Source organism: Staurois parvus, unplaced genomic scaffold, assembly GCF_062004578.1.
Source record: "Staurois parvus isolate SC_StPar_1 unplaced genomic scaffold, SC_StPar_1.0 ptg000622l, whole genome shotgun sequence".
NCBI classification, from domain to species: Eukaryota; Metazoa; Chordata; class Amphibia; order Anura; family Ranidae; genus Staurois; species Staurois parvus.
In genome coordinates this window covers 95,770-167,858 of record NW_028318418.1, presented here as the reverse complement: position 1 = coordinate 167,858, position 72,089 = coordinate 95,770, and the positions used below count along the sequence as shown (strand labels likewise).

Here is a 72,089-nt window from a genome sequence, read left to right as displayed (position 1 = left end):
CCCATGAACTTTCATGGCCTCCCAGTCTTAGTCCGTAGGGTTCAATATTGAGTTGTCCCCGCCCTTTCCAGGCACATGACCTTTAATGGCCCCCCAGTCTTGGTCCGTAGGGTTCAATATTGAGTTGGCCCCGCCCTTTGCAGCTATAACAGCTTCAACTCTTCTGGGAAGGCCGTCCACAAGGTTTAGGAGGGTGTCTATGGGAAGGTTGGACCATTCTTCCAGAAGCACATTTGTCAGGTCAGGCACTGATGTCGGGGGAGGAGGCCTGGCTCGCAGTCTCCGCTCTAATTCATCCCAAAGGTGTTCTATGGGGTTGAGGTCAGGACAGGACAGTCAAGTTCCTCCACCCCAAACTGGCTCCTCCATGTCTTTATGGACCTTGCTTTGTGCACTGGTGGGCAGTCATGTTGGAACAGGAAGGGGCCATCCCCAAACTCTTCCCACAAAGTTGGGAGAATGAAATTGTCCAAAATGTCGCCTTAAGAGTTCCCTTCAATGGCACCTGAAAACACGGGGTGTTTTTGCCAACAATCACGGCTCGTTTTTCCACGGTTCCAGAACCTTTTTTGGGCATTACGTGTCCCGCGATTTTGTTTGTGCAATGGCAGCATGATTGTCTGATGAAAAAACACATTGCGATAGTAGCAAAAAGGTCCCGCATTTTCAGGTGCCACTGAAATTAATGCGTTTTCACATTTGCATGCCGCGTTTTCAAATCACAGGCAGAATCGCGCCGATTCCACCAATGATTTGAAACGCCCTAGTGTGAATGGAGCCTTATGGCTATTTCAACATACACGGCTCAAAATAATGAAAGGAAGACTTTGAAAACCCATCAGATCTCAATGGGAAGGAATCTCCTGCTGGATCTCTATACTGACATGGACGGGGGATGGGTGAGGAACGTAAGGACACCCCATTGATGGAAATGAAAATGATCAACCTACAGAGGACTGAATTCAAAGGCACCTCGAAAATCAAAGTGAAGAAATGATGCAACAGGGGAGTCCATGTTGGTGAAATGTCATTGCAGCAATTCAGAATGGTCCTCAGTAGTCTGTGTGGCCCCCACGTGTTTGTATGCATGCCTGACAACATCGGGGGAGGCTCCTAATGAGACCACGGGTGGTGTCCCAGATCTGGACCAGGGCATCACTGAGCTCCTGGACAGTCTGAGGTGCAACCTGGTGGCATCGGATGGACCAAAACATGACATCCCAGAGGTGTTCTACTGGATTTAGGTCAGGTGAGCGTGGGGGCCATTCAATGGTTTCAATTCCTTCATCCTCCAGGAACTGCCTGCATACTCTCGCCACATGAGGCCGGGCATTGTCGTTCACCAGGAGGAACCCAGGACCCACTGCACCAGGAGGAACCCAGGACCTCCTGCACCAGGAGGAACCCAGGACCCACTGCACGAGCGTAGGTTCTGACAGTGGGTCCCAGGATTTCATCCCCATACCTAATGGCAGTCAGGGTGTCATTGTCTAGCCTGTAGAGGTCTGTGTGCCCCTCCATGGATATGCCTCCCCAGACCATCACTGACCCACCACCAATACGGTCATGCTGAACCATGTTACAGGCAGCAGAACGTTCTCCACGGCTTCTCCAGACCCTTTCATGTCTGTCACATGTGCTCAGGGGGAACCTGCTCTCATCTGTGAAAAGCACAGGGTGCCAGTGGTGGACCTACCAATTCTGGGGTTCAATGGCAAATGCCAATCCAGCTCTATGGTGCCGGGCAGTGAGCACAGGGCCCACTAGAGAACGTCGGGCCCTCAGGCCACCCTCATGTAGTCTGTTTCTGATTGTTTGGTCAGAGACATTCCCACCAGTGGCCTGCTGGAGGTCATTTTGTAGAGCTCTGGCAGCGCTCATCCTGTTCATTCTTACACAAAGGAGCAGATACCGGTCCTTCTGATGGGATAAGGACCTTCTACGGCCCTGTCCAGCCCTCCTAGAGTAACTGCCTGTCTCCTTGTATCTCCTCCGTGCTCTTGAGACTGTGCTGGGAGACAAAGCAAACCTTCTGGCAATGGCAGGTATTGATTTACCATCCTGGAGGAGTTGGACTGCCTGTGCAACCTCTGTAGGGTCCAGGTATGGCCTCATGCTACCAGTAGTGACACTGACCCGAGCCAAATGCAAAACGAGTGAAAAACAGTCAGAAAAGATGAATAGGGAAAAAAATGTCAGTGGCCTCCAGCTGTAAAACAATTTCTGTTTTGGGGGTCGTCTCATTGTTGCCCATCTAGTGCACCTGTTATTAATTTCATTAACTCAAAAGCAGCTGAATGTGATGAACAACCCCCTCTGCTACTTACCTGACCAGATCCATATCCCGGGAGTTTCATTGACTTGATGCTAGACTCTGATTACAAAGTCTGCCTTTCATTTTAAGTGTGCATCACACAGGCATAGTCCACTATTGTCATCAGGAAACCCACCCATAAGTGTGCTTTGGAGGCCAGCAGGGTGCATTTGGTGGCCAACAGGGTGCATTTGGGGGCCAGTAGGGTGCATTTGGGGGCCAGCAGGGTGCATTCACCCACCTGCATTTTATATTAGGACACAGCGGCTGTACCTGTGCAGTCCTATGTCCCAACAGAAATGAATGGGACACTGGCCTGGGATGCATGCAACAGTCATGCATTCCCGTGCCGGTAAAATATGGCCCAGCACAGGAGATGCATGTTTGCGCCCCATGCGATTGAGCCCTTATATTACATTTTTGCTCTTAAGTTTTTGGGTTTAGATATTCTAGGTGAACCGTTCCATTCCTCAAGCATGGAAACACAGCATGATCCTCATAATCTGCTCCACCATCTGTTCCAGACTCTTCTTCCCCCAAAAAATGCAGCCTAAGTAGATTGGACAATTTCATTACTGATATGCAAATTAGACTTTTTGTCAAATGTCAGTGGTCAAGCCCTCCCCCCCCCCCCAGCTGGTTGTCACAAGAAGAGCACAAGAAAGGTGGACGTCCCTTAGACATGAAGCCTTTGGTTAAAAGCCTGGCTTCAACTTCTTCATGCTGTTCGAGGGACAATATGGCGGAGCCCAGTAGGGGAATAAATGGGTCTCAGAGACAGACTAGGGAAGAGTTCATTGATTATGTCCCGGAGTTCTTTAGAAACTGGATAGTCTATGATTGGCAACTGTGTCTATAAACACTGGAAGGTTCCTTTAAATTGTTGAGTTGTACGTAGGACCAGGTTCAGCACCATGGACAAGGCCCCTCAGTTGGGGCATAGAAGACCCTGTTACTGGGCTTAGCACACTCCATTCACTACATCTACTATATCAGGGAAGAATATATAATGTACAAAGGGGGGAGGGGGGTATGGGTAAACCTTTAAATAGGTTCAGGAGGGGCAAAATTTCAATATGAAGCCAAGTTGCAGAACATGGGGACCTCAAACTAGCAGGAGGAATGTTCAAAACTAACCTTAGAAAGTATTATTTCACCAAAAGAGTAGTTGATGCTTGGAATAGACTTTCCACCAGAGGTAGTATGTCAGGCGACAGTAGGGTGAGCTCAGTGTTTGGTTCAGACCGAACACTGAACGTTTAGGGCATTCTCTATGGATGAATGTGACAGCTTCTAGCTGTCAATGGTTGCTAAGGAAGCGGTGGGTGCTTGCCACATCCATAGTGACCACTGACTTCATAAGCCCATTCACTTACTTGGCTGGGAATCCCCAAATGGGGGAAGGGAATGGAGCGGTTTACATCATTGTATAAATATGGCCACATGGGCCATATTTGGCCTGTGATGTAACCACTATTGAGTCATGTGCGGCGGATCGTCAGTTGTTTTTTTTTTTGGCGGCAGGCATCCTGATGGACAAGGGACATTTTGGGGGGATTTTTATTTTTTTTAATAAAGGGCTTATAAATAATAATGCAGGTGATGTCAGAAGCATTTGTGTAATTTGACCAAAATGCGCCCTGTAAATTTTTCTAATGGATTCATTCGCATATCATCAGCTCCATCTATTGGCCAAAATGGGGTATATTCCCTCCTCGAGGTATTTTAGAAAGCTATACCGCATTATGGCCAGTAGATGGAGCTGGTAATATAGCAATTAATCTATTAGAAAAAATACTGGGGCGTTTTGGCCAGCTTACATTACTGCATGTCGAGAATGTGTGCAAAATAGCTCATTTTCCTGACATACCATTTAGCAGACGGGCATCGATGCCACTGATTGTTCATGGCACCCCCAGGCATCTGCAAATGCACATGTTTTTGCGCACGCCAAGCCACCATGCGGCTCGGTGTGATATATTTTTGGAAAATAGGGTCGTCTTTTCCGTGTTTCTCGCTCGTGGAAGTGAAAAATGGGCTGCCCCACATGTGACATGCGGGAATGCGGGAAAAATGCAGGGACATGCACCACTGCTTGGTTGCACCTGTAGGTGTGAACCAAGCCTCAGTTTCTCACATGTAGGGCAGCTGTCAGGGATCCCTTTGAAACGTCTGTGCATGGTATTTCCCAGAGAATGGCGACCAAGCGCGCATGCGCTGAAGAATTTCAATTTCCATTGGCGTCAGAAGGGCCGTTTAAAGGATGTTCATGCCCATGAACTGTGCTGACTGGTCTTCAGCTGTTCCTGTGTCCTGCTGGTTTCCTGTGTCTGACCTCTGACTTGGCTTGCTACTGACCTGATTTTGGATCCTGATTGCTCTTCTGCCTACCCGTTCCTAACCTTGGCGCTACTCTTGACTATGCATCTGCCTATGCCTCTGCGCTGCATTGCCTGCATGCTGCTGACCTCGGCTAGACCCGTGACGTCACTTCTGTCTCTGATTTGGCTCCATGTTACCTCCGATTGCCTGCTAAGGCTGTCACCCATATCGGTTTAATCATCACAGCTTGTTCCTGTCTTTGGTCTGCTGGACAAGCCTAATGCGCTGAACTTGTGGTGTATGCGGAATGCTCCTTTAACCTCAGCTAGCTCATCCTGTACGGTTGCATCTCTTGGCCTGATGTCCTGCCAGACTGCTCCAGCCTGCATTTCTTCCTGCAAGACCTGCCGGCACTTGTGTTTCCTCCAGTCCCTCGGCACCATCTCTTCCACCTTCAGTGGGATCTGGACTGGAGATGCAAGAGAGGCCGACCTCATCATCTTAGTCTCCTACCAGGTATGTGACAGTAGCCCAATTAATGGACTGACCTACATGCAACCTGCAGTATGGCACCCATGCTTGGTGGAACCTGTAGGTGTCTACTAAGCCTCAGGGACTTCTTTTCTGGAATGTAGGGCATCCCGATGAATGGACATGACGTAAAAGATGGCGCCCATGCTTGCTGGCACCTGTAGGTGTCTACTAGGCCTCAGGGACTTCTTTTCTCTAATGTAGGGCTGCACGATGAATGGATATGATGTGCAGGATGGCACCCATGCTTGGTTGCACCTATAGGTGTCTACTAAGCCTCAGGGACTTCTTTTCTGCAGTTCTCAAATGTAGGGCAGCCTGATGAATGGATATGATGTGGATGGTGCTCATGCTTGGTTGCACTTATGGGTGTCTACTAAGCCTCAAGGACTTATTTTCTCAAATGTAGGAGAGTCCGATGAATGGACATGACAGCGCAGGATGGCACCCATGCTTGGTGGCACCTGTAGGTGTCTACTAAGCCTCAGGGACTTCTTTTCTGCTTTTCTCAAATGTAGGGCAGCCTGATGAATGGACATTATGTGCAGGATGGCGCCATGCTTGGTGGCACCTGTAGGTGTCTACTAAGCCTCAAGGACTTCTTTTCTCAAATGTATGGCAGCCCAATGAATGGACATGATCTGCAGAATGGCACCCATGCTTGGTAGCACCTGTAGGTGTCTACTAAGCCTTAGGGAATTCTTTTCTGCTTTTATAGAATGTAGGGCCTGATGAATGACATGACATGCAGGATGGCGCCCATGCTTGGTGGCACCTATAGGTGTCTACTAAGCTTCAGGGAATTCTTTTCTGCTTTTCTTGAATGTAGTGCAGCCCGATGAAAGGACATGACGTGTAGGATGGGGCCCATACTTGGTGGCACCTGTAGGTGTCTACTATGCCTCAAGGACTTCTTTTCTAGAATGTAGGGCAGTCTGATGAACGGACATGACATAAAGGATGGTGCCTATGCTTGGTGGCACCTGTAGGTGTCTACTATGCCTCAAGGACTTCTTTTCTAGAATGTAGGGCAGTCTGATGAATGGACATGACATAAAGGATGGTGCCTATGCTTGGTGGCACCTGTAGGTGTCTACTATGCCTCAAAGACTTCTTTTCTAGAATGTAGGGCAGTCTGATGAATGGACATGACATAAAGGATGGTGCCTATGCTTGGTGGCACCTGTAGGTGTCTACTATGCCTCAAGGACTTCTTTTCTAGAATGTAGGGCAGCCCGATGAAGGGGCATGATGTAAAAGATGGCGCCCATGCTTGGTGGCACCTGTAGATGTCTACTAAGCCTCAGGGACTTCTTTTCTTGAATGTAGGGCAGCCCGATAAATGGATGACGTGCAGGATGGCGCTCGTGCTCGGTGGCACCTGTAGGCGTTCACCAAGCCTCATTCTGCTGTTATAAAATATCGCCCTGCATTCACACAACAATGAACCTCATTCCATCCACCGCTCAGACAGTCCACATGCCGTATGGATTTCCTGCCAGGTGCGCACTATAAAAATCTTTTACTAAATACCGTGTAAACTGCGGTTATCAGATAACGTCACAAAGAAACCCTCACTCCCGCCTCCGACTTCACAATTAATTGTTTCCCTTTCACCTTTTGTACTTACAGATTGATAACTCAGCCGGACCCAGATGTGTGTTTTCTCATGGAACCGGCCGACTTTACCTGCAACCCGGCAGCTCGATGATTATAGAACAGCAGAGATAGCTGAAAACCTGAAGCCGTATTAAACCCAATATTCATTATATTGCTGCTGACCAATTCTCAGATGTGACGGCTGCGATAGTTTTCTTTTTCAGGCTTTCTTTATTTTCATCCGGTGATTCGGCCAGTAAGTCTGTTGTTTTTCAACAGAACAAACTCTCCTTCAGATGTAGTAGTTGAGACAAACCATGTTATGTATAGAATAGGTAGCAGGAGAGGGGAGGGTTAGGTATAGGATAGGTAACTGGAGGGGGGGGGGGTTAGGTATAGGATAGCTAGTGGGAGGGGGGGTGGCTAGATATAGGATAGGTAGTGTGAGATGGTTAGTTATAGGATAGGTGGCAGGAGGGGGGGGGGGTTAGGTATAGGGTAGGTAGTGGGGGGGGGGGGTTAGGTATAGGATAGGTAGTGGGGGGGGTTATGTATAGGATAGGTAGTGGGAGGGGAGGGTTAGGTATATGATAGGTAGTGGGGGGGGTTAGGTATAGGATAGGTAGCTGGAGGGAGGGTTAGGTATATGATAGGTAGTGGGGGGGGGTTAGGTATAGGATAGGTAGCTGGAGGGAGGTTTAGGTATAGGATAGGTAGTGGGGGGGGTTAGGTATAGGATAGGTAGTAAGGGGGGTTAGGTATAGGATAGGTAGTAAGGGGGGTTAGGTATAGGATAGGTAGCTGGAAGGAGGGTTAGGTATAGGATAGGTAGTGGGAGGGGAGGGGGGTAAGGTATAGGATAGGTAGTGGGGGGGGGGGTTAGGTATAGCATAGGTAGTGGGGGGGGGGGGTTAGGTATAGGATAGGTAGTGGGGGGGGTTAGGTATAGGATAGATAGCTGGAGGGGGGTTAGGTATAGGATAGGTAGTGGGGGGGTTAGGTATAGGATAGGTAGCTGGAGGGGGGGTTAGGTATAGGATAGGTAGCAGGAGGGGGGAGGGCTAGGTATAGGATAGGTAGTGGGGAGGGGGTTAGGTATAGGATAGGTGGCAGGGGGGGGGCAAGGTTAGGTAGGGGAGGAGCTCTGATGTGATGGGAGGGGCTCTGATATGAAGGGGGGGGGCTCTGATGTAATGGGAGGAGCTTTCATATGAAGGGGACTCTGATGTGATGGGAGGGTCTCTGATATGAAGGGGGGAGCTCTGATGTGATGGGAGGAGCTCTGATATGAAGAGGGCTCTGATGTGATGGGAGGGTCTCTGATATGGAGGGGGGAGCTCTAATGTGATGGGAGGAGCTCTGATGTGATGGGAGGGTCTCTGATATGAAGGGGGGGCTCTGATGTGATTGGAGGAGCTCTGATGTGATGGGAGTGTCTCTGATAAGAAGGGGGCTCCGATGTGATGGGAGGAGCTCTAATGTGATGGGAGTGTCTCTGATAAGAAGGGGGCTCTGATGTGATGGGAGTAACTTTTTTGCATTAGCGTTTAGCGGAGTTTTCCCACGTTTCCGTGTTTTAGAGCTTTTTTTTGCTAAACAAAAAAAAATTGGGGGGGGTCAAAAAAAGTCCAAAAACGCTGGTTTGCATAATTTTACTGCGTTTTACAGCGTTAGTGTTTTTACAGCTAAAAAACTCCTCTAGAATCCCGCTAGTTCTGGGTTTTTTTCCAGTCAAAAAACGTTGATTCCAGTCTGTGTGTGTACGGACACCGAGGAGAACATGCCGGGGGGGGGGGGGTTTACTGGCTGTAGAAAAAAATGTCAAAAGCCAAAAACAGCCGCTGTAAAAACGTCCCGCGTGCGTGAGGACTTTAAAAAAACTTTCAAAACGCAAACACGGAACAATGCAGCAAAACACTGCTAAACGCTAACGCAAAAATGTTTTAAAAAGCTGAAAAACTCAGGTTTTAATGTGACTTTACACAGCTAACATGACCAGCGTTGTCACAACGTCCCCCCCGTGTGCATGGGGTCTAAAAGGTGCCGCAGCTGAAAAAAAGGTCAAGATACCCTGCGCCAGCCTATCCCATTCTCCAAAAAAACAAAAGGAAATGATTTCCGCAGTTGGAAAATTTCCCTCACTTCCTGTCTAAAAAAAAAAAATCTGAAAAATATAAAAAAAATAATATTTTTAAAAATATATTTTTTAAAAATATATTCTTCAAATTCTTTTTAACATATAAAAAAGTAATTTAAACATATATTTGTAAATGCGTTCCAAAAATGTAGATTTGTATTTTTACAGACATACAGTATATTTGAAAATGTAATTTTTAAAAATATTTTTCGGATATTTTGTAATAAAGACGCATTTCAACATGCAGTGTATATATATATATATATTTATTTATTGAAATATATTTTGAAATATATTGAATATGGAATTGTAGCATTTCAAATATATTTTTCTTCCATATGGGAGTGTTTAACCAAAAACTAAAAAAGAAAAAAAAAAAACATTTTTCTTCCATATGGGAGTGTTTAACCAAAAACTAAAAAAGAAAAACAAACATTTTTATTTGGGAAGAATATTTTTAAAATATATTTCAAATATATATTTCTTCCATATGGGAGTGTTTAACCAAAAACTAAAAAAGAAAAAACAAACATTTTTCTTCCATATGGGAGTGTTTAACCAAAAACTAAAAAAGAAAAACAAACATTTGTCTTCCATATGGGAGTGTTTAACTAAAAACTAAAAAAGAAAAAAAAAATGTCTTCCATATGGGAGTGTTTAACCAAAAACTAAAAAAGAAAAACAAACATTTTTATTTGGGAAGAATATTTTTAAAATATATTTCAAATATATATTTCTTCCATATGGGAGTGTTTAACCAAAAACTAAAAAAAAAAAAAAAATATTTGGTGGGTGATACCCCTGAAGAAGCCATAATTCAACTACATGGCAATATGTTTGGGAAGAATATTTTGAAAATATATTTCAAATATATTTTTCTTCCATATGGGAGTGTTTAACCAAAAACTAAAAAAGAAAAAAAAAACATTTTTCTTCCATATGGGAGTGTTTAACCAAAAACTAAAAAAGAAAAACAAACATTTTTATTTGGGAAGAATATTTTTAAAATATATTTCAAATATATATTTCTTCCATATGGGAGTGTTTAACCAAAAACTAAAAAAGAAAAAAAAAACATTTTTCTTCCATATGGGAGTGTTTAACCAAAAACTAAAAAAGAAAAACAAACATTTTTATTTGGGAAGAATATTTTTAAAATATATTTCAAATATATATTTCTTCCATATGGGAGTGTTTAACCAAAAACTAAAAAAGAAAAAAAAACAACATTTGTCTTCCATATGGGAGTGTTTAACTAAAAACTAAAAAAGAAAAAAAAATTCTTCCATATGGGAGTGTTTAACCAAAAACTAAAGAAAAAAAATTACTTCCATATGGGAGTGTTTAACCAAAAACTAAAAAAAAAAAAAAACAACAACATTTGTCTTCCATATGGGAGTGTTTAACTAAAAACTAAAAAAGAAAAAAAAATTTCTTCCATATGGGAGTGTTTAACCAAAAACTAAAAAAGAAAAACAAACATTTTTATTTGGGAAGAATATTTTTAAAATATATTTCAAATATATATTTCTTCCATATGGGAGTGTTTAACCAAAAACTAAAAAAAAAAAAAAAATATTTGGTGGGTGATACCCCTGAAGAAGCCATAATTCAACTACATGGCAATATGTTTGGGAAGAATATTTTGAAAATATATTTCAAATATATTTTTCTTCCATATGGGAGTGTTTAACCAAAAACGAAAAAAGAAAAAAACAAAAACATTTTTATTCTATATGGGAGTAATTAACCAAAAACTAAAAAAGAAAAAAAAAACATTTTTCTTCCATATGGGAGTGTTTAACCAAAAACTAAAAAAGAAAAACAAACATTTTTCTTCCATATGGGAGTGTTTAACCAAAAACTAAAAAAGAAAAAAAAACAACATTTGTCTTCCATATGGGAGTGTTTAACTAAAAACTAAAAAAGAAAAAAAAAATTACTTCCATATGGGAGTGTTTAACCAAAAACTAAAAAAAAAAAAAAAAAACAACATTTGTCTTCCATATGGGAGTGTTTAACTAAAAACTAAAAAAGAAAAAAAAATTTCTTCCATATGGGAGTGTTTAACCAAAAACTAAAAAAAAAAAAAAAATATTTGGTGGGTGATACCCCTGAAGAAGCCATAATTCAACTACATGGCAATATGTTTGGGAAGAATATTTTGAAAATATATTTCAAATATATTTTTCTTCCATATGGGAGTGTTTAACCAAAAACTAAAAAAGAAAAAAAATTACTTCCATATGGGAGTGTTTAACCAAAAACTAAAAAAGAAAACAAATTACTTCCATATGGGAGTGTTTAACCAAAAACTAAAAAAAAAAAAAAATATTTGGTGGGTGATACTCCTGAAGAAGCCATAATTCAACTACATGGCAATATGTTTGGGAAGAATATTTTGAAAATATATTTCAAATATATTTTTCTTCCATATGGGAGTGTTTAACCAAAAACTAAAAAAGAAAAAAACAAAAACATTTTTATTCTATATGGGAGTAATTAACCAAAAACTAAAAAAAAACATTTTTCTTCCATATGGGAGTGTTTAACCAAAAACTAAAAAAAACCCCAAAAACCATTTGGTGGGTGAGACCCCTGAAGACGCCGTAATCTCATTCCCTCGTAGTAAATCGGTCATCCAATATCTTTAGTCCGTTCCTGGATTAATGTGAGCGCTTTGTTCCGGGGAAATAATTGATAAAAGAGGAAAATGATGTGTTTATAAATAATAAAAGCTGCAAAACAAATTTTCCTGTCACGATGAATAAGGACTCCGGCAATTTTGGGCTATAAAACACCCGGCGACTCGCAGGTTAGAAATATCCATTCGCTTGGCAAGCTAATGACATAATCTTTGTCATCCTCCGTCGGCCGCTGAACGCGTGAATTATTAATTGCGCCTCTGTCAACAACGTTACAAATATAACTTTATTATACAAATTCTATCGGAGAGAGGGGCGGCCGCCGTTCAATCACGCATTTCTAAGGCGCGGTATTTGTGGAATTCACGAGTGGCTGATGGCATTTCTTAGATTTCAATATATTAGCATCATTTTTAAAAAAAAAAAACATTTCAGGACAATAAAAGGTGCTCATCATCTGAACGTCATGGATGAAGACTTCTTTCTGTAGATGCCAGTTCCCTGACCGTCATCCTCTGTGTTCGCTACTTGGTGAGCTGCTCACCCAAGATAAATATACAGCAATGGATTCAGGGCCTACTAGAGATTAGTGAGGAGATGGGTTTGGTCCAACGCCGGGCACTGGCTTCGGAAAGATCCAAGGTTGATTCTTGACCTGGAATGTCCGCTTGGACATAACATTATATAATCGTCCATCAGCAAATATTTCGTGAGTTCAACACTTACAGTGACATAGTTAGTCTGGCTGAAAAAAGACAAAGGTCCATCCAGTTCAACCATTAAAAAAAAAAAAAGTTATAATCCTACACCCACAGTTGATCCAGAGGAAGGCAAAAAACCAGCAAAGCACGATCCAATTTGCTCCTGCTGGGAAAAAATTCCTTCCTGATCCCCCGAGAGGCAATTGGATATTCCCTGGATCAACTTTACCTATAAATGTTATATCCAGTTATATTCTGTGTATCCAAGAAAGAATCCAGGACTTTCCTACAGCAATCCACTGAGCTGGCCACAACCAACTCTGGAGGGAGTCTATTCCACATTCTCACAGCTCTCACTGTAGAGAAACCTTTCTGTGTTTGGAGATTACATTTCTTTTCCTCCAAACGTAAAGAGCGCCCCCTTGTCCTCTGTGATGACTTCAGGGGGAATAACTCTACACCGAATTCACTATATGAACCACTGATGTATTTATACATGGAGATCATACCCCCCCTTATGTATTATACATGGAGATCATATCCCCCTTATGTATTATACATGGAGATCATATCCCCCCCTTATGTATTATACATGGAGATCATACCCCCCCTTATGTATTATACATGGAGATCATATCCCCCCTTATGTATTATACATGGAGATCATATCCCCCTTATGTATTATACATGGAGATCATATCCCCCCTTATGTATTATACATGGAGATCATATCCCCCCCTTGTGTATTATACATGGAGATCATATCCCCCCTTATGTATTATACATGGAGATCATATCCCCCCCTTATGTATTATACATGGAGATCATATCCCCCCTTATGTATTATACATGGAGATCATATCCCCCCATATGTATTATACATGGTGATCATATCCCCCCCCCCTTATGTATTATACACGGAGATCATATCCCCCCCCCTTATGTATTATACATGGAGATCATATCCCCCCCCTTATGTATTATACATGGAGATCATATCCCCCCCTTATGTATTATACATGGAGATCATATCCCCCCCTTATGTATTATACACGGAGATCATATCCCCCCTTATGTATTATACATGGAGATCATATCCCCCCCTTTTGTAATATACACGGAGATCATATACCCCCTTATGTATTATACATGGAGATCATATCCCCCCATATGTATTATACATGGTGATCATATCCCCCCCCTTATGTATTATACACGGAGATCATATCCCCCCCCTTATGTATTATACACGGAGATCATATCCCCCCCTTATGTATTATACATGGAGATCATATCCCCCCCTTATGTATTATACACGGAGATCATATCCCCCCTTATGTATTATACATGGAGATCATATCCCCCCCTTATGTAATATACACGGAGATCATATACCCCCTTATGTATTATACATGGAGATCATATCCCCCCCTTATGTATTATACATGGAGATCATATCCCCCCTTATGTATTATACATGGAGATCATATCCCCCCTTATGTATTATACATGGAGATCATATCCCCCCTTATGTATTATACATGGAGATCATACCCCCCCTTATGTATTATACATGGAGATCATATCCCCCTTATGTATTATACATGGAGATTATACCCCCCTTATGTATTTTACATGGAGATCATATCCCCCCTTATGTATTATACATGGAGATCATATCCCCCCCTTATGTAATATACATGGAAATCATATCCCCCCTTATGTATTATACATGGAGATTATACCCCCCCTTATGTATTATACATGGAGATCATATCCCCCCCTTATGTATTATACATGGAGATCATATCCCCCTTATGTATTATACATGGAGAGTATACCCCCCTTATGTATTTTACATGGAGATCATATCCCCCCTTATGTATTATACATGGAGATCATATCCCCCCTTATGTATTATACATGGAGATCATATCCCCCCTTATGTATGATACATTGAGATCATATCCCCCCTTATGTATGATACATGGAGATCATATCCCCCCTTATGTATTATACATGGAGATCATATCCCCCCTTATGTATTATACATGGAGATCATATCCCCCTTATGTATTATACATGGAGATCATATCCCCCCTTATGTATTATACATGGAGATCATATCCCCCCCCTTATGTATTATACATGGAGATCATATCCCCCTTATGTATTATACATGGAGATCATATCCCCCCTTATGTATTATACATGGAGATCATATCCCCCTTATGTATTATACATGGAGATCATATCCCCCCTTATGTATTATACATGGTGATCATATCCCCCCTTATGTATTATACATGGAGATCATATCCCCCTTATGTATTATACATGGAGATCATATCCCCCTTATGTATTATACATGGAGATCATATCCCCCCTTATGTATTATACATGGAGATCATATCCCCCTTATGTATTATACATGGAGATCATATCCCCCCTTATGTATGATACATTGAGATCATATCCCCCCTTATGTATGATACATGGAGATCATATCCCCCCTTATGTATTATACATGGAGATCATATCCCCCCTTATGTATTATACATGGAGATCATATCCCCCCTTATGTATGATACATTGAGATCATATCCCCCCCTTATGTATTATACATGGAGATCATATCCCCCCTTATGTATTATACATGGAGATCATATCCCCCCTTATGTATTATACATGGAGATCATATCCCCCTTATGTATTATACATGGAGATCATATCCCCCTTATGTATTATACATGGAGATCATATCCCCCCCTTATGTATTATACATGGAGATCATATCCCCCTTATGTATTATACATGGAGATCATATCCCCCTTATGTATTATACATGGAGATCATATCCCCCTTATGTATTATACATGGAGATCATATCCCCCTTATGTATTATACATGGAGATCATATCCCCCTTATGTATTATACATGGAGATCATATCCCCCTTATGTATTATACATGGAGATCATATCCCCCCTTATGTATTATACATGGAGATCATATCCCCCTTATGTATTATACATGGAGATCATATCCCCCCTTATGTATTATACATGGAGATCATATCCCCCCTTATGTATGATACATTGAGATCATATCCCCCCCTTATGTATTATACATGGAGATCATATCCCCCTTATGTATTATACATGGAGATCATATCCCCCCTTATGTATTATACATGGAGATCATATCCCCCCTTATGTATTATACATGGAGTTCATATCCCCCCTTATGTATTATACATGGAGATCATATCCCCACTTATGTATTATACATGGAGATCATATCCCCCTTATGTATTATACATGGAGATCATATCCCCCCTTATGTATTATACATGGAGATCATATCCCCCCCTTATGTATTATACATGGAGATCATATCCCCCCTTATGTATTATACATGGAGATCATATCCCCCCTTATGTATTATACATGGAGATCATATCCCCCTTATGTATTATACATGGAGATCATATCCCCCCTTATGTATTATACATGGAGATCATATCCCCCCTTATGTATTATACATGGAGATCATATCCCCCTTATGTATTACACATGGAGATCATATCCCCCCTTATGTATTATACATGGAGATCATATCCCCCCCTTATGTATTATACATGGAGATCATATCCCCCCTTATGTATTATACATGGAGATCATATCCCCCCTTATGTATTATACATGGTGATCATATCCCCCTTATGTATGATACATGGAGATCATATCCCCCCTTATGTATTATACATGGTGATCATATCCCCCTTATGTATGATACATGGAGATCATATCCCCCCTTATGTATTATACATGGTGATCATATCCCCCCCCCTTATGTATTATACATGGAGATCATATCCCCCCTTATGTATTATACATGGAGATCATATCCCCCCCCCCTTATGTATTATACATGTTGGATGGAGAGTCGTAATGGCGGTTGTGTTGGTGGTGGGTTGCTCTCCTGAAGTCTTCTTGGTCGGGGGGGGGGGGGGGAGAACTGTAAGGGGTTATTTGGAGGTGGAGCCCAAACACTTCGATTACTCTGAGTATAGTGATGGACACTCCTCCATCCTCCATGTTATATCCCTCAGACCTTTCTTCTTCTTCTTGTTCTGCCCGTGGGACCATTTTTTTACCATCTCTGGACTCGTTCCTTCTTAACAATATCTTGTAGTTGAGATCTCCAGAACTGGACACAATATTTTTAAGGAGGTGCCAAAAGGGCAGCAGGTTGGGTGCAGGGACTTCAAGGATGATCTAGAGTTCTGCCTGCTCACGAACTCAAATTAGGGTGACTGTGTGATCTTGGGGTGCAGTCCGGGAGACGTCATCAGGACGGAGCGCCGAAACGCCAGATGGCCTCCTTTGTCATCTATGTCCTGCCAATGTGATGTCATGTCTCTGTGTTCCGGATCTCGGCCCCGGAACCTTCTTCACGTCCTTAATGTATTTAAAGGTTTCAATCATGACCCCTCCCCTTTCATTTTATTCCACAGACCTTTTTTTTTTCAACCCTCAGTGTCCCCGGTGGAGTATAGGCTGTCCCTGGATATCCCTCAGACCTTTTTTTTGATACCTCAGACCTTTTTCTTTTGACCCTCAGACCATCAGAGTCGCCGGTCGAGTGTAGGGTGTCCCTGGATATCCGTCATACGTTTCTTATTTTTATCCCTCAGGCCTTTTTTTTTTTAACCCTGAGACTTTCAAAGTCTCTAGTGGAGTATAGGGTGTCCCTGTATATCCCTCAGACCTTTTTATTTAACCCTCAGAGTCCTCGGTAGAGTGTAGGGTGTCCTTGGATATCCCTCAGACTTTTCTTATTTTTATCCTTCAGACTTTTTTTTTTTTTTAACCCTGAGACCTTCAGAGTCCCTGGTGAAGTATAGGGTGTCCCTAGATATCCCTCAGACCTTGTTTTTTAACTTTCAGATGCTCAGAGTCCCCACTGAAGTATAGGGTGTCCCTGGATATCCCTCGGACCTTTCTTTGTTTTTTTTTTTATCCCCCAGACCTTTTTTCTTTAACCCTCAGAGTCCCTGGTGGAGTATAGGTTGTCCCTGGATATCCCTCAGACCTTGTTTTTTAACCCTCAGATGCTCAAAGTCCGTGGTGAAGTATGGGTAGTCCCTGGATATCCCTCAGACCTTGTTTTTTAACCTTCAGACCCTCAGAGTTCCAGGTGGAGTATAGGGTGTTCCTGGATATCCCTCAGACCTTTCTTTTTCTTTAATCCTCAGACCCTCGGTGTCCCCGATGGAGTATGGGGTGTCTCTGGATATCCTTCAGACCTTTTTTTTTTTTTAACCCTGAGACCTTTAGAGTCCCTGGTGAAGTATAGGGTGTCCCTGAATATCCCTCAGACCTTGTTTTTTAACCCTCAGATGCTCAGAGTCCCCAGTGGAGTATAGGGTGTCCCTTGATATCCCTTAGACCTTTCTTTTTTTGATACCTCAGACCTTTTTTTTTAAACCTGAGACTTTGAAAGTCTCCAGTGGAGTATAGGGTCTCCCTGGATATCCCTCAGACCTTTCTTTTTTTTTGATCCCTCAGACCTTTCTTTTTTTTTGATCCCTCAGACCTTTCTTTTTTCTTTGATCCCTCAGACCTTTCTTTTTTCTTTGATCCCTCAGACCTTTCTTTTTTCTTTGATCCCTCAGACCTTTCTTTTTTCTTTGATCCCTCAGACCTTTCTTTTTTTTTTGATCCCTCAGACCTTTCTTTTTTTTTTGATCCCTCAGACCTTTCTTTTTTTTTTGATCCCTCAGACCTTTCTTTTTTTTTTGATCCCTCAGACCTTTCTTTTTTTTTGATCCCTCAGACCTTTCTTTTTTTTGATACCTCAGACCTTTCCTTTTTTTGATACCTCAGACCTTTTTCTTTGATCCCTCAGACCTTTTTTTTTTTGATCCCTCAGACCTTTTTTCTTTAGCCCTCAGACCCTTGGGGGTTTATTTACTAAAGCTGGAGAGTCCAAAATCAGACTCCCTTCTGCATAGAAACCAATCAGCTTCTAACCTCAGCTTGTTCAATGAAGCTTTGGCAATGAAACCTGGAAGCTGATTGGTTTCTATGCAGAAGGGAGTCTGATTTTGGACTCTCCAGCTTTAGTAAATAAACCCCCTGGTGTCCCCGATGGAGTATAGAGTATCCTTGGATATTCCTAGACCTTTTTTTTTTCCTTTTATCTCCCAGACCTTTCTTATTTTTCTGTCTTGGACCTTTCACCAAATGTGCTGCCTATCTCCGGAATCCTTATTTCTTATGAAGTTCTTGTAGTCGAGGTCTCCAGAACCAGACAAAGAATTCTACACGAGGTTCCCCCCCCCCCCCCGGTTGAGTGGGAAGGTTTTTTAAGGGTTTCGTAGAGTTCCACTTTACGTGGTGCAATGCCAGTCCCTTGTTCCACCACGTGAGGATGAGTACTGGGCACGCTCCAGGCGCCGTCATTCAGTTCTATCACACGTACAGTTTGGTGATGTTCCCTGCGTTGTCTCCACTTGTTCTCTAGCAACTAACACCGTGTTATAAGAGTCTCGGCTCCTGGAGATGTGATGAGGAACGGTGGACCTTCCCCCTCCTCCGGGCACAATGCCCTTGAACATAACATCCACCACGGCACAGATAGAACCTTCCTGACGGCGGAACGTGCGTCCAGCCTCACACCGCCAATTAAAATGCGTCGTACGGCTTGTATCTGCAAAGGACGAAGGTAATCTTTGTTCTCTCTGAACTGTGTTGATGATACAGCTGAGGCGTCTTGGAATTAAAGGGCAACGTCAGTCCCGACCAGAGGGGCCTCATTGGAATTGGACTTGTGGGCTCCCTCTTCATTGCCGCCTCCCCCTCCATTTTTTTTTCTCTTTTGGTCCTTCAGGAAATGTGTTTGCTTGATGCGACTGAACGAGACTTCGCTTTTCTGGTGCTGCAAAAATTTTTCTCCACTTTGCCTCCGGACACAGAACTCTGCTTTTGCGTGCCTAAGTCACACGGGGTGCGACTTGGCATGTGATTTGTCATGCCATACGACCAGGGGCGGACTGACAACTCATGGGGCCCCCGGGGTAATAGGGGATCATGGGGCCCCTGTGTCCTTGCCAAAACTCAAAAAAGCCTATGAAAAAGGTACCAGGGGCATCTCATGGGGCCCCCTACAGACCCCGGGCCCTCGGGCAGTGCCCGGGTTTCCAAATGGTCAGTCCGCCCCTGGAAGGAACACCGTCCACTTGTTTGCCGAGACCCGTTGGCCCGCTTGGAAAGAGAGCCTGAGCCGAGTGATCACGGGAGATGAATCCTGGGCAGGGGCGGACTGACAACTCATGGGGCCCCCGGGCAATAGGGGATCATGGGGCCCCTGTGTCCTTGCCCAAAATCAAAAAAACCTATGAAAAAGGTACCAGGGGCATCTCATGGGGTCCCCTACTGACCTCGGGCAGTGCCCGAGTTTCCAAATGGTCAGTCCCCTCCTGCATACGACGGTCATATCGGCGCGGTTCGCGACTCGGCCGGAGCCGCGACGATTTCTAAAGTAGCGTGTTCGCTACTGTTGGTGCGATTTACATAGACACACTCCATGTGTTTCTGTTGCGTTTTTTTTCTGCATCCAAAACGCACAGAAAGTCGGTGATAGGGTTGTCGGTGTCATAGAGCACATCAGCGCTTGCAGTTCCGGGGCGATCAAAAAACGCACTGGGACGCACATGTCTTTGTTTGAGGGCCAGTTCACAAAAAATAGAACAGGCTGCTTTTTCTTGCACAGGACTGTACTGGAACGCAGTAAAACGCACCGGAACGCACATGTCCCTATTTAAATTGAAGAAAAAGAGAGGGGAAAAATGAACCGGAACGCATCAAAAATGCATCAAAATGCACCAATAACGCACATGCACATGTCTTTGTTCGCACTCCATGTGTTTCTGTTGCCTTTTTTCTGCATCCAAAACGCATAGAAAGTCGGTGTCATAGGTCAGCGCTCGCAGTTCCGGTGCGATTCGGATGCAGATAAAAAAGTAGAACAGGCTGCATTTTTCCTGCACAGAACTGCACTGGAAAGTGGTAAAACACACCAAAAATGCACCGAAATGCACATGTCCCTATTTAAATTGAAGAAAAAGGGGGGAAAATGAACCAGAATATGGAAAAAATGCACCGGAACGCATCAAAAAACGCACTGGGACGCACATGTCTTTGTTTGACGGCCAGTTCACAAAAAAATAGAACAGGCTGCTTTTTCCTGCACAGGACTGTACTAAAACGCACCAAAAATGCACCAAAACGCACATGTCCCTATTTAAATTGAAGATAAAGAGAGGGGGAAAATGAACTGGAATATAGAAAAATCACACCGGAACGCGTCAAAACGTATAAAAAAAAACGCACTGGGACGCACATGTCTTTGTTTGAGGGCCGGTTCACACTCCATGCATTTCTGTTGCGTTTTTTCTGCATCCAAAATGCACAGAAAGTCGATGATAGGGTTGTCGGTGTCATAGATCACATCGGCGCTTGCAGTTCCGGTGCGTTCCGGATGCAGAAAAAAAAATAGAACAGGCTGCTTTTTCCTGCAAAGGACTGGAACGCGGTAAAACGCACCGGAACATACGTCCCTATTTAAATTGGAGAAAAAGAGAGGGGAAAAATGCACTGGAATGCAGAAAAAATTCACATGCAAAAACGCATCCGAAACGCATCTGGACTGCGTTTCTAGACTGTGAATCGGCCCTCAATTGAAGAAAAAGAGAAAGGAAAATAATTAACCGGAAAGCATCAAAAACGCACCGGAATGAGCTAAAAATGCATTAAAAAAAAAGCGCATGCGGAAACGCATCTGGAGACTGTGTTTCTATGGTGTGAACCGGCCTGGAAGCTGATTGGTTATCACTGCTGGCGAATGACCAGAAGCAAACGCACCGATCGGCATTCCTGACTCCGCTCTGCCTTTCTGTTATGATCAGTGACTCGGGAAGTCAGAGACGGCCAGGCAACCTGCATTTCCAGAGACGGCCAGGCAACCTGCATTTTCAGAGACGGCCAGGCAACCTGCATTTCCAGAGACGGCCAGGCAACCTGCATTTCCAGAGACGGCCAGGCAACCTGCATTTCCAGAGACGGCCAGGCAACCTGCATTTCCAGAGACGGCCAGGCAACCTGCATTTCCAGAGACGGCCAGGCAACCTGCATTTCCAGAGACGGCCAGGCAACCTGCATTTTCAGAGTGGCAGCTCCTGCATTGTCCATCCTTGTGAATGAGTCGCAGCCAGGAAATCTGCAGACGGCGACGACTGAAATGCACCGACTGCTGCGCCGCACGCTTGTGATCTCTGCAGAGCTCCCATGAACCGTCTATGAATTCATTCAGCGGGGGGGGGATGGGCTTTGTGGATTGGAGAGCTCTGTCCTTGAGTCAGCAGGAGGACCTTTGCAGAGAGACCACGGCTTCCACACAGAGCAAGGGTCCTTCTGTGCAGCATGCTGGTAGGAGACAGATAGTAGAACTCTCCAATCAGGAGGGAGTATGAACTTTGCTGATTGGGGATCTCTAGTTTTGACTCAGCAGGAAGTGTGCCGACCTCTGCAGAGAGACCACTGCTTCCACATAGAGAGAAAGGGTCCTTCTCTGGAGCATGCTGGCAGGGGACAGGCTTTTCTGCTCTCTCTGCAGAGGTCTGATACATCCCTACAACTCAGACCTAGAGCTCATTATTCAGGAGGGAGCAAGAACTTTGCAGATTGGTGATCTCTAGCTTTGACTCAGCATAGAGCATGCCAGACCTCTGCAGAGAGACCACTGCTTCCAGAGAGAAAGGGTCCATTTCTGCAGCATGCTGGTAGGGGACAGAATTAGAACTGGCCAATCAGCAGGGGGGATGAACTTTGCTGATTGGGGATCCCTAGCTTTGATTCAGTAGGGAGCATGCCAGACCTCTGCAGGGAGACCACTGCTTCCACACACAGAGCAAGGGTCCCTCTCTGCAGCATGCTGGCAGGGGACAGGCTTTTCTGCTCTCTCTGCAGAGCTCTGATACATCCCTACAACTCAGACCTAGAGCTCTTTATTCAGGAGGGAGCATGAACTTTGCTGATTGGTGATCTGTAGCTTTGACTCAGCATAGAGCATGCCAGACCTCTGCAGAGAGACCACTGCTTCCACATAGAGAGCAAGAGTCCTTCTCTACAGCATGCTGGCAGGGGACAGAATTAGAACTGTCCAATCAGCAGGGAGCACAAACATTTCCAATTGGGGATCTCACCAAGAAATGTGCCAATCTCTGCAGAGAGACCACTGCTTCCACATAGAGAGAAAGGGTCCATCTCTACAGCATGCTGATAGGGGACAGAATTAGAACTGGCCAATCAGCAGGGGGGATGAACTTTGCTGATTGCTGATTGGGGATCCCTAGCTTTGATTTAGTAGGGAGCATGCCAGACCTCTGCAGAGAGACCACTGCTTCCACCCAGAGAGCAAAGGTCCTTCTCTACAGCATGCTGGTGGGGGACAGAAGTAGAACTCTCCAATCAGGAGGGAGCATGAGCTGATTGGGGATCTCAGCAGGGAATGCGCTGACCTCTGCAGAGAGACCACTGCTTCCACACAGAGCGGTCCTTCTGTGCAGTGTGCTGGCAGGGAACAGACGTAGAACTCTCCAATCAGGAGGGAGCATGAGCTGATTGGGGATCTCAGCAGGGAATGCGCTGACCTCTGCAGAGAGACCACTGCTTCCACACAGAGCGGTCCTTCTGTGCAGTGTGCTGGCAGGGAACAGACATAGAACTCTCCAATCAGGAGGGAGCATGAGCTGATTGGGGATCTCAGCAGGGAATGCTCCGACCTCTGCAGAGAGACCACTGCTTCCACGCAGAGAGCAAAGGTCCTTCTCTACAGCATGCTAGTAAGGGACAGACGTAGAACTCTCCAATCAGGAGGGAGCATGAGCTGATTGGGGATCTCAGCAGGGAATGTGCTGACCTCTGCAGAGAGACCACTGCTTCCACAGAGAGCGGTCCTTCTGTGCAGTGTGCTGGCAGGGAACAGACGTAGAACTCTCCAATCAGGAGGGAGCATGAGCTGATTGGGGATCTCTAGCATGGACTTGGAATGTGCCGACCTCTGCAGGGAATGTGCTGGCCTCTGCAGAGAGACCACTGCTTCCACACAGAGAGCAAGGGACCTTCTCTGCAGCATTCTAGTAAGGGACAAAATTAGAACTCTCCAATCAGTAGGGAGCATGAGCTGATTGGGGATCTCAGCAGGAAATGCTCCGACCTCTGCAGAGAGACCACTGCTTCCACACAGAGAGCAAACGTCCTTCAGCATGAACTTTGCTGATAGGGGATCTCTAGCATGGACTTAGCAGGGGGAGTGCCGACCTCTGCAGAGAGACCACTGCTTCCACGCAGAGAGCAAAGGTCCTTCTCTACAGCATGCTAGTAAGGGACAGACGTAGAACTCTCCAATCAGGAGGGAGCATGAGCTGATTGGGGATCTAAGCAGGGAATGCTCCGACCTCTGCAGAGAGACCACTGCTTCCACGCAGAGAGCAAAGGTCCTTCTCTACAGCATGCTAGTAAGGGACAGACGTAGAACTCTCCAATCAGGAGGGAGCATGAGCTGATTGGGGATCTCAGCAGGGAATGCGCTGACCTCTGCAGAGAGACCACTGCTTCCACACAGAGCGGTCCTTCTGTGCAGTGTGCTGGCAGGGAACAGACGTAGAACTCTCCAATCAGGAGGGAGCATGAGCTGATTGGGGATCTCTAGCATGGACTTGGAATGTGCCGACCTCTGCAGAGAGACCACTGCTTCCACACAGAGAGCAAGGGACCTTCTCTGCAGCATTCTAGTAAGGGACAAAATTAGAACTCTCCAATCAGTAGGGAGCATGAGCTGATTGGGGATCTCAGCAGGAAATGCTCCGACCTCTGCAGAGAGACCACTGCTTCCACACAGAGAGCAAACGTCCTTCAGCATGAACTTTGCTGATAGGGGATCTCTAGCATGGACTTAGCAGGGGGAGTGCCGACCTCTGCAGAGAGACCACTGCTTCCACGCAGAGAGCAAAGGTCCTTCTCTACAGCATGCTAGTAAGGGACAGACGTAGAACTCTCCAATCAGGAGGGAGCATGAGCTGATTGGGGATCTCAGCAGGGAATGCTCCGACCTCTGCAGAGAGACCACTGCTTCCACACAGAGCGGTCCTTCTGTGCAGCGTGCTGGCAGGGGACAGGCTTTTTCTACAGGCTGTGGGCTTTGCACACCTTTGGCTTTGATGCTCCCGGAATGTATTTAGCTGGTTTAACCTGACAGTTCAGTTGGACTTTAATACTTCCACCCCTCCAGAAAGTATGGACATGCCCTTTAAGTCCTATAGGAGAAGATCTCAGATGCCACAAGTTCTGACGCCCCCCTCCCCCTCCTTGCTGTCCCGTCCTGGGATTCTACAGAAACGAGTAAAACTCCGTCCCGTCTTCTAATAATTACTGAAAGTTCTTTTTCTGAGTGTGGGAGGAGGAGCCGGGTGTCAGACAACGAGGGTGTCAGAGAACGAGGGGAACGCACTCACAGACACGGGGAGAGGTGGGAAGGCAATACTTATAAAGGGCAAGTTACTAAGAACTATGAGGACCGGCGACAACTGCCTGCCTGGACTTCCCGACTGACCGGCCACTTTTTTTTACCCCCCCCCCCCAAATTCGCCTCAGGATGGAAATCGCCGGGGGCGACGCGGCGGCGCTCTACCTGGGATTGGGCGCCCTCTTCTCCGGGTTAGCCGTCCGCAAGATCGTGAAGAACAAAGTGAAGATCGAGAACGCCTCGCCGTGCGCCCTGCCGGCGCTGCTGCTGCTGGAGGCGTTCTGCTACTTCGTCTTCCCGGCCAAGCTGGGGCTGAGCGTCTTCTTTGTGGCGTGCGTCCTCTACTACGCCGCGCTGCCCGCCAGACGGATGCTGCCCGCCGCAGGCAAGAGCGTCCTGGTCACAGGTAAGAGCCGCGTCCCACCAGACGTGGATTGGGGGGGAGGGGGGGGTTTAAAGGGCCGCCGCACACAACATCCTTTATCAGACACAAAGAACAGCAGATGCCGCCAAGTGCGATTTTTTTTTTTAAAACGCAGTACGGACGCAAACGCGATGAAAACGATTGAGCCCCGCTTACGCCATCATGTGCATTTGTAAAAAGAAAAAAAAAAAAAAAAAAAAGGACAACGTGCTTCATGGTTTTCTGCAAACGCGCGTTAACGCAATCTGGCAAAAAAAAAGGAAACGATTAAAAATGCACTGAAAACGCATGTAAAGGTGCATGAAAGCGCGCAAACGCGGCCTATAAAAAAGAATGAATTGACACAGGAAAAAATGACAAAAAACAAAAAGTGCACCGTAAATGCACACGAACGCGCCGGTTCTCAGCACACCCGCATATGAATTGCACAGAAACGCACGCGTGGTGCGATTTCAGCCCATCTGGTTTGAAGGGGCTAAAATCGCACGGAACCGCCCAAAACAATTATTCCCAAAAAAAAAAAAGGCACCGCAAACGTATGTGAACGCACCGAGGGCCGGTTCACACCGTGCCCGCACGTGAGTTGCACAGTAATGCTCTGTGCGCTCCTGCGCTGTTCCCATGTAGTGCGATTTCAGCCCATCTGGTTTGAAGGGGCTAAAATCGCACCGAACCGCCCAAAACAATTATTCGAAAAAAAAAAAAGGCACCGCAAATGCATGTGAACACACCGGGGGTTGGTACACACCACACCTGCACGTGAGTCGCACAGGAACGCACACATGGTGCGATTTCAGCCCATCTGGTTTGAATGGGCTGAAATCGCATGGAACCACCCAAAACAATTATTCCAAAAAAAAAAAGGCACCGCAAACGCATGTGAACGCACCAAAGGTAGGTACACACCGCGCCTGCATGTGAGTCACACAGGAACACTGTGCACTCCTGTGCTGTTCCCACGCGGTGCGATTTTAGCACATTCATTTTGAATGGGTTAAAACGCACTGAGGCACCAAAAAGGTGAGTACGTGAGTCGCACAGAAACGCTCAGCGCGCTTCTGCGTGATTCCCATTCAGTTCTGCGCGCTGCGATTTCAGCCCATTCTGTCTGAATCGGCTAAAATCACGCTGCACCACCCAAAAAAAAAAAAAACACACCACACATGCATGTAAATGCACCCAAGGGTCGGTGCACACCGTGCCTGCATGAGTCGCACGGGAACGCTCTGTGTGCTTCTGTGCTATTCCCACGCAGACACGAAGGCAAATGTGGCTCCAAAAAACTCACCGCAAATGCAAACGAACGCGCTGAGGGCCGGTTCTCACCACACTAGCATATGAATCGCACATGAGCGCTCTGTGCAGTTCCCACGCAGTGCGATTGTAGTCCATTCGAATGTGCTAAAATCGCAGCGCACCTCCAAAAAAAAACCTGTTCCAAAAAAAGTGCACCGCAAATGCATGTGAACGCACCGAGGGTCAGTGCACACTGTTCCTGCACACAAGTCGCACAGGAACGCTCTCTGCGCTCCTGCGCTGTTCCCACGCGGTGCGATTTCAGCACATTCATTTTGAATGGGTTAAAATTGTACCAAGGCACCCAAAAAAATTATTCCAAAAAACGCACCACAAATGCATGTGAACGCACCGAAGGCCGGTTCACACCATTCCCACACAGGAATCGCACAGGAACGCTCCCATGCAATTCATGCGCAGCCATAGTGTGAACCGACCATAAAAATGCTCGCAAACGCCTAAGAAATTGTGCAACTTAGTAAAAAAAATACATTGAAATAAAGGTAAACGATTATTTTAAAAAATGCACCAAAATCGCACTGCGAATGTCTGTAAATGCACCGAAAATGCACTGAGCGCCTGAAAACGCACTGTGAACGCCTGTAAATGCACTGAAAACGCGCTGCGAACGCCTATAAGTGCCCCGAAAACGCACTGCGAACGCCTATAAATGCCCCGAAAACGTGCTGCGAACGCCTGTAAATGCGCTGAAAATGAGTTGCGAACGCCTGTAAATGCACCGAAAATGCACTGAGCGCCTGAAAACGCGCTGCGAACGCATGTATATGCACTGAAAATGAGCTGCGAACGCCTATAAATGCCCCGAAAACGCACTGCGAACGCCTATAAATGCCCCGAAAACGTGCTGCGAACGCCTGTAAATGCGCTGAAAATGAGCTGCGAACGCCTGTAAATGCGCTGAAAATGAGCTGCGAACGCCTGTAAATGCACCGAAAACGCACTGCGAACGCCTATAAATGCCCCGAAAACGTGCTGCGAACGCCTGTAAATGCGCTGAAAATGAGCTGCGAACGCCTGTAAATGCACCGAAAATGCACTGAGCGCCTGAAAACGCGCTGCGAACGCATGTAAATGCACTGAAAATGAGCTGCGAACGCCTGTAAATGCACCGAAACCGCACTGCGAACGCCTGTAAACTCCCCGAAAACGCACTGCAAATGCCTGTAAATGCACCGAAAACGCTTGCCAACGTGCGTGAAAGTACACATACACATTACAATCTGACCGTACAATCTGTGTCCAATGGTGGCCACATGTGTTTTGATTTTACTCTCCGATCGATCAAAATGATGGAAAAGGTGTCATTTCCCTGTCAATCAATTTAGATCGAACTGATTCAACTGATTTGATTGGCCAGGGCGGAGAACGATGGATTGTGTTGCGTAGATCGGACGTATCGAGATACTCTGTTCACAAATTCGATCTCATTTTGATCGATCAGATGACGAGATCGCACGGAGATAACAGTTGCGATCGATAAATTGCCAATGCGTTGTCAACTATAGGTCAGTTTGGAATAGAAGTCGATCATTTCGGCATTTACCAAAACCGCCTCCAGCCCGTATGTAATCTAACCAATCGATTCGCGGCGAATCAGGCGGGTCTTGCAATAGAGTTTGCATCCAATAAGGCAGCTCCTTGGGTCGATCTTCGGCTTGATACACACATTACAATCTGACCGTACGATTTCTGCACACGTCACTTTTACTAATCGATCGATCAAATGAGGAAGGGGCATCATTTCCCTTTCCGGTCGATCCAGGATGAATTGGATCAAAACTGAGCTGATAATGATCGATTGTGTCGCATTTTTCTCAAATTTATGTTTATTTGTTTTATAATTTTTCATGTGACTTTATTTTTGTTTCTTTTATTTGACAAATAACAGTTGTAGTATTTGGTTGTTTTTTTTTTTAATTTAGCTCTCACATATGAAAAGTTATTAAATAAATAAACATAAATTATAAAAAATAAATACTTAAAAAAAAAACAAAAAAAAATCTGTTCTTTGTCAAACAAAAGAAACAAAAATAAAGTCACATGAAAAGTTATAAAATAAATAAACATAAATAAAAAAAAATACTAAAAAAAAAACTACACCTGTTTAAATACTTAAAAAAAAAAAAAAAAATCTGTTATTTGTCAAACAAAAGAAAAAAATAAAGTCACATATGAAAAGTTCTAAATTAAATAAACATACGTTTTAAAAAATGACAAGTAACAGGTGTAGTTTTTTTTTTAGTATTTTTTTTTTAATTATGTTTATTTATTTTATAACTTTTCATATGTGACTTTATTTTTGTTTCTTTTGTTTGACAAATAACAGATTTTTTTTGGGTTTTTTTTTAAGTATTTATTTTTTTAATTTATGTTTATTTATTTTATAACTTTTTATATGTGACTTTATTTTTGATTGACAAATAACAAGTGTAGTTTTTGGTTGTTTTTTTTTTTAAATTTAGCTCTCACATATAAAAAGTTATAAAATAAATAAACATAAATTAAAAAAATACTTAAAAAAAAAAAAAAATCTGTTATTTGTCAAACAAAAGAAAAAAATAAAGTCACATATGAAAAGTTCTAAATTAAATAAACATACGTTTTAAAAAATGACAAGTAACAGGTGTAGTTTTTTTTTTAGTATTTTTTTTTTATTTATGTTTATTTATTTTATAACTTTTCATGTGACTTTATTTTTGTTTCTTTTGTTTGACAAATAACAGATTTTTTTTTGTTTTTTTTTAAGTATTTATTTTTTTAAATTTATGTTTATTTATTTTATAACTTTTCATGTGACTTTATTTTTGTTTCTTTTGTTTGACAAATAACAGATTTTTTTTTGGTTTTTTTTTAAGTATTTATTTTTTTAATTTATGTTTATTTATTTTATAACTTTTTATATGTGACTTTATTTTTGATTGACAAATAACAAGTGTAGTTTTTGGTTGTTTTTTTTTTTAAATTTAGCTCTCACATATAAAAATTTATAAAATAAATAAACATAAATTAAAAAAATACTTAAAAAAAAAAAAATCTGTTATTTGTCAAACAAAAGAAAAAAATAAAGTCACATATGAAAAGTTCTAAATTAAATAAACATACGTTTTAAAAAATGACAAGTAACAGGTGTAGTTTTTTTTTTAGTATTTTTTTTTTATTTATGTTTATTTATTTTATAACTTTTCATGTGACTTTATTTTTGTTTCTTTTGTTTGACAAATAACAGATTTTTTTTTTTTTTAAGTATTTATTTTTTTAATTTATGTTTATTTATTTTATAACTTTTCATATGTGACTTTATTTTTGTTTCTTTTGTTTGACAAATAACAGATTTTTTTTTGGTTTTTTTTTAAGTATTTATTTTTTTAATTTATGTTTATTTATTTTATAACTTTTTATATGTGACTTTATTTTTGATTGACAAATAACAAGTGTAGTTTTTGGTTGTTTTTTTTTTTAAATTTAGCTCTCACATATAAAAAGTTATAAAATAAATAAACATAAATTAAAAAAATACTTAAAAAAAAAAAAATCTGTTATTTGTCAAACAAAAGAAAAAAATAAAGTCACATATGAAAAGTTCTAAATTAAATAAACATACGTTTTAAAAAATGACAAGTAACAGGTGTAGTTTTTTTTTTAGTATTTTTTTTTTATTTATGTTTATTTATTTTATAACTTTTCATGTGACTTTATTTTTGTTTCTTTTGTTTGACAAATAACAGATTTTTTTTTGTTTTTTTTTAAGTATTTATTTTTTTAAATTTATGTTTATTTATTTTATAACTTTTCATGTGACTTTATTTTTGTTTCTTTTGTTTGACAAATAACAGATTTTTTTTTAAGTATTTATTTTTTTAATTTATGTTTATTTATTTTATAACTTTTTATATGTGACTTTATTTTTGATTGACAAATAACAAGTGTAGTTTTTGGTTTTTTTTTTTTTTTAAATTTAGCTCTCACATATAAAAAGTTATAAAATAAATAAACATAAATTAAAAAAATACTTAAAAAAAAAAAAATCTGTTATTTGTCAAACAAAAGAAAAAAATAAAGTCACATATGAAAAGTTCTAAATTAAATAAACATACGTTTTAAAAAATGACAAGTAACAGGTGTAGTTTTTTTTTTAGTATTTTTTTTTTATTTATGTTTATTTATTTTATAACTTTTCATGTGACTTTATTTTTGTTTCTTTTGTTTGACAAATAACAGATTTTTTTTTGTTTTTTTTTTAAGTATTTATTTTTTTAATTTATGTTTATTTATTTTATAACTTTTCATATGTGACTTTATTTTTGTTTCTTTTGTTTGACAAATAACAGATTTTTTTTTGGTTTTTTTTTAAGTATTTATTTTTTTAATTTATGTTTATTTATTTTATAACTTTTTATATGTGACTTTATTTTTGATTGACAAATAACAAGTGTAGTTTTTGGTTGTTTTTTTTTTTTAATTTAGCTCTCACATATAAAAAGTTATAAAATAAATAAACATAAATTAAAAAAATACTTAAAAAAAAAAAAATCTGTTATTTGTCAAACAAAAGAAAAAAATAAAGTCACATATGAAAAGTTCTAAATTAAATAAACATACATTTTAAAAAATTACAAGTAACAGGTGTAGTTTTTTTTTTTGTATTTTTTTTTATTTATGTTTATTTATTTTATAACTTTTCATGTGACTTTATTTTTTTTTATATGTGACTTTATTTTTGTTTCTTTTGTTTGACAAAGAACAGGTGTAGTTTCTTGGTTTTTTTTTTTAAATTTGTCAAAAAAAAAATAAAGTCACATATGAAAAGTTATAAAATAAATAAACATAAATAAAAAAAAATAAATACTTAAAAAAAATAAATAAATCTGTTATTTGTCAAACAAAAGAAACAAAAATAAAGTCACATATGAAAAGTTATAAATTTAATAAACATGAATTTAAAAAAAATACTTAAAAAAACTACACTTGTTATTTGTCAAAAAAAAGAAAAACAAATAAAGCAAAACAAAAAAATTCTATAGCTCCCCCGGGGCTGAAGTCCGCTCTATTCTATGGATGGGAACTGGGCGCGGCGCGACTCCGCTGTTATCTTATCTGCATCGATTTTATGTCCTTTTAACGTACTTTGAATTTTTTTTTTCTTTGAACTTTTGAAAAACTTCCATTTGTCACGTAAACGTGTTTCCATAGCATGAGAGTGCACATAAAACAACCTGGACAGCGGCCAAAATTCACCATATCATGAAGGTATCGGGCAAACCTGTTCTCCTTCTAACCTCTGATCAGCATAGCATCCCATGCTACCCTCCCCCCATCCCTCCTCCCTCCCATCCCCCCTTCCCTCCTCCCACCCATCCACCCTTCCCTCCTCCCTCCCATCCCCCCTTCCCTCCTCCCTCCCATCCACCCTTCCCTCCTCCCACCCTCCTACCCTCCGATCCTCCCCTCTACCTCCCATCCTCCTCTTCACTCTCCCCTCCCCTCCTCCCTCTCATCCACCTTTCCCTCCTCCAATCCTCCCTCCCATCCACCCTTCCCTCCACCCTCCTCCGTCCCCTCCCATCCACCCTTCCCTCCTCTCATCCTCCCTCCCCTCCACCCTTCCCTCCTCCCATCCTCCCTCCCCTCCACCCTCCCATCCACCCTTCCCTCCTCCCATCCTCCCTCCTCCCCTCCACCCTCCCATCCTCCCTCCCTTCCACCCTCCCATTCACCCTTCCCTCCTCCCCTCCACCCTCCCATTCACCCTTCCCTCCTCCCATCCACCCTCCCATCCACCCTTCCCTCCTCCCATCCACCCTCCCATCCACCCTCCCATCCACCCTTCCCTCCTCCCATCCACCCTCCCATCCACCCTTCCCTCCTCCCATCCTCCTCTTCACTCTCCCCTCCCATCCTCCCTTTCCTCCTCCCTCCCATCCACCCTTCCCTCCTCCCCGCCACCCTCCCCTCTACCTCCTATCCTCCCTCCCCTCCACCCTTCCCTCCTCCCCTCCACCCTCCCATCCTCCTCTTCACTCTCCCCTCCTCCCTCCCATCCACCCTTCCCTCCTCCCCTCCACCCTCTGATCCTCCCTCCCATCCACCCTCTGATCCTTCCTCCCCTCCACCCTCCGATCCTCCCTCCCCTCCACCTTCCCTTCCCCCCTCCCCTCCACTCTCCCATCCTCCCTCCCCTCCCATCCTCCCTCCGATCCTCCCTCCCCTCCCATCCTCCCTCCCCTCCACCCTCTGATCCTCCCTCCCCTCCACCCTCCCATCCACCCTCCGATCCTCCCTCCCCTCCCATCCACCCTCCGATCTTCCCTCCCCTCCCCCCTCCCATCCTCCCTCCCATCCAGCAAGTCACAAGGTGAGAGGTTGCAGAAGATGGCTGATCTGCGTCAGACATTTGTGAACACAGCCAGGATCTGCACACACACCAGGGATTTATCCCTGAGTCGGCATCTCAGTCCAGAAAGAAGATGTTGGCCCTGGATGATGCCTGAACGAAGATGGCTCCATCCTTCTGGAGAGGAAAGAAGAGGAAGACGATGTCAGGGGAAGTACAGTGATCTCTGTGGTACACAAAAATGCACCTTGTTGCACATATCTGATGGTCGCGGAATTACACCCAAAACTAAAAATATAATATATATCAGCTTACCAATCATTAGTGACGGCTGCTTTAGTTTTCTTTTTCCTCTCTGGTGATCTGGCCAGTAACACACCTCCTGCATTAGAGTGCGCCCCCCCCCAGTCTGGAGGAAGGAGCACAGGCGGGCACCTTAGGACAGCAGCATTGTCAGTCTTGGAGGGAGGGGAGGACTGTTATACTAGCAGATTTAGATACACTAACACACTGAAGCCGAACTCCGGCTCTCGCTTTATAATCCGTTACAGAAGTTTTCTGTCCTTTGTGGGGTTGAGGCTTTACATAAATAAAAGATGATCATGGTAAGCACCCCTCTCCGTGGTCAGTCTCATCCCTCTAACTGCTACATCTGCAGGACAGCTTGGTTTGTTGAAAAACAACAGACTTACTGGCCGGATCTCCAGGTGAAAATAAAGGAAGGAAAGTCTAAAAAAAAAGAAAAGGAATGCAGCCGTCACGTCTAACGATCGGTAAGCTGCGATATAATAAATGTTTGCAATAATCGATATCACTTAACCAAGGGGTGTCCAAACTACGGCCCTCCAGGTGTTGAGGAACTACAAGTCCCATGAGGCCTTGCATGACTCTGACATCCACAGGCAAGACTCCCAGAGGCAGAGGCATGATGGGACTTGTAGTACTTCAACACCTGGAGGGCCGTAGTTTGGACACCCCAGCGGGACTCCGGAGTGCATTGCTTAGTTCAATCCCCGGCGCTCCTTCGTAAGAATCTCTCCCCTACAACTCTGTGACCGCAGGGACCTTCAGACACGGAATCTGAACAGAAAAATGTTTTACGTCTGCAAAGTGGAATGACAGGAAAATGCAGAATGTGCAGAATGAACCGATGTGCTGCGCGGGTGCAAAGTCCACAATGTATCGTGTTGTCTCCGAGAGACACTTCAAATGTTCACTGCTCAGTGATTTTCCACATTCAGAACACAACCTGCCCTGTACCCAGCCTTCCTCCACCCTGTGACCACACAGGGACCCTCACAGCTACCAGTCCATTGGGGGTCAGTGGGAAGAATGTCCCTTACATTGGGGGTCAGTGGGGAGAATGTCCCTTACATTGGGGGTCAGTGGGAAGAATGTCCCTTACATTGGTGATCCGTGGGAAGAATGTCCCTTACATTGGTGGTCAGTGGGAAGAATGTCCCTTACATTGGGGGTCAGTGGGAAGAATGTCCCTTACATTGGGGATCAGTGGGCAGAATGTCCCTTACATTGGGGGTCAGTGGGAGGAATGTCCCTTACATTGGTGGTCAGTGGGAAGAATGTCCCTTACATTGGTGGTCAGTGGGAAGAATGTCCCTTACATTGGGGGTCAGTGGGAAGAATGTCCCTTACATTGGGGATCAGTGGGAAGAATGTCCCTTACATTGGGGGTCAGTGGGAAGAATGTCCCTTACATTGGGGGTCAGTGGGAAGAATGCCCCTTACATTGGGGGTCAGTGGGAAGAATATCCCTTACATTGGGGGTCAGTGGGAAGAATGTCCCTTACATTGGTGGTCAGTGGGAAGAATGTCCCTTACATTGGTGATCAGTGGGAAGAATGTCCCTTACATTGGTGATCAGTGGGAAGAATGTCCCTTACATTGGTGATCAGTGGGAAGAATGTCCCTTACATTGGGGGTCAGTGGGAAGAATGTCCCTTACATTGGAGGTCAGTGGGAAGAATGTCCCTTACATTGGGGGTCAGTGGGAAGAATGTCCCTTACATTGGAGGTCAGTGGGAAGAATGTCCCTTACATTTGGGGGTCAGTGGGAAGAATGTCCCTTACATTGGTGATCAGTGGGAAGAATGTCCCTTACATTGGGGGTCAGTGGGAAGAATGTCCCTTACATTGGAGGTCAGTGGGAAGAATGTCCCTTACATTGGGGGTCAGTGGGAAGAATGTCCCTTACATTGGGGGTCAGTGGGAAGAATTACCCACTTACAGGTAGCTAAAAAGATCATTGGTGTCAATAAAAACCTGAAAGGCAGGATTGCGCATTGCTCAAGGAACTCCTAGCAACCACTGGAGGAACCCTAGGATTCCTTGCAGGGCTGCTGTTAGAAACCACGGGGGCCCCATACAGCTAACCTAACACCCCCCCTCCCCCAAAAAAATGATGAATGAATACAGTGAGTGATATGTACCAATCACTCATTGTGTTCATTGAGGAAAGGAAGGGGCTGGTAAATGTGACATATTTACTGGACCCTTCCCCCACTCTCAATCCTGAAGGATCCTATTGTGTGCTTGCTGCTGCCAGTGGGAAGGAGAGGAGGGAAGCCGGCAGCAATGTGGGGGCACAAAGGGGGGCCTGGGCAACAGGGGGGAACGTATGCTGCACAGGGAGGGTAATTACTGGGACCAGTTCCCTGTATGGCTCTCTCTGCAGCAGCTGAAAGCCAGCGGGAGGGAGAGGAGAAGAAGCCGGCTTTCAGCTGCTGCAGAGAGAGCCATACAGGGGACCGGTCCCAGTAATTGCCTCTGCACTCCGCCATGTCGATCTCCCCTTTGTCCACATCCAATTCACCCAGCTGCCTGGGCCCTCCCTGCTGGTCTGGGCCCCGAACAGGAGGACTGGCGGTACCCCCTTGTCCACAGCCCTGATTCCATGGAACCCTGGTTAAGAAACTCTGGTGGAAGCAGAACCGACACCTCCTGTGCTCTAGGACTCAAACCAGGGGTAGAAGGGTTGAAGGTACCCCGAAACAAATCCACCAGTACATGGAAGGTTGTACAGTTGGGAAGCCCAACTAAAACTGTGAAGTGAAGCAAAAAGAAAGAACACACCCAGGGGCGGACTGACCATTTGGAAACTTGGGTACTGCCCGAGGGCCCGGGGTCAGTAGGGGGCCCCATGAGATGCTCCTGGTACCTTTTTCATAGGTTTTTTTGAGTTTGGACAAGGACACAGGGGCCCCATGATCTCCTATTGCCCGGGGGCCCCATGAGTTGTCAATCCGCCCCTGAGCACACCAACCTTGCGCATTACCTCAGTAAATCTGAGATTTTGTTAAATAAAAAATATAAATATTCACAAACAAAGAAGTAAAACAAGCATTACAGATCCTGAAAGAAACTAGGGAGTGTAGAGCCAGTGTGAGTGACGTCACGAGGGTAGACTCTCAAAGTGAGGCTGACGCGTTTCGAAGGGGGACCCTTCTTCATCAGAGCGCAAGAGACTTTGGTATAGACAGTGCTGGGCTTTGTTTAGGAAAGTCCCGCATGCCTTGCAGACTGAATGTCACAGATGCACCATGTGACGGGAGTGACTTTGGGTGGGGGGCCCATGGAACACAACACCCATGGAGGGGTGGGGAGACCCCTGTCTCAGCTTTCCATATCCCTCCTATGTGTAAGTCACCCTGTGCCTGTTAGGGGTACAGGGTGAAATGTCCTGATATTGTGTAGACATGTATGGGTGGGGTGGGGGGGGGTTGTTCATTGTTTACTGCCATGTGGTGCATCTTATTGTTCTATTGTGTGTCTTGCTTGGGAGCAAACTATTATGGGATGTATGTGTTTGTGTATTGGCTTGGTGGGGGGTGTCTCTGGTTGCTAGATTTGGTTTGCCCCGCCCTGTGTCCATATACAGGGGGGGGGGGGTTGTTCCCTTGAAGGTATATATCTTGTCTCTGTGTTAAAAGAAAGCGGTCTATTTCCTGTATGGTCAGCGGTGGTGTCCGTGGATCTGTGTTTGGACAGGGAAGCGGGAGTCTAACGGGAATACCCCAGTGCAGTCGGGGTCCGGTTCCGTTACACACCACTTGGTACATTTTTGTTAGTAAGAGAACGCTTTCTTTTTAGTGATGCAATAAATATTTCAAATACACAAAACATCATTTGATACACTTGAAAACTGTGAAATTAAATGTAAAATAAAATTGACCAACAACCCTTCTTCCTTCCCTTGTTCATGTTTGGTTGGAGCGCGCCGAAAGGAAAAATGAGGAGCTATAGAAACGGCTGTGGCACTTTGTTGGCTACACAGCGCAAAATCGGTTTTCTAATTTTTATTTTTTTATTTTTTACGGAGCGTGTTTACATGCCTCAGCAGTCCCACTCCACCTCATCCTCCTTGCCACTGGCCGTCATTGACTCCCAAACACAGCGATTGTCTATAAATCCCAAGCCATGTTCATAAAAACCAATGTTCCCGTACGCCATAACCAAAGGAAATTGTATTTCTCTTTAATGTACTTTCCACAAGTTCCACCTGCGAAACCATTACATCAAATTGTCCTTCGCGATTTGAATATGTAGTCCTTTGCTATAACGGCTTTTCTGTAGCCGGAGTCGTCCGGTTTATTGATCTATTATTTATAAAGACTTTAAGATTTTGAGATTCAAAAATAATAAAAGGACAAAAGGTAAGGAAGTTTTGAGGTCAAGAGATTGCTAGCCACCCAGAATATATTCTTAAAGAGTTCAATTGTGTGAGTAAAGTTATTTTTCATCTTCTACTGAGCTAAAGAATAATAAATGCAGCCGAGCTCCAACCCAGACTTTTTGTTTTAGTTTTGCACCATGATTGGGTGTACAGCGCATGCTCCCTCGATGGAGTGCAAGCCTGCTACTGGGTGCGCTGGTCATCTCCCTTGATTGTATGCATGCCCATGATAGGCTGCACTGATCACCCCCCCCCCCTTAATTGTGTGCATCTCCATTATTGTGCGTACTGTCTCTTGCCCAGCTGTGATTGGGTGCACTGGTCACCTCCCTTAATTGGGTGCATACCCATGACTGGGTGCATGCCTCTGATTGGGTGCACTGGTCATTTTACTTGATTGGGTGAACTGCACTCCTCCTCTGATTGATGGCATGCCCAGCTGTGATTGGGTGCACTGTCACCTCTCATGATTGGGTGCATGCCTCTGATTGGGTGCACTGGTCACCCTACTTGATTGGGTGAACTGGATACCTCCTCTGATTGATGGCATGCCCGGCTGTGATTGGGTGCGCTGATCACCTCCCTTGATTGAGTGCATACCCATGATTGAGTGCATACCCATGATTGGGTGCATGCCTATGATTTGGTGCACTGGTCACCTTACTTGATTGGGTGAACTGAACACCTCCTCTGATAGGTGGCATGCCGGCTGTGATTGGGTGCACTGGTCTCCCCCTTGATTGGGTGTATGCCTGGCTGTGATTGAGTGCACTTGTCACCTCCCTTGATTGGGTGCATACCCATGATTGGGTGCATGCCTGTGACTGGGTGCATGCCTGTGACTGGGTGCACTGGTCATCTTACTTGATTGGGTGAACTGGACACCTCATCTGATTGGTGGCATGCCCAGCAGTGATTGGGTGCACTGGTCTCCCCCTTGATTGTGTGCATACCCATGATTGGGTGCACGCCTGTGAATGGGTGTGCTGGTCGTCGCCCTTGATTGAGTGTATGCCCATGACTGGTTGCCCTGGTCAACTTCCTTGATTCACACCTTTGATTAGGTGCACTGGTCAGATCCCTTGATTGGATGCATGCCCATGATTCGATGCACTGGTCACCTTACTTGATTGGGTGAACTGGACACCTCCTCTGGTCACATGCCCAGCTGTGATTGGGTGCACTGGTCACCTCCCTTGATTGGGTGTATGCACACGACTGGTTGCCCTGGTCAATTACTTTGATTCACACCTTTTGATTGGGTACACTGCTCATCTCCCTTGATTGGGTGCATGCCTGTGATTGGGTGCATCGGTCACCTTACTTGATTGGATGAACTGGTCACCTCCCCTGACTGGTGGCATGCCTGGTTGTGATTGGGTGCAGTGGTTACCCTTCTTGATTGGGTGCATGCCTGTGATTGGGTGCACTGGTTACCTCCCCTTACAGATAGTCTTCTTACTGCAATTCAATCTGAACTCCAGGCAGATACAGTATAAAAAACACAAAAAAATGTGAATATGTATTTATTAAAACGTATTTTAATAAATGAATTTGGCTTGGTATGGACCTCTTGCAATCCCCTGTACAGCAGCACTGGTAGAAGGAGGGGCAGGAGTTGAAGCCAATCGGTCTTCTACATTCACATGTGCTGACAAGGAGCCTGCTGAAGGAAAGAATGAGCAAAAGAATATTTTACTTCGAGTTTCGAAAGGAGTTCTTTCCAGTAAGTTCAGTAAGCATGAGTCAGCAATAAGGAAAACAGTCATGACTTTCCTGCATTATAACTAGTAAAGGCCGATAGCGCAAAATTTTGACACAAGGAGTCAACCCCCCCATGGGGGGGGGGGGGGTCAGGAAGAATTGTTTTACCTCTAGGGTGGCAGTTGAAGATTTTGTTCTACCGTTCTCCAAAAAAAGCCACAACTTGAGAGGTTAACTTGATGGTCATCACTTTTCTTTGAGCGTATTAAATTTGTAACTGTGTTAGTAAATCTGAAGAAAGGGAGTAAGACAGTTTAATGGCCTTTAAAATTTTACCCTCATATTATCACCCTCATAATAGTTGGCTGCTAGATCGGGGAGGGCCGTGCATCATCGCAGTTAACTGCCTCCCGCGTGACGACGTATAACTTCTTCAAGTGACGGTCTCGGTGGGAATATTACATGCAGATGAAAATCCAAAGCTGATCTACTTTCTACGACCTCTGGGCACTTTGTTTATCCTCAAGCAGTTACGGTGCTCAGTAGACAGGCCTTGGGGATGCTGCATTCATTATGCATATACTGTATATCTATTGGTAGACGCCATTCTTTGTTTATGTTGAAGGGAAACAAAATCGTTCTATACGTATTTTAGATATAAAAACCAATTATAACCGTATGTTGTAAATGTATAATGTGAAGAATATTATGAATGTGTTTGTAGGATGTGACCGGCAAAAGTGATCCCGTTGGTGCATATTAGGTTGAGGTTGTGGGAGAGGAAAAGCTCCAGCGTTGGTAGTTAGTGGGAAGAAGAATACCCCAACTTTGGTGGGCAGGGAGAGGAAATGATACTTCAGCGATGGCGGGCAGTGGGAAAAAGAATGTTACGCGCTGGTGTGAAGTGGTAGTAACTAATGCTCCAGTTTTTTGGGAAAAGGGAGAAAGAAATCCCCAGCATTGGTAGCCATTGGAAGGAAGTAATGCCCAAATGTTGGGGGTTAGTGGAAGGAATAAAATGTCCCAGTGTTGGGGGTCAGTGGGTGGAAATAATGCCCAAATGTTGGGGGTCAGTGGGAGGAAATAAAACTCCCAGTGTTGGGGGTAAGTGGGAGGATAAAATGTCCCAGTGTTGGGGGTCAGTGGGAGGAAAAAATGTCCCAGTGTTGGGGGTCAGTGGGAGGAAAAAATGTCCCAGTGTTGGGGGTCAGTGGGAGGAAAAAATGTCCCAGTGTTGGGGATCAGTGGGAGGAAAAAATGTCCCAGTGTTGGGGGTCAGTGGGAGGAATAAATGTCCCAGTGTTGGGTATCAGTAGTGGGAGGAAAAAATGTCCCAGTGTTGGGGGTCAGTGGGAGGAAAAAAATGTCCCAGTGTTGGGGGTCAGTGGGAAGAAAAAATTTCCCAGTGTTGGGGGTCAGTGGGAGGAAAAAATGTCCCAGAGTTGGGGGTCAGTGGGAGGAAAAAATGTCCCAGTGTTGGAGGTCAGTGGGAGGAAAAAATGTCCCAGTATTGGGGGTCAGTGGGAGGAAAAGGTGCCACACCATGAATGGTCAGTGGGAGGAAAAGGTGCCCCACCATGAATGGTCAGTGGGAGGAAAAGGTGCCCCACCATGAATGGTCAGTGGGAGGAAAAGGTGCCCCACCATGAATGGTCAGTGGGAGGAAAAGGTGCCCCACCATGAATGGTCAGTGGGAGGAAAAGGTGCCCCACCATGAATGGTCAGTGGGAGGAAAAGGTGCCCCACCATGAATGGTCAGTGGGAGGAAAAGGTGTCCCACCATGAATGGTCAGTGGGAGGAAAAGGTGTCCCAACTTTAATGGTCAGTGGGAGGAAAAGGTGCCCCACCATGAATAGTCAGTGAGAGGAAAAGGTGCCCCACCATGAATGGTCAGTGGGAGGAAAAGGTGCCCCACCATGAATGGTCAGTGGGAGGAAAAGGTGCCCCACCAGGAATGGTCAGTGGGAGGAAAAGGTGCCCCACCATGAATGGTCAGTGAGAGGAAAAGGTGCCCCACCATGAATGGTCAGTGGGAGGAAAAGGTGTCCCACCATGAATGGTCAGTGGGAGGAAAAGGTGTCCCACCTTTAATGGTCAGTGGGAGGAAAAGGTGCCCCACCATGAATAGTCAGTGAGAGGAAAAGGTGCCCCACCATGAATGGTCAGTGGGAGGAAAAGGTGCCCCACCATGAATGGTCAGTGGGAGGAAAAGGTGCCCCACCATGAATGGTCAGTGAGAGGAAAAGGTGCCCCACCATGAATGGTCAGTGGGAGGAAAAGGTGCCCCACCATGAATGGTCAGTGGGAGGAAAAGGTGCCCCACCATGAATGGTCAGTGAGAGGAAAAGGTGCCCCACCATGAATGGTCAGTGGGAGGAAAAGGTGCCCCACCATGAATGGTCAGTGGGAGGAAAAGGTGCCTCACCATGAATGGTCAGTGGGAGGAAAAGGTGCCCCACCATGAATAGTCAGTGAGAGGAAAAGGTGTCCCACCATGAATAGTCAGTGGGAGGAAAAGGTGCCCCACCATGAATAGTCAGTGAGAGGAAAAGGTGCCCCACCATGAATGGTCAGTGGGAGGAAAAAGGTGCCCCACCATGAATGGTCAGTGGGAGGAAAAGGTGCCCCACCATGAATGGTCAGTGGGAGGAAAAGGTGCCCCACCATGAATAGTCAGAGGAAAAGGTGCCCCACCATGAATGGTCAGTGGGATGAAAATGTGCCCCACCATGAATGGTCAGTGGGAGGAAAAATGGCTCAGATTTGGTGGACAGTAAGAGGAAAAGGTGCCTCAGCATTGGTGATCAATGGGAGTTAAAAATTCTGCAGTGTTAGTGGGAGGAAAAAGATGCCCAAGTATCAGTGGTCAGTGAGAGAAGGCAATGAACCAACGTCAGGCCTTCTGGAGAGCTGAGGTCACAGACAGATGCTGACATTGCCCATATTTCAAAAACACTTTCTCTGACTTCCCTGCAAGGGTCTGCTCTCAGGTTGGACATCTTGCGGTCAATACTTCTAATACAGATTGAGGACAGACGTGGTGCCACCCTCCTTGCTGTATTCTAACTGTGCATTTAGTTGTAAGCCTGAAGTTCTGCTCTAGAGCAGTGTTCTCTAAACTGCGGCCCGGGGGCCAGATGTGGCCCTTTGCATGCTCATATCTGGCCTTTCGGGTACTATTCCACCAACGAACACCATTCCCCCTTCTGACACCATCAGTGGGGCACTATGCATTTGATTGATATCAACAATGGGTCACTATTCCTCCCATTAAAACCAATCATGGGGCACTGATGCTGGGGCATTTTCTACTCCCACTGGTCACAGTCTGCCCCCCAAAGCCTGAAGGACAATAATCTGGCCCTTTACTTGGAAAGTCAGGAGACCGACCTCTGCTCTAAAGGATAATTATTGTACAAAATAACAGCAACACATCCTCAGGCTAGGAGTCTCCACTCAATGAACGCTTCTGCAGTAATTTCATAGCTTGTCAAGTTCTTGGCCGCACTCGGGGGAAGGTGTTTATTTTGGCTGGGTCATGCTTATGTTGTCATTGCTTTCATTATTCAGGGTGTGATTCCGGGTTTGGACACGCTTTAGCGAAGCATTTGGATAAACAAGGCCTCCTGGTTTTCGCTGGTGTATTGAACAGAAACGGGCCTGGGGCTGAAGAACTCAGGAGGGCTTGTTCCTCAAACCTTTGCTTGATGCAGCTGGATGTCACCAACGCAGAGGAAATCGCCACAGCCTACTGTGAGATCAGCGGCCGGGTGAAAGATACAGGTGCGTAATGTTCGGCTTTTTCTGTAGGTGTTCCAAAGCGGTAGGAGAGCGGACAGGTCAACCAAAAGCACAACCAAGACCACCCAAAGGGCGGCCAACAAATCCCTGGGATTTTCGATGAGGGTCGTCTCTCGGGAAATTTACAGCCGACGCTAAATTAAAAACAAAATCCAACACTAATGATTGGCCGAAACACCTCCCTGCTTGGTTCGCGGTCGAACATTCAAATCTAACGAAAGTTTGACCGCGAACTTCAAACTTAATGCAAGTCTATGGGATTCAAAAGTGCCCATTTTGAAGGCTTACATGCCAGTTATTGGCCATAAAAGGGGTATGGGGACTCGGGTACGGCCCTGAGGGACAGGAATCAATGAAAACATTTTTTACAAAAAGTACAGTTTTTAAAGATAAAAAAAAAAAGAAACATTCCTTTAAATATCATGACTGGGGGGGAGGGGGGAATCCCCTTACACTGCCTGTCAATTTGCACATCTGAACAATGTATAGAACCTGCTGCAGCAGGACTGACATTTTATAAAAAACTGACCCTTTAGGTCTGATAGGAAGGTTGGGGGGCCCCCACAGTAAAAGAATAAAAAACATGTCCGGGTCCCCCCCAAAAAACCCCATACCAGGCCCTTTAGGCCTAGTAGGACTTTTAAGGGACTTCCCCCCCCCCCCCCAAAACACCTTGTCCCATGTTGATGGGAACAAGGGCCTCTTCCCCACAACCCTGGTCTGTGGTTGTGGGGGTCTGCAGGGGGTGACTTATCGGAATCTGGAAGCACCCCCTCCCCCGCTAGCTCCTGGCCTCCCTCCTTGTGAATGAGAATGATACCCCTACCCATTCACCAAAAATTTGTAAAATTAAATGAAAAAAACAACCGTTTTTGAAAAGTCCTTGAAAAAAAAAAAGCCTCAAAAATTGTTCCACTGTTGTAATTCATCGTCAATCACGACAACCCCGACTCGCAGAAATAAAAAAAAAAAAGCCCCCGATGTCCGCTGACCTGTCCGCACCCCCAAGCACTTGCTGCTATCTGCCATTTGCCGGTCAGATGTAAGCAATTGGGTGGAGCTAGCCGTGACGTAACCACTAGCTCCACCCAATTTTGCTGTAAATGGCCCAAGCATTGCACCTGACCCACGGTCAGGTGCATTGCTTTGGCCAATCACAATGTGCTGTCAGGACACAGTGCATTGTGGGGTGTGGTGGGCGAACAGCAGGGTGTGGGGGGGTGTTCAGCGACCACAAAAGTGGCCGATGTTCGAGTCAAACACTAGAGTTTCCGGGGGGGGCTGGTCAGCATTACAACTCTTCAATTACAAGTGGCTACTAATTAAATGATCCTTTAAACCAGGGGGTGTCAAATTGATGTCCCTCCAGCTGCTGTGAAACTGCAAGTCCCATCATGCCTCTGCCTTTGGGAGTCATGCTTGTGTAGCGCTCACCCCCAAAGAGCCGCTGGAATTAACGGGCACTTCTGTCCTTACTTCAGTGATGAACCTTATATGTATTGGATCCAGAGCTCACCAGTACACCTTGTGGGAAGTTTTATAACAAGTTTACCCCCTTCCAGTCCGGACACTTTCCCCCCCTTCCAGTCTGGACACTTTCCCCCCCTTCCAGTCCGGACACTTTCCCCCCCTTCCAGTCCGGACACTTTCCCCCCCTTCCAGTCTGGACACTTTCCCCCCCTTCCAGTCCGGACACTTTCCCCCCCTTCCAGTCCGGACACTTTCCCCCCTTCCAGTCCGGACACTTTCCCCCCTTCCAGTCCGGACACTTTCCCCCCTTCCAGTCCGGACACTTTCACCCCTTCCAGTCCGGACAATTTCACCCCCCTTCCAGTCCGGACACTTTCACCCCCCTTCCAGTCCGGACACTTTCACCCCCCTTCCAGTCCGGACACTTTCCCCCCCCTCCAGTCCGGACACTTTCCCCCCCCTCCAGTCCGGACACTTCCCCCCCCTTCCAGTCCGGACACTTTCCCCCCCCTTCCTGTCCGCACACTTTCACCCCCTTCCAGTCTGGACACTTTCCCCCCTTCCAGTCCGGACACTTTCCCCCCCTTCCAGTCCGGACACTTTCCCCCCTTCCAGTCTGGACACTTTCCCCCCCTTCCAGTCTGGACACTTTCCCCCCCTTCCAGTCCGGACGTTTCCCCTCCTTCCAGTCCGGACACTTTCCCCCCCTTCCAGTCCGGACACTTTCCCCCCCTTCCAGTCCGGACACTTTCCCCCCCTTCCAGTCCGGACACTTTCCCCCCCTTCCAGTCCGGACACTTTCCCCTCCTTCCAGTCCAGACACTTTCACCCCCTTCCAGTCCGGACACTTTCACCCCCTTCCAGTCCGGACACTTTCACCCACTTCCTGTCCGGACACTTTCACCCACTTCCTGTCCGGACACTTTCACCCACTTCCAGTCCGGACACTTTCACCCCCTTCCTGTCCGCACACTTTCACCCCCTTCCAGTCTGGACACTTTCCCCCCTTCCAGTCCGGACACTTTCCCCCCCTTCCAGTCCGGACACTTTCCCCCCCTTCCAGTCCGGACACTTTCCCCCCTTCCAGTCTGGACACTTTCCCCCCCTTCCAGTCTGGACACTTTCCCCCCCTTCCAGTCCGGACGTTTCCCCTCCTTCCAGTCCGGACACTTTCCCCCCCTTCCAGTCCGGACACTTTCCCCCCCTTCCAGTCCGGACACTTTCCCCCCCTTCCAGTCTGGACACTTTCCCCTCCTTCCAGTCCAGACGCTTTCCCCTCCTTCCAGTCCGGACACTTTCCCCTCCTTCCAGTCTGGACACTTTCCCCTCCTTCCAGTCCAGACACTTTCACCCCCTTCCAGTCCGGACACTTTCACCCCCTTCCAGTCCAGACACTTTCACCCCCTTCCTGTCCGGACACTTTCACCCACTTCCTGTCCGGACACTTTCACCCCCTTCCAGTCCGGACACTTTCACCCCCTTCCTGCCCAGGCCAATTTTCAGCTTTCAGCACTATCACACTTTGAATGACAATTGCGCGGTCATGCAACACTGTACCCATATGAATTTTTTAGCATTTTTTTTGAGACAGATAAATCTTTATTTTGGTGGTATTTATTCACCACAGGGATTTTTATTTTTTTTGCTGGAAAAAGTCCCAAAATTTTGAAAAAAAGTGTTTTTCTTATAAACTTTTGCAAATAAATAATCTTTCTTCATAAATCGTGGCCAAAATATATTCAGCTATCTTTTTAGTTAAAAAAAACCCCAAATTAGTTTATAACCAAAAATTATAATTTTTAAACATTTTTTTTTACATTGTTATATTATTATTTATGGTGGTTTTTTTTTTTGTTTTTTTACATACTGTCACCCTAGCAGTACAGTGTCACCATGGTGACACTGTACTACTAGTGGGGGGTGATGAAGATTTTTTTTTTTTTTGCACTGATTGCTTTTACACCCATAAAGGCTGTAAAAGCAATCATTTCTCCTTCTCTCTGGCTGCATTCCTGCAGCCATTGAGAACTACTGTGTGATCTGTGATTGGTCACAGCTTGTCACATGGTACAAGGCTGTTGTGAATAGCCCCGTACCATGTGACCATTCACAGATTTCACACGTAGTAAGCAATGATGTCAGAAGTGACATCTTGCTTACTACTCTTCATGTGATCACTGATTGGCCAATCGGTGATCACATGATCGGGACCTCACACAGAGGTCCCGTACAACGATCAGGGTTCCTCTATGTCTGAAAGACACAGCGGGCACCGGCTCGCGGGGCTGTGCACTCCCAGGGAGCGTGCACAAGCAGGGTGCGGGGAGGCCATTTATAAACAGCCACCTGCCCCTGCACTGCCACCGTCCGTCCGTTTATATACAACAGCCAGACGGGAAGTGGTTAATAAGACAGGTAAATAACTTGGAAAATGGCAGTTAAATGCACTGAATACACAAACCTTCTAGAATTGGCACAATATCATCAATGAACACAATATTCATGTATATACCGGTATAGCTATAGATCAGTATGAACCCCCTGCAACTACAGCAGCAATATGTCCCCAGCTAAACGGACGTCTCTTTAGGCTCAGTCCCCAATTCCCTTGTATGCTGTAGGACTGTAACACTGTGTGAGTCTATGTGTCGGACTGACATGTCACAGGTTAGCAGTTGCTCACCACATCCAAGAAGAGCAGTGTCCAGGGGTTATCTCCTTGAAGGGATGATGGATGGGGCTCTCTCTTTCTCTGACCAGTGTTTCCTGTTGTCAGGTCCCTCACCTGGGACAGTCACACGCTTCCTCTGCGATTTCCAACACTCTGACCTCTCTCTGCAGTGGGAGATGTCGTTGCTGTCGGTAACCGCCGTCGCGGGTGACCGGTACCGATGATCACAGTTGCCACTGACTTCAGCTGCTCTAGATAACCGTTGTCCTTAGCAACTGCTGCTGATCTGGAAACAGTGTCAGTTTACTTCAACAGTAGGAGCTGCAGACCAGCTCCCACATGTCCTCTGCAAAGGCACACGTGGCTCCCCGCCCCCTCCTCTCTGCAAAGCATGCTGGTCGCTGTAGTCCTGTGCAGTATGAAGTTCCATTGTCTGCCTCTGTGATGAAACTACAACTCCCACAAACTCCAGTACTGCTGAGAGCCGAGCCAATCAAACCCTTCCTGAACATGCGGTCTTAAAAGGGAAACAGCAATGGCCCCGCTACACTTGTAACTGTCAATCCTGCAATGCATCATGGGACTTGTAGTTTGGCAACAGCTGGAGGGCCACCTGACACCCGTGCTTTAAACTGTCATTTCAAAGGATAACTTCACCCAAAAGTAATACTTTAGTTTTGGGTGGGACTCCAAGAGTATGATTTACAGCGGTACTGAACCCAAAACCGGTGATCACTTGGTGATCTGGCCAGTAATACACCTCCTGTATTAGAGCGCCCCCCACACTCTGGAGGAAGGAGCACAGGGGGCACCTTTGGACAGCAACATTGTCAGTCTGAGGGGAAGGGAGTGTTAGATGGACTAGCAGATTTAGATACACTAACACACTGAAGCCGAACTCCAGCTCATGCTTTATAATCAGGTACAGCAGTATTTTTTTTTTCATTTTGAGATAAAGATTTTACAACAATAAATACAATATATATATATACAGTATCTCCCAGAAGTGAGTCCCCCCCTCCCCCGGACTGTATACAATGTATATATATATATCCAGTATCTCCCAGAAGTAAGACGCCCCTCCCCCGGACTGCATACAATGTATATATATATATATATATATTTACAGTATCCCCCAGAAGTGAGTCCCCCCTCCCCCAGACTGTATACAATGTATATATATATATATACAGCATCTCCCAGAAGTGAGTCCCCCCTCCCCCGGACTGTATACAATGTATATATATAGTATCTCCCAGAAGTGAGTCCCCCTCCCCCGGACTGTATACAATGTATATATATAGTATCTCCCAGAAGTGAGTCCCCCTCCCCCGGACTGTATACAATGTATATATATAGTATCTCCCAGAAGTGAGTCCCCCTCCCCCGGACTGTATACAATGTATATATATAGTATCTCCCAGAAGTGAGTCCCCCCCCCCCCGGACTGTATACAATGTATATATATAGTATCCCCCAGAAGTGAGCCCCCCCTCCCCCGGACTGTATACAATGTATATATCCAGTATCCCCCAGAAGTGAGTCCCCCTCCCCCGGACTGTATACAATGTATATATCCAGTATCCCCCAGAAGTGAGTCCCCCTCCCCCGGACTGTATACAATGTATATATATATATATGTTTATATTTTGAACTTCGGATGAAATTTCCCTTCGTTATTTCGGATGAGTTTACATCTGTTACTATTTTCATTTGGAAATTTGGTTACATCCGAATCTCCAAATAACAGAAATTTTGGCTGCATTTTGATTCAGAAGGAAATTTCTTGAAAGTCTTGAGCAGAACCGCGGGTTGTATGTTGTCACTGCTTCATAGAAGGTTCTGACCTCTCCGTGTCCACAGCAATGGTGGTTCCTCCCAAGGACGGCCGGACTGACCCATTTTCTGGTGTCTTTGTCACTCCAGGTCTGTGGGCCATTGTGCACAATGCCGGCGTCCTTCTCTATGCAGCAGACGGAGAATTGCTTCCAATGAACGTCTACAAGCAATGTATGGAGGTCAACTTCATGGGCGTGGTGCAAGTCACAAAAACGTTCATGCCTCTACTGAGGAGAGCCAAAGGAAGACTGGTCACCATATCCAGCATGGCAGGTGAGGTCCGAGTACGAGCAATCTACGCACGGCCGGTGCTAGACTATTGTGCACCCTAGGCAAGACCAGCTACTTGCGCCCCCCCCCCCCCCCAAAAAAAAAGATTAATATTAAATTAACAAAACATGAAATCTAAATTTCTTTTAATTTGCAAAAATAAGCGCCATAAGATGCCACCACCCACATGGAAGGAAAATATATTTGAAATGCTACAATTTTGGCTATATTCTATATATTTCAATATATATATATATATATGTACTGCATGTTGAAATGCGTTTTTATTACAATATATAATTTTAAAAATACATTTAAAATATACATCCTGTGAGATGTGAGCAAGGGCAGGCTGAGCCGCTCTGTGTGTGTCAACAGATGCACACAGCCTGGCTTGGGAGTGAGCTTGCTGGTGCACCCCATAGGAAGCTGCTTCCTATGGTGGTACACAAGAACAGGAGGAACCAAGAGCGCCATGGGGGGACCCCAGAATACATGCACACAGCCCAGCTCAGGAGTGAGCCTTCTGGTGTGCCCCACACAGAGCAGTTTTCTATGGTGGTGTACAAGAAGAGGAGGAACCAAGACTGCCATTGGGGGACCCCAGAAGCAGAGGTTCTAGAGTCCTGTGAGATGTGAGCAAGGACAGGCTGAGCCGCTCTGTGTGTGTCAATAGATGCACACAGCCCAGCTCAGGAGTGAGCCTGCTGGTGCGCCCTATATGAAGCAGTTTCCTATGGTGGTGTACAAGAAGAGGAGGAACCAAAAGCGCCATTGGGGGACCCCAGAAGCAAAGGTTCTAGAGTCCTGTGAGATGGGAGCAAGGGCAGGCTGAGCCGCTCTGTCTGTGTCAATAGACGCACACAGCCCAGCTCAGGCACAAACCAGGCTGGTGCATCACCATAGGAAGCAGCTTTCTATAGTGGTGCAGAAGAAGAACTGAGAGCACCATCGGAGGACCCCAGAAGAGGAGGATCGGGGTCACTGCACACAGCAGGTAAGTAGAACATGTTTGTTATTGAAAAAAAATGGAAGCCATGCCCTTTACAATCCCTTTCATTTATTAAAAAATGTTCACATTTAAGTGCATTTTCAACAGCGATTCCCCCTGGAGACCCATCGTGCTCAATCTCTCCCTCTGTTAGCCACACATTCGCCAAGCTGCATATAAGAAGCTTAGGCAAAAATTCTCATTTGCACCGTTTTTTTTTTCCTAATAAATATGCAAATTGGCGAAAGCTCATCTTACATTCTGTGCGGGAAACTTCGTATGCCGAAGTTCAGCTCATCGCCGTCTGCGGAGGTACAGCCGGGGCAACAACTGACAGCATCCGCAGCGTGACAACCCCGCGCACCTGCAGCATCCCCCTTAGAAGTTTCCACTCCAGACTTGCAATCATACAGTCACTTACATAGGGAGAGATTAGCGCACGGATCAATCAAACGTCTGACGCCGAGCCGCAGATACCGGCTATTCATTAATGAGCTCATTAGTTTGTCAGAAGTAGCTTGTCACGGCGAAGTAATTGGCTGTTTGATTATTTAATTAGTTTGTTATGGGATTGTAATTGCACGCGCATAAAGCCCTCGTTTACATGGGGAGTGACAAATTTGGGGGTCTGGGAAGGACAGTGTAATTATTACTTTGCTTGATCTTGCATGTCTAAAAGTTTTCCGTTGACGGTTCCAATCTGCTGTAGTAATTTCACGTCAGCTTGAGCTTAGTCAGCCTGTGTTGAGAAGACTGAAAAGGCGTAACGCAGCAGTCGGGATTTCAGGTTGGGGTTTGCTTTATAGAAGAATTCCAGGAAACAAGTGAAGGATCATACAGGACCAAATTAAAGGAGGTGCTCTTTGGAGAGCCTTCCTTTCGGGTCTACTTTGACCATTGGAGAAGCAATGAAGATGAAAAATGTAAAGATGGTTCAAGATTTTGGAGAGCCTTCACCTTGGGCCTACTTTGACCACTGGATAAAGAATGAAGATGAAAAATGTAAAGGTTATTCACAGGATTTTGGAGAACCTTCCCTTTGGGCCTACTTTGACCACTGGAGAAGGAATGAAGATGAAAAATGTAAAGATGGTTCACAGGATTTTGGAGAAGGAATGAAGATGAAAAATGTAAAAATGGTTCACAGGATTTTGAAGAACCTTCCCTTTGGGTTTACTTTGACCATTGGAGAAGGAATGAAGATGAAAAATGTAAAGACGGTTCACAGGATTTTGGAGAACCTTCCCTTTGGGTCTACTTTGACCACTGGATAAGGAATGAAGATAAAGAATGTAAAGATGGTTCAAGATTTTAGAGAGCCTTCACCTTGGGCCTACTTTGACCATTGGATAAGGAATGAAGATGAAAAATGTAAAAATGGTTCACAGGATTTTGAAGAACCTTCCCTTTGGGTTTACTTTGACCATTGGAGAAGGAATGAAGATGAAAAATGTAAAGACGGTTCACAGGATTTTGGAGAACCTTCCCTTTGGGTCTACTTTGACCATTGGATAAGGAATAAAGATGAAAAATAATGTAAAGACGGTTCACAGGATTTTGGAGAGCCTTCCCCTTGAGTCTACTTTGACCACTGGAGAAGGAATGAAGATGAAAAATGTAGAGATGGTTCAGGATTCTGGAGAGCCTTCCCCTTGAGTCTACTTTGACCATTGGATAAGGAATGAAGATGAAGAATGTAAAGATGGTTCAAGATTTTTGAAAGCCTTCAGCTTGGGCCTACTTTGACCATTTGATAAGGAATGAAGATGAAAAATGTAAAGACAGTTCACAGGATTTTGGAGAGCCTTCCCCTTCAGTCTACTTTGACCACTGGAGTGCCATTGAAAGTACTGGCAGGGATTCTCCGAGCACCATTGGAAGTACTGGCATGGATTCCGCGGGTTCTGTTGGAAGTACTGGCAGAGATTCTATGAGCACCATTGGAAGTACTGGCATGGATTCTGCGGGTTCTGTTGGAAGCACTGGCAGTGATTCTTGAAGTCCTAGCAGGAATTCCGCGAGTGTCATTGAATGCACTTGCAGGGTTTCTACGAGTACCATTGGAAGTACTGGCATGGATTCTGCGAGTGCCATTGGAGGTACTGGCATGGATTCTACGAGTGCCATTGAAAGTACTGGCAGGGATTCTACGAGTACCATCGGAGGTACTGGCAGAGATTCTAGAAGTCCTGGCAGGGATTCTGGGAGTGCTTCCATTGGAAGTACTGGCAGAGATTTTTTAAATCCTGGCAGGGATTCTGCAAAGTACAACTGGAAAGTATTGGCAGGGATTCTATGAGTACAATTTGAAGTACTGGGCAGAGATTCTAGATCCCCCTGCTACATGGCAGAGCGGTGTAAGTGTCAAAACTGGATGGACAGATCCTTTGACAGGTAAACTAGGCACCTCATATGTATTTCATCAGTGCATACAGCTATTTCCATGGAGTTCAAGTTCACCTTTTACATAAACTGACCCATGCAGACAAGAGGCCCCAGTAGATGGCAATGCATCAGGAGCAATTGTGCAGTGGGCTCTCTCCTTCTCTTTCCTAGCAACACTGAGATCATCTTCTGCTGGGTTGGAGAGAGGGCGCACTGCGCATGCGCAGGTTTTGCGCTGGCAGCATTTTCAGAGTACTGGGGCCCTTCTGAATCAGGAGGTGCAGCTTTTCGGCTTCTGAGCCAGGAAGCACCCTTGCTCCTGCGAAGTTTTGGGCGAATGCCTAATGCTTGCCATTGCAAGGACATAGGAATTTATATATTATTAGGAGTTTTTCAGACAGGTTTCATGTGTTACAAAAAAGGTCAACAGGTATGACATTTAAATTAAACAATATTTTTACAAATGGCACAGTGTAATTGAAACTTCCACTTTGTTATAATCCCACTAACAGTTGAGCGTGGAATATTTAGTAGCCAGGAAATGTCACCGATGGACTTATTGCACAGGTGACCACCTATCACGGGACCACGCTTGGAGTCACTGAGCTCCTGAGAGCGACCCATTCTTTCACCAATGTTTGTAGAAGCCGTATGCATGCCGAGGGGTTTGATTGTATACACCTGTGTCCATGGAGGGGATTAGAACACCTGAATGCCCAAGACTTTTGGCAATATAGTGTAATCTCCTACCTGGAAATCATCCAGTCACATTCTCTCCCAAGAGATGCACACTGCCCAGGCATATCCCACTGTTGTCACCATATAAAAACAAGACCTGTGAAAAATCCCCACAAAAAAACAATAGTAGCTAGCAACAATTAGAATATATACCCTGTGAAAAAACACATGCAACCTGCTATCACTGTAGTGCATGTAGATAGTGAAAGGCTGTAAAGAGGCTGTAGGACATACAGTTGTGGCCAAAATTATTCAACCCCCAATGCTGTAAAGGGGTTTAGGGACTATAGTGTACATTTGGAATTGTATTCAGAATCAAATCCTACAAGGACGTTGTAACTACCCAAATGCAACTAAAATGACATCAATTGTTTATGTAATACAGTAGTAAATGGTTCTTATGTGGTTTCTTCATTGCCACAATTATTCAACCCCTTAAAGACTACCACTCTGAAGAACAGAGGTTCATACAGGTGCTTTCCATCAGGTATTGAAAACACCTGTGGATGTCACCGAGCAGCAATCAAGCATAATAAGCACCAATTAGGCAGCTTTAAAATGACTGTGATACTCAGCTCCTTCTAGACATTTACTGGTGTGGTTACAAACATGGTGAAGGCAAGAGAATGGTCCAGGAAGACAAGAGAAGAGGTGATTTCTCTTCACAGGAAGGGCAATGGCTATAAGAAGATTGCAAAGATGTTAAACATACCAAGAGACACCTTAGGAAGCATCATTCGCAAATTCAAGGCAAAGGGCACTGTTGAAACGCTACCTGGTCGTGGCAGAAAGAAGATGCTGACTTCGACTGCTGTGCGCTACCTGAAGCGTAGAGTGGAGAGAAGTCCCCGTGTGACTGCTGAGGAACTGAGAAAAGATTTGTCAGATGTGGGTACAGAAGTTTCAGCCCAGACAATAAGACGCACACTGCGTAATGAAGGCCTCCGTGCCAGAACTCCCAGGCGTACCCCCTTGCTGTCTCCAAAGAATAAGAAGAGTCGACTGCAGTATGCCAAAAGCCATGTGGACAAACCACAAAAGTTGTGGGATAGTGTTCTGTGGACTGATGAAACAAAATTAGAACTGTTTGGGCCCATGGATCAACGCTATGTTTGGAGGAGGAAGAACAAGGCCTATGATGAAAAGAACACCTTGCCTACTGTGAAGCATGGTGGAGGGTCAATCATGCTTTGGGGCTGTTTTGCTTCTGCAGGTACAGGGAAGCTTCAGCGTGTGCAAGGTACCATGAATTCTCTTCAGTACCAGGAGATATTGGATGGAAACGTGATGCAGTCCGTCACACACCTGAGGCTTGGGAGACGTTGGACCTTTCAACAGGACAATGATCCCAAGCATACCTCCAAGTCCACTAGAGCATGGTTGCAGAGGAAAGGCTGGAACATTTTGGAGTGGCCATCGCAGTCACCAGACTTAAATCCGATTGAGAACCTCTGGTGGGACTTAAAGAAAGCAGTTGCAGTGCGCAAGCCTAAGAATGTGACTGAACTGGAGGCCTTTGCCCATGAAGAATGGGCGAAGATACCCGTAGATCGCTGCAAGACACTTGTGTCAAGCTATGCTTCACGTTTAAAAGCTGTTATAACTGTAAAAGGATGCTGTACTAAGTACTAAGATTGAATGTCACTTGGGGGTTGAATAAAACTGATAATGCTGTGAGCACAGAAAAGACATTTGTGGTTATTTCATTATAACTGTTATGTTATATTTGTCTGACCTACAAGTGCCTCTTTAATGTAAATGTAAGCAAGATGACTGAATGATCAAAAGCAATGTCAAACTGGCCAAAACACTCAATTTCAGTGGGGGTTGAATAATTTTGGCCACAACTGTAGGACATCAAGCAATGTTAGGATGTAACAAAGGATGAAACGGGAAAACCCACTTCCACCTCCAATTCATATATTCAGTAAGGGTTTACATCCTCCTTTACCAGACCTGCAAATGCTTACAAGCCTTACACTAATCTCTCCATATGCACTTTTTCAGCAGTGCTCCTGTGCTTTCTCTATCATAGCTAAAGCATACTGTTAAAAAGGTTACTTGGAACCCACGCTTTTAGAATGATTTTGGGGGGGATTTTTCAAAAGCCCACTTCATTGGCCTTTCTAAACCTACTGACCTAGGTTCAAAGTCCAAAGAGTGCATTATGGTTCCTATGGCATATATCAGCCAGGAGCCTTCAAACACACAGGATTCGCTGCAAACCCAATCTTAATCCCTTATAAATTTTTATAAATGGCACAGTGCACTTGAAACCATGGCGGCCCTTGTGATTCAAGAAGGCACGGCTTTTGAACCAGGAAGCAAGCTTTCTCCTGTGATGCTCGGGGTGAGGGCCTAACGTTTGCCATGACTTGGAAATAGGCAACACAAGTTTAAAAAATACATTTGTACTTGGAAGACCTCTCTAAATGCTACAAGTAAAATATTCATTTTTACTTTTCGGTCTGAAAGTGTCAGACTGACGATGGATACACACTGGCGGAACACTTAGTATTTCCCTTCCGCGTCTCATTAACAGCGGACAGTTTCAAAAACGTAACCACTTAAAAGTGTGCAATTAGGCAATGTGCTTGTTCAGGAATACTTAGCACGTCTTAGTCATTATGAAGCAATCCAGAGTGTGCAAGTTTCAGCTTGTTAGCAGATTAAAGTTTTTTTTTTGTTTTTTTTTATCTTGCGCAGCCAATGGCATGCGTGGTTACATTTTCTAACTGCATGTTCTGTCGAGTTCCATGTAAAAAAAAAAAAAAAAAAAGAGAGCTGAGGTCACCCCGACCTCCACTAAACTATTCATTTCAATAAGGATTAAGTCTTTAGCTAGTAGGAGCCTTAAAGTATTTATCACAGCGAAATCTTCCAAAAAGGTTTAGACAAACATCACAAATGAAAGTATAATTGCGCAATGCTGGATTTCATGCCATATGCAGTCCGATGGAAGTTTCATTCATTCTGTTGCACCTCCATCATGACCTGACCAACAGACATAATTATAATGCAATTATACAAGAATCTGTACAGTACATAGAACTCTGTGTGCCAATAGACCTGGATAATGGTCATAATAAAATATTACCTCGCTCTGTACAGATCTTGAATAAAATACCTGTAACATGGTCTACACACATGGACATTGCTAAAATACAAATCTGTACAGTGCAAGAACATTAGATATCCGACATGACCCAACCATTAAACATGATCATAAATTTATTGCCATCATACTCTACAGAACACTAGGAATATTACATCTCCAACATGACCCAGCCATTGGACATGATCATAATTTACTTCCATCATACTCTACAGAGCACTTGGAATATTACATCTCCAACATGACCCAACCATTAAACATGATCGTAATATACTTCCATCATACTCTACAGAGCTCTTGGAATATTATATCTCCAATATGACCCAGCCATTGGACATGATCATAATTTACTTCCATTATTCTCTACAGAGTACTTGGAATATTACATCTCCAACATGACCCAGCCATTGGACATGATCGTAATATACTTCCATCATACTCTACAGAGCTCTTGGAATATTACATCTCCAACATGACCCAGCCGTTGGACATGATCATAATTTACTTCCATCATACTCTACAGAGTACTTGGAATATTACATCTCCAACATGACCCAGCCGTTGGACATGATCATAATTTACTTCCATTATTCTCTACAGAGTACTTGGAATATTACATCTCCAACATGTCCCAGCCATTGGACATGATCTTAATTTACTTCCATCAAACTCTACAGAGTACTTGGAATATTACATCTCCAACATGACCCAGCCATTGGACATGATCATAATTTACTTACATCATACTCTACAGAATACTTGGAATATTACATCTCCAACATGACCCAACCGTTGGACATGATCATAATTTATTGCCATCATACTCTACAGAACACTAGGAATATTACATCTCCAACATGACCCAGCCATTGGACATGATCATAATTTACTTCCATCATACTCTACAGAGTACTTGGAATATTACATCTCCAACATGACCCAGCCGTTGGACATGATCATAATTTACTTCCATCAAACTCTACAGAGTACTTGGAATATTACATCTCCAACATGTCCCAGCCGTTGGACATGATCATAATTTACTGCCATCAAACTCTACAGAGTACTTAGAATATTACATCTCCAACATGACCCAGCCGTTGGACATGATCATAATTTACTGCCATCATACTCTACAGAGTACTTGGAATATTACATCTCCAACATGACCCAGCCGTTGGACATGATTGTAATTTACTTCCATCACACTCTACAGAGCTCTTGGAATATTACATCTCTCCAACATGACCCAGCCGTTGGACATGATCATAATTTACTTCCATCATATTCCACAGAGCACTTGGAATATTCCATCTCCAACATGACCCAGCCATTGGACATGATCGTAATTTACTGCCATCAAACTCTACAGAGTACTTGGAATATTACATCTCCAACATGACCCAGCCGTTGGACATGATCATAATTTACTTCCATCATACTCTACAGAGCTCTTGGAATATTACATCTCCAACATGACACAACCATTGGACATGATCGTAATTTACTTCCATCATACTCTACAGCAGTGGTTCTCAAACTTCCTAATGCCGTGACTCTTTAATACAGTTCCTCATGTTGTGGTGACCCCCAACCATAAAATTATTTACCCAGTAATTATAATTCATGAGTGTCGTTTTACCTCCAATACTGCTGCTTTCAACACAGTAGCTGCTTTTAACAGAGTAGCTGCTTTCAACATAGCAGCTGCTTTCTACACAGTAGCTGCTCTTTACACATCGGAAATATGTGTTTTCTGATGGTCTTAGGGGACCCATGTGAAAGGGTCGTTCGACCCCCAAAGGGGTCGCGACCCACAGGTTGAGAACCACTGCTCTACAGAGTACTTGGAATATTACATCTCCAACATGACCCAGCCATTGGACATGATCACAATTTACTTCCATCATACTCTACAGAGTACTTTGAATATTACATCTCCAACATGTCCCAGCCATTAAACATGATCATAATTTATTGCCATCATACTCTACAGAATACTTGGAATATTGCATCTCCAACATGACCCAGCCGTTGGACATGATCATAACTTACTTCCGTCATACTCTACAGAGTACTTGGAATATTACATCTCCAACATGACCCAGCCACTGGACATGATCGTAATTTACTTCCATCATACTCTACAGAGTACTTGGAATATTACATCTCCAACATGACCCAGTGGTTGGACATGATCGTAATTTACTTCCATCATACTCTACAGAGTACTTGGAATATTACATCTCCAACATGACCCAACCATTGGACATGATCGTAATTTACTTCCATCATATTCCACAGAGCACTTGGAATATTACATCTCCAACATGTCCCAGCCATTGGACAAGATCATAATTTACTTCCATCATACTCTACAGAGCTCTTGGAATATTACATCTCCAACATGACCCAGCCATTGGACATGATCGTAATTTACTTCCATCATACTCTACAGAGCTCTTGGAATATTACATCTCCAACATGACCCAGCCATTGGACATGATCGTAATTTACTTCCATCATACTCTACAGAGCTCTTGGAATATTACATCTCCAACATGACCCAGCCGTTGGACATGATCGTAATTTACTTCCATCATACTCTACAGAGCTCTTGGAATATTACATCTCCAACATGACCCAGCCATTGGACATGATCGTAATTTACTTCCATCAAACTCTACAGAGTACTTGGAATATTACATCTCCAACATGACCCAGCCATTGGACATGATCATAATTTACTTCCATTATTCTTTACAGAGTACTTGGAATATTACATCTCCAACATGACCCAGCCATTGGACAAGATCATAATTTACTTCCATTATTCTTTACAGAGTACTTGGAATATTACATCTCCAACATGACCCAGCCATTGGACAAGATCATAATTTACTTCCATCATACTCTACAGAGCTCTTGGAATATTACATCTCCAACATGACCCAGCCATTGGACATGATCGTAATTTACTTCCATCATACTCTGCAGAGCTCTTGGAATATTACATCTCCAACATGACCCAGCCATTGGACATGATCATAATTTACTTCCATTATTCTTTACAGAGTACTTGGAATATTACATCTCCAACATGACCCAGCCATTGGACAAGATCATAATTTACTTCCATCATACTCTACAGAGCTCTTGGAATATTACATCTCCAACATGACCCAGCCATTGGACATGATCGTAATTTACTTCCATCATACTCTACAGAGCTCTTGGAATATTACATCTCCAACATGACCCAGCCACTGGACATGATCGTAATTTACTTCCATCATACTCTACAGAGTACTTGGTATATTACATCTCCAACATGACCCAGCCATTGGACGTGATCGTAATTTACTTCCATCAAACTCTACAGAGTACTTGGAATATTACATCTCCAACATGACCCAGCCATTGGACATGATCATAACTTACTTCCATCATACTCTACAGAGTACTTGGAATATTACATCTCCAACATGACCCAGCCATTGGACATGATCATAATTTACTTCCATCATACTCTACAAAGTACTTGGAATATTATACGGGAAATGGGAAAACCCCCTTCCAGCTCCAATTCATATATTCAGTAAGGGTTTACATCCTCCTTTACCAGACCTGCAAATGCTTACAAGTCTTACACTAATCTCTTCTTGTGCATTTTGTCATTATCTATCATAGCTAAAGCATACTGTTAAAAAGGTTGCTTGGAACCCATTCTTTTATAATGTGCCATGTATTGTCCCCCCCTATTGTACAGCGCTGAGCAAACCCTTTGGCGCTATATAAACTCGTAGTAATAATAATAATAATAATAATAATAATAATAATAATGATGGTGGGGGGGGGGATTTTTCAAAAGCCCCCTTTATTGGCCTTTCTAAGCCAACTGACCTAGGTTCAAAGACCAAACAGTGCATTATGGTTCCTATGGCATATATCAGCCAAGAACCTTCAAACTCACAGGATTCGCTGCAAACCCAATATTAATCCCTTCAAAATGAATATGGTCTATTCTCTTCTTTCCCAGGTCTTAATCCGATTCCTGGATTTGCGGCATATGCTGCATCCAAAGCTGCTGTGACCATGTTTTGTGCTGTGATGCGTCAAGACCTGTTCAAGTGGGGGGTGAAGGTATCATCTATCCATCCAAGTGGCTTCAAAACAAGTAAGTCTATTGAAATTACATGCACTGTATCTGTATAAGAGGCACTCTGGGCCTTTGTGGTCTTCTATCTTGTTCAGATTTGGGTAAAGCTAAGGAGTGAGAAGCTATTAGAAGAATCGTATTTGGCCAAGGATCTATACCCAATACCTAACTGAAGATCTAAGTCCACAATTAGTCTGTAGGCAGGGGCGGTTTGTCTTCTCCACTGCCTGTGGTGCTCAACCAAGTGGCACCTCAGCCTAGAGAGGAAGTTCAGGAGAAATAATGTTTCTCTGTGGTATGCTGGGTCAATGGAGCAGCGTTGGCTGCACTGTGCCCATGTGACCCATGTCGGCCATCCTGGGTCAGCAGAGTCTATTTAGCCCCTGGCTACTGCAGGGATCCCGCTTGTTAGGAAGACAAACTAGCAGTAGGGAAAGGTTCCTGACGAGGAGAGAAAAATTAGGGAATCACTATCCTGGAAGGAGCTTCCCACTTGGAACCGGACTGGCCAGGCTGCCCTTCACCCTCTGAAATAGACGCTTGCTTCCCTAGCGGCGCTCTCCCGACAGGGTGTCTGTAACTTTGGCATTCTGTTTAATACAAGTTTCAAGTTTTGCTGCAACCGGAGTCCATGTTTTTAGGCTGCATTCACGCTTGACCGTTTTGTAGCTTGAAGCTCGAAGCTCCAAAAAATCTTAAACCTAAAAAATAAATTGCCCTCTATGGTGTCTGTTCACACCTGATCACGCGAACAGGCATCATAGAGAATAATTGATTTGTTTATGTTTGATTGTTTTTGAAACTTTGAGCTTCGAGCTTCAAGCTACAAAACGCTCAAGTGTGAATACAGCCTCACTGCCCCCACCACGCTGCACCTCCCTACAAGTCACCATAACTTTATGACATTTTTAAACTAGGAAGCATTGGGTATTTAGCAGTGTGGGTGGGGGGGGGGGGGATTTTCAGGTGACAGAGAGAATGACATCATCGCTCTCAACATTAGTGGTAGGGGAAAGCTGAAGAGATTATGTAAATTGGTTGAGGGGTGGTCTATACACAGTGCCTTGAATGGGTTATGGGTTGGGTCACATTAAAGATGACAGGGTCCCTTTAAGTGCAATTAGGGCACCTTCTTCTTTAGGCTGTTGAAAATGTCTAAAAACGATTCGATAAAAGGAAATGTTTGGCTTATGGTTTGAGTTGTGGTAGTGAAACTGGATATTTATGAAGTCTGACCTTCTACTATGGCATTGTGCATGGATAACTAAGCTTTCCTGAAGAACAACATGTGGAAAGTTTATCTTCCTTCTTTTCCTTAACATTGGAAAATTCCAAATTTAGGATGATGCCAGTTGGCCATCTAAGGGTCTGTCCTGTTTTGCAGATATATTTGGCTCTCGAGAGCATTGCTCAATCCAAGCGCAGAACCTGCTGGAGAACATCAAGCCAGATGTCAGAGATGACTACGGAGAAGACTACCTCAACACTCTGAAGGATCTGCACTGTGAAATGTTGACAAATTCATCTTCTGATGTCTCCCCCGTCTTGGAGGACGCTTACCATGCTCTCTTGGCCCAACACCCATATTCCACCTACACCCCCGGAACCTTTGCCTACCTCATTCCTTCAATATTCCACTGCTTCCCTGTTTGGGTTTATGATACCCTTGCAAAACTAATCTTCCTCAACCACCGAATTATCCTGCCCAGATCGCTAAGAACATTTCAGCATAATTCTAAGGCTGATTAATCAGTCAGGGGATGGACATCTTCAGACTAGAGCCAGCAAAACACAGAAGAACCTCTAAAGAGACTTTTTGCAATAAGGGGAAGCACCATGAAGCTCCTATGAGGCATTTCTATGTGACCTTCTTTTGAAAATGCTAGTTGCCTGGCTGTGTTCTGACTTCACAAGCTGCATACATCTGAGATTTAGAGAATGGTGAAGCCTAAGATAGCCGGGTATCAGGACTTTCAGGAAGAGGTCGGAAATGGCATCCCCCTTCCCTTCCCCCTTGTTTCTTTAATGAAAGGTTTCCTTTAAGCATGTCCACACAAAAGAGGGTATTTAGTACCGTGGATCCGGGATTCATTCCCAGTCTTGCTGTCCAGGGCTTTCAAAGCTACAGTATTGGAGACTAGGCCTGGATTTTGCTTCTGTTATTAACAGGCCCAAGGGATTTCCTCCTACATTACTATGCAGAATCTTCTAGAAGGCAGAATAAAATAAGATTTCCATGTGCTGTGTCCTGTAATGGATTCTACATAGACATGAAAGGAAACAGTCACATAGGCCAGGTGTCTTCAAACAATCTAAACAAGGGGCCAGCTTACTGTCCATCAGACCTTAGGGGGGCTAGATTGTGGCTAGTAGGAGTGAAAAAATGATTGGTGGTCAGGGTCAGTGGGAATAAAAAAATACATTGTGCCTTTGTCAGTAGGAGGAATAGTGCCCCATCACTGGTGTTGCTGGTATTGGTGGGAGGAATCTTGCTGCATCAATGGTGTCAGTGGGATGACTAGTATCCCATTGGTGGAGTCAGTGGAAGGAATAGTGCCCCATCACTGGTGTTGCTGGTATTGGTGGGAGATAATGGGGCAGACTGACCATTCGAGCACTCGGGCACTGCCTGAGGGCCTGGGGTCAGTAAGGGGCCCCATGAAATGCCCCTGATACCTTTTTTATAGGCTTTTTTGAGTGAGGGCAAGAACACAGGGGCCCCATGATCCCCTATTGCCTGGGGGCCCCATGAGTTGTCAGTCCGCCCATGGGAGATATAGTACTGCACCAATGGTGTCAGTGGGGGGACTAGTACACCATCGTTGGAGTCAGTGGAAGGAATAGTACCCCATCACTGATATTGCTGGTATTGGCTAGTAGGAGTAAAAAAATTGCTTGGTGGTCAGGGTCAGTGGGAATAAAAAAATACATTGTGCCTTTGTCAGTAAGAGGAATAGTGCCCCATCACTGGTGTTGCTGGTATTAGTGGGAGGAATCTTGCTGCATCAATGGTGTCAGTGGGGGGACTAGTACCCCATTGTTGGAGTCAGAGGAAGGAATAGTGCCCCATCACTGGTGTTGCTGGTATTAGTGGGAGGAATCTTGCTGCATCAATGGTGTCAGTGGGGGGACTAGTACCCCATTGTTGGAGTCAGAGGAAGGAATAGTGCCCCATCACTGGTGTTGCTGGTATTGGCTAGTAGGAGTAAAAAAATTGCTTGGTGGTCAGGGTCAGTGGGAATAAAAAAATACATTGTGCCTTTGTCAGTAGGAGGAATAGTGCCCCATCACTGGTGTATCTGGTATTGGTGGGAGATATAGTACTGCATCAATGGTGTCAGTGTGGGACTAGTACCCCATTGTTGGAGTCAGTGGAAGGAATAGTGCACCATCATTGGTGTCAGTGGGAGTAAGAGTGCCCTGTTGTTGGTGTCAGTGGGAGGGACTATGCCCCACTGTTGGTGTCTCTGGGAGGAATAAAGTCTTGTATCTATGAGAGTATAAATGCCCCAGGAGGATGCATCCGGCCCGCAGGCTGCAGTTTGGAGACCACTGACTTAGGCCAAGAACAGCAGTCTATGTGTGCCCATAAAAGGTTCCGTTGGCATGTACAGCAATGTGGGGACACGGTAATGTTCCTGCTATAGGAGATGACGGCACATTAATAAAATGCTTGTAATGACGGGTTCACTTTAAAGCAGACCTGCCACCAACAAATCAGTGAGCCATCTAATGCAGCTGACTGATTGCAGTCACCCCACAATGCTTTGCCTTATCACCCTCTGGAAGCCACTCCCATGTGCCCCAAAGCCCCCAGAGGTGAGCCATGTATGCAAATTCTGATTCTGATTTGCATACATGGCTCATACATGGATGATTTCCATACGGTGCTTGTTGGGTTCCAAAGGAAACTTGGATTTGCCTTCAGAAAGAAACTGGTAAGAAATCTGAGTTGACTGCTAGCAGGTAGTTTTTGTGCTTTTCTCAATGTTTTAACTTCTTTAGTAAATGGTTTCTAGTGCAAATCCAGCACCTCGTGCCAGATTCTGTCCTGGACTAGTCCTCATAAAACACATTCCATTACCTATGAGGAACTTGTCTCCGATGTCAGCGACCCCAACAGCCATGGATCAGCAATGTAGCAATTGAATTTTGGGCGTTGCATGTGTGTTGAATACCCATTCACTGCACCTATACATTCATCCCCTCTGTATAGTTACTGGATATATGTGACCACACAGATAGATTGTGACCAACCAGGACTGTTTTCTCAGAGAATCGATGCAGGTACTCCCCCCTTCCGAGTCCCCCCTAGCCACCTCTGAGCACCGTCCCTTGGTTCCACCCCCTAGCCACACCGTCCCTTGGTTCCACCCCCTAGCCACCCCGTCCCTTGGTTCCACCCCCTAGCCACACCGTCCCTTGGTTCCACCCCCTAGCCACCCCATCCCTTGGTTCCACCCCCTAGCCACACCGTCCCTTGGTTCCACCCCCTAGCCACCCCGTCCCTTGGTTCCACCCCCTAGCCACACCGTCCCTTGGTTTCACCCCCTAGCCACCCCGTCCCTTGGTTTCACCCCCTAGCCACCCCGTCCCTTGGTTCCACCCCCTAGCCACACCGTCCCTTGGTTTCACCCCCTAGCCACCCCGTCCCTTGGTTTCACCCCCTAGCCACCCCGTCCCTTGGTTCCACCCCCTAGCCACACGTCCCTTGGTTTCACCCCCTAGCCACCCCGTCCCTTGGTTTCACCCCCTAGCCACCCCGTCCCTTGGTTTCACCCCCTAGCCACCCCGTCCCTTGGTTCCACCCCCTAGCCACACCGTCCCTTGGTTCCTCCCTCTTCCCACCTCTGAGCACCGTCCCTTGGTTCCTCCCTCTTCCCACCTCTGAGCACTGTCCCTTGGTTCCTCCCTCTTCCCACCTCCGAGCACCGTCCCTTGGTTCCACCCACTACCTACCTCTGAGCACCGTCCCTTGGTTCCACATCCCTACCCCCCTCCTTGCACCACCTCTTTTAAAATTTTAGAGAAACACGTTTCAGGAGCCACAATGTAAAAACTTGAAGATGAGCCGCGATCGAGCACTTTAATTCATGAGTGACAGTCAGATTCTTTGCTTTTCAGATTCTAGCACAAGCTGTGGTCAGATCTATTAGACCCGCCTTCTTCTATGAGCTAAATGATCAATTTTTCTAAGTCGATCTCTGTAATAAAATGAAGACAAATAAAGTTGATTTTTGTAATATCGGAGGATCTGATTGGATGTTGTCTGTACACCTTTGTTAGCAATGTAAGAAAAACACCGCTCTGCACTCAGGTCTGTTCCTAATGCTAGGTGCTACTACACCGCTACTATACCACTACTATACCACTACTACACTGCTACTACATCGCTACTATACCACTACTACACTGCTACTACATCGCTACTATACCACTACTACACTGCTACTACATCGCTACTATACCACTACTACACTGCTACTACACCGCTACTATACCACTACTACACTGCTACTACACCGCTACTATACCACTACTATACCACTACTACACTGCTACTACATCGCTACTATACCACTACTACACTGCTACTACACCGCTACTATACCACTACTACACTGCTACTACACCGCTACTATACCACTACTACACTGCTACTACACCGCTACTACACCGCTACTATACCACTACTACACTGCTACTACATCGCTACTATACCACTACTACACTGCTACTACACCGCTACTATACCACTACTACACTGCTACTATATCACTACTACACTGCTACTACACCGCTACTATACCACTAGTACACTGCTACTACACCGCTACTATACCACTACTACACTGCTACTACATCGCTACTATATCACTACTACACTGCTACTACACCGCTACTATACCACTAGTACACTGCTACTACATCGCTACTATACCACTACTACACTGCTACTACACCGCTACTATACCACTACTACACTGCTACTACACCGCTACTATACCACTAGTACACTGCTACTACATCGCTACTATACCACTACTACACTGCTACTACACCGCTACTATACCACTACTACACTGCTACTACACCGCTACTATACCACTACTACACTGCTACTACATCGCTACTATACCACTACTACACTGCTACTACACCGCTACTATACCACTACTACACTGCTACTACACCGCTCTGCACTCAGGTCTGTTCCTAATGCTAGGTGCTACTACACCGCTACTATACCACTACTACACTGCTACTACACCGCTACTATACCACTACTACACTGCTACTACACCGCTCTGCACTCGGGTCTGTTCCTAATGCTGGGTGCATTCTTGTGACTGCGGTTTTCTGTGTTTTTGACACACGTTGACGTGCGTCTTCATGCAGCTCCACACATTCTGCAATTTTTTGTTTGACCAACTAACGTCTTAAAGAAGAATTCCAGGAATGGATATCATTACAAAGTTACAGTATTCCAACTCTGACCAATGAAACCATGTATATATTGTACCTGTGGGATCCGTCTAGAAGCTGGAAATCACAGTAGTAGACACCGCTACTACACTGCTACTACACTGCTACTACATCACTACTACACCACTATTACACCACTGCTACTTTAACCACTACTACACAGCTACTACACCACTACTACATCGCTACTACACCGCTACTACACTGCTACTACACTGCTACTACATTACTACTACACCACTATTACACCACTGCTACTTTAACCACTACTACACAGCTACTACACCACTACTACACCACTACTACATCGCTACTACACTGCTACTACACTGCTACTACACAGCTACTACACCACTACTACACCACTACACAGCTACTACACCACTACTACACCACTACTACACTGCTACTACACCACTACTACATCACTACTACACTGCTACTACACAGCTACTACACCACTACTACACTGCTACTACATCACTACTACATCACTACTACACTACTACTACATCACTACTACACCACTACTACACTGCTACTACATCACTACTACACCACTACTACACCACTACTACATCACTACTACACCACTGCTACTACACCACTACTACATCACTACTACACCACTACTACATCACTACTGCACCACTACTACAGTGATCTACACTAGCTTCCAGGTCCTGTGCTGAGCAGCTGCCCTGCTGCATTGTGAACACAGGAGGGCGGCCGTTCAATGCGGGAACCATTCAGAGGTTGCTGTGCGTTTTCACAGTGAATGCAAAGCTTTCGCTGATTGGAATAGATGGAGATCGTGGCGTCACCTCCTCACCTCTCCATCTCGTCCAATCAGAAAACACTTTTTGCGGCTATATATACATTTAACCAGGGCTTTTTTTCAGTGGGAAACGCAGTTCCAGCACCTCCAGCACTGCATGTGTGTAATGGCAAGGAGTGCCGGGGTGTGCTGGAGGATCTATTGGTGCTGGAGGTTGAGTGATAGCTATATGACTCCGGTAGTCAAAGAGCGATCTTAGATTCAACCAATGAAAGGCCTCAGGCAGCCAATCAGAGATGCAGTATACAGTGTCGGGGGGGGGGGGCAGAGCCAGGTGCACAGAGGAGAGGGGGAGATGCAGCCACATGGAGGGGGAGAATGGAGCCAGGTGGACAGAAGAGAGGAGGGAAAGCAGCCAGGTGGAGGGGAGGGCAGACCCAGGTGCACAGAAGAGGGGGGGATGCAGCCAGGTGGACAGAAGAGGGGGGGATGCAGCGAGGTGGAGGGGAGAGAAGGAGCCAGGGGGACAGAAGAGGGGGGGATGCAGCCAGGTGGACAGAAGAGAGGATGAAATGCAGCCAGGTGGAGGGGAGAGAAGGAGCCAGGGGGACAGAAGATGGGGGATGCAGCCAGGTGGAGGGGAGAGAAGGAGCCAGGTGGATATAAGAGGGGGGGATGCAGCCAGGTGGAGGGGAGGGCAGAGCCAGGTGCACAAAGGAGGGGGGGATGCAGCCAGGTGAAGGGGAGGGCAGAGTCAGGTGCACAGAGGAGGGGGGGATGCAGCCAGGTGGAGGGGAGGGCAGAGCCAGGTGCACAGAGGAGGGGGGGATGCAGCCAGGTGGAGGGGAGAGAAGGAGCCAGGGGGACAGAAGAGGAGGGGATGCAGCCAGGTGGAGGGGAGGGCAGAGCCAGGTGCACAGAGGAGGGGGGGATGCAGCCAGGTGGAGGGGAGGGCAGAGCCAGCTGGACAGAGGAGGGGGGGATGCAGCCAGGTGGAGGGGAGGGCAGAGCCAGGTGCACAGAGGAGGGGGGGATGCAGCCAGGTGGAGGGGAGGGCAGAGCCAGGTGCACAGAGGAGGGGGGGGATGCAGCCAGGTAGAGGGGAAGGCAGAGCCAGGTGCACAGAGGAGGGGGGGGGGATGCAGCCAGGTGGAGGGGAGGGCAGAGCCAGGTGCACAGAGGAGAGGGGGGGATGCAGCCAGGTGGAGGGGAGGACGGAGCCAGGTGCACAGAGGAGAGGGGGGATGCAGCCAGGTGGAGGGGAGAGAAGGAGCCAGGGGGACAGAAGAGGGGGGGGGGTGCAGCCAGGTAGAGGGGAGGGCAGAGCCAAGTGGACAGAGGAGGGGGGAGGGGGATGCAGCCAGGTGGAGGGGAGGGCAGAGCCAGGTGCACGGAGGAGGGGGGGATGCAGCCAGGTAGAGGGGAGATGGAGCCAGGTAGACAGAAGAGAGGGGAGGGGGAAGCAGCTAGGTGGAGGGGAGGGCAGAGCCAGGTGCACGGAGGAGGGGGGGGATGCAGCCAGGTGGAGGGGGAGGATGGAGCCAGGTGGACAGGAGCCTGCTTGGCCCCTCTCACAGCTCTGCTCTCCGCACAAACAACGTACAACGCACAATGAGGTCACAGCTACTTTTACAAGGTAATATCTGGGTTTGCAAGATCATTTGAGGCACACACAGGCAATTTATATCCCTTGCGGCGATCGAGGAACGCTTTTAAAGTAGAACTTTTTTGTTCTTGGAGTTCTTGAACTTTATATTTTTTTACTGAAGACATGAAATACAGGAAATACATAAAAACAACAACGATGCCGTCCTTTCAAATAAATTCCTTCATTTCATTTCTCATATCTGTAGATATTTTTTTTTGGCCAATAATTCCTTCGGATTGATATTTGCGTTGTTGCTGAATAATTAAGGTGAATCCATAAACCTCCAGCAGAGATACATTCCCAACAATAAACGCTTTATGTTCGCGGTGGGCGGTTTGCGGCGAGCCGCGCTCCTATAGAGGCGCACAGATATGGCGGTCATTACCGAACCTTCCAGCTGAGGATCTCCGGATCCAGCCGCTCGTACTCCTCTCTGCCGTCTCTGCTCTCCTGCCTGGCTGAGATTACAAGCGCAGCGTGAAAACGGCGGATTTCTGCTTCTAAGATCTATAAAAGTGATATTAGAAATAAAAATGTTATTACCAATCAAAGATGGCGGAACTCTGATGTGCGGCCGCAGTCCTGGAAGAAGTCGGATTATAAACCGTAGGGGCCAATATCAGGGGCGTATTTACCACAAGGCAAACAAGGCACTTGACTAGGGCGGCCATTTTTCAGGGGGGGGCAGCACCTCTCCCCAGAAGAAGAGATGGAAGAAGGGACATGTGCACCATGGGAACCCGGTGGGATCCAAGAGAGGCTGTGGGCTGCTTGGTGGTGTATGTAGAGCTTGACTCTCATTCCCGGGGATGTCCGGAGCTCTGAAGATAAGTGTCTTTCTCTCTATTGCCGGGGTGGGGGGGGGGGGGTAGTGTTAGGCTCTCCCAGGTGGGGGGCAGGGTTGTTGTTGGTCAATGTCAGGCTCTCTCCGCAGGTGCCTAGGGCAACACGAAACCTAAATACACCGCTGGCCAATATCATGGATCCTTTTAGATTTCATCTGCTGGTTCACCAGAAAGGGTGTAGGCAATTGCAGGTTTCCCTCCGTCCTGTAGGTGGCACTGTGCATTATTGGAGTGGAGTCTGTTAGGGAATTTGTCCCCTCCCCTCGGGCAGAGGTCAGCTGTCTGATTGGATGCTGTACTCTCTGGCAGCCCTCTTGGTGTAGGACACAGGTGACACAGAAATAACTTCTCAGATGTTGAGATTGGATGTCACCCATGAGATGTTGGGATGGGGGCACGCATGAAATATGAGATAGAAGCCCACTTATGAGATGTTGAGATGGGGGACAACCCGTGAATTGCTGAGATGAGGACCATGAGAGGTTGGGTTAGGGGCCCACAAAGAAGATGTTTGAGATGAAGGTACACCACACAATGCTGGAATGGGCACTAACCAATGAGTAGTGGGGATAGGAACCCACCGATGTGATGTTGGGATAGCAACCCACCCATTAAGATGAGGGGCCACCTATGAGATGTTGAGTTGGGAACTCACCCACCAGATGCATGGGATGAAGGCACACCACAAGATGCTGGAATGGACACTAAACGATAAGATGTTTGGATGGGAACCCACCCATCAGACTTTAGCAAGGGGGCAGAGACATGAGATGTTGGGATCGGAGCCCACCCATGAGATGTTTAGAAGGGGGGGCACCCATGAGATGTTGAGATGGGGCCCCACCCTTGAGAGGTTGGGAGAGTTGCCCACCCAGAAGATGTTCTGGATGAAGGTACACCACAAGATGCTGGAAAGGACACTAACCAATGAGTAGTGGGGATAGGAATGTACTCATGTGATGTTGTGATAGCAGCCCACCCATGAGATATTGAGATGAGGGGTCACCTATGAGATACTGAGATGAGGGGTCACCTATGAGATATTGAGATGAAAACACACCCAAGAGATGTTGGGATAGGGGCTCACCCACAAGATGTTTGGGGTGAAGGCACATCTCAAGATGCTGGAATGAACACTGAGCAATGAGATGTTTGGATGGGAACTCACCCATGAGAGGTTAGCAAGGGGGTACAGACATAAGATGTTGGGGTAGAAGCCCACCCATGATATGTTTAGATGGGGGGGGCAACACAAGAGATGTTGAGATGGGAACCCACCCCTGAGAGGTTAGGAGAGTTGCCCAACCAGAAGATGTTTGGTATGAAGGGGCACCAAAAGATTCTGGAATGGGCACTAACCAATGAGTGGTTGGGATAGGAGCCCACCCATGAGATGGTGGATAGGAGCTCACCCATGAGATGTTGGCTAGGAGCCCACCCATGAGATGTTGGATAGGAGCCCACCCAGGAGATGTTGAATAGGAGCCCACCCAGGAGATGTTGGATAGGAGCCCACCCAGGAGATGTTGGATAGGAGCCCACCCAGGAGATATTGGATAGGAGCCCACCCATGAGATGTTGGATAGG

At 45.3% G+C, this 72,089-nt stretch overlaps 1 protein-coding gene across 1 annotated transcript; it reads left to right on the top strand.

Moving 5' to 3' along the window:
• The first annotated feature begins 24,246 nt into the window (after positions 1-24,246).
• On the top strand, positions 24,247-65,995 carry LOC149449375 (17-beta-hydroxysteroid dehydrogenase type 2-like). The gene is made up of 5 exons (XM_089693316.1): positions 24,247-25,245; positions 42,877-43,089; positions 49,175-49,360; positions 60,626-60,763; positions 62,130-65,995. The coding sequence occupies exons 1-5, from the start codon at positions 24,969-24,971 to the stop codon at positions 62,492-62,494; spliced, it is 1,179 nt and encodes a 392-aa protein (XP_089549442.1). The 5' UTR covers positions 24,247-24,968; the 3' UTR covers positions 62,495-65,995.
• The last annotated feature ends 6,094 nt before the right edge of the window (positions 65,996-72,089 follow it).

Bases quoted from the DNA above. Each gene is read 5' to 3' on its own strand.
- LOC149449375 (XM_089693316.1), top strand. From the start codon at position 24,969: ATGGAAATCGCCGGGGGCGACGCGGCGGCGCTCTACCTGGGATTGGGC. The intron at 49,361-60,625 runs GTGAGGTCCGAG...CTTCTTTCCCAG, and splicing joins CACCATATCCAGCATGGCAG to GTCTTAATCCGATTCCTGGA. The intron at 60,764-62,129 runs GTAAGTCTATTG...CCTGTTTTGCAG, and splicing joins TCCAAGTGGCTTCAAAACAA to ATATATTTGGCTCTCGAGAG.